The following is a 72,089-nucleotide window of genomic DNA, read 5'->3' on the forward strand; positions in this document are numbered from 1 at the left end:
ATCTGTTCAGTGTAGGACGCTGATCTCCCGAGTTGCTTTCTTTTGTTTTGTTTATGTATTTGGTCCCGGGATTCAAAAGCAAAGACGGACCCTGAGGACCGAAAGCCCCGACGAAGCCCGGACGGCTATCGGAGGACTGCGATTGCCAAGCCCCGGAGTAGGAGAAACACCCGGAGTCGCTCCCCTCGTAGACCCGTCCCTATCAGGAAGACTTGTACTGATTTCCTTTTGGCTTCAAAAAAATCCTGCGTTAACTAAAACCCGTCTTTTGCCCCTCACTCCTGTGCCCCTTGCGCCCGCTACAATCATATACCAGGCCAACTTCTCACAGGTCCTAGGATGCTTATTTCCAGTCCAGGGAGGACCTGGCTTGGCAGTTTGGGCTGGACTGTTCCCATGAGGCACAGGGTCAAGACTGATTTACATATGGCTGCGTTTAAACTGGAATGGCATGGTGAGCAAGAAAACAATGGATATAGGCCCAGATATCTGTACTGGGGTGAATGTATGACATTGTTCTGCATTCTGTCCAACAATTGTTCTTTTTGCAGAAGTGCCTAGAAGCTGGGCCAACCTGGTAGAGGAGTGAGTGTCCAGGATGTGCCAGAATCTGCAAGACCCCCATGCTGGTGAGAACAGGTGGAGGATGGAGGACAGGACAGTGATCTGCATGCCCCAGGTGTTTGTGAACCCTGGTCTATCCTAGTGGGGGATGAATTGTGTGGTGTGAATTGGAAATGTGTGGAGTTAAACTGCGTGGCGCTCTTAAACATTTATGTTCGAGCTTAACAGGGAAGGGGGAAGGGTAACAAATAACAAACCAGGGGTAGAGAAGTACTGGAGGGAAACTGCTGGGAAACATATGGGATGCTGAACATATGCAGAGCTGAATTCAAAACAATTAATTTACCTTACAGTTGTGAGATAGACCCACATTGAAAAACAGTAGCGCAAATTACTTTTTTTATTAATAACAAGCACCCTCTTATTGTCGAGTATGTCCACAAGTTAAATATTAAAATAGTAGCCTGGTTTAGGTATGTTTAATTTGTGTTTTTTGTAAAAAAAATGTAACTGTTATAATATAGGAGTGTATGTAGAGAGGTAACGAATAATAAATGTGAGAAGCCTTTAGAAAAACATGATTTACTGGAGTTAACTGGGTGTTTGGGTAAAGTAAATGGTTGAAGAGTAAAGCATATAGCTTCAAGTATTGGTGGCTGTATATAAAACAGTACCTAAATTAAACAAGCAGGTTTAAAGATGGCGAGAACTGGTGGGCAGAGGGAATGTGGGTTGAGGAGGTAATTTGTGCAACAGAAGTTGATTGGTGTGCAAACAAAACATTTAAGGCAGGCTTCTATAGAGTGAGTAAGTGATTTGCCTCCATTTACAGAGTTCATATGTAAAGTCACTGGTGCTTATGTGAAGCGCTCCAATAATTTCAGGTGTTGTTGTTGCAAAATACAAAACCTGGTAAAGAAAAATCTCTGAAAGCCATTGTTTGAAATTCAGAAAAGCGATTTGGGGTGGGGATGGGTCTGTGCAAAGGTAGCACATATGGTAGACCCAGCCATTTTGCAGCCCAGTCACCTCTGCCTACCTAGCCCCTGCAGCTCTAAGCCCGGTGCTCGGCAAACACAGCCCCTGCAGCATGGCCATTTTAAGCCTGTGGGCTCTGTAAACACAACCTCTGAAGCGCCTTTTAGCCCCTTCGCTGCGGGGGTTATTTTCCCTCTGTGCTGGGGAGAAGGGGGGCGCGCACGGCGCCCGCATGCTCATGACGAGCTCAGCTCGTCATGAGGCACGGCGCTCCTGTGCTCATGACGAGCTCAGCTCTTCATGACCAGACCCGTTCCCGTGGAACGCTCAGCACAGCAGGGGAATTATACCCGCATGCGAGCGTTCCACGGCTCATGACGAGCTGAGCTCGTCATGAGCACCGGAGCGCCGTGACTCATGACGAGCTCAGCTCGTCATGAGCATGGAAGGAGTTAAACAACACCAACATGTTCGTAATTCAGGATCGCAGGCATGCAACTCCCATAGGGCTAAGAGGGCTTCACCCCCCCCCCCTCCCCCCACTTCATCGAATATCTCAACCCAGGCTGCTGCAGCTTGAGCTGCTGTGGGCTCGACTGGGCGTTGTCTGGAGTCTTATCTACAGCACACCCAATGTTTTCACAGGTCTCTAAAGACCATTTGCATATTTACATACCTTTGTAAACTGGTTCCAAGGATTCGTTTTTTTTTTCTGGTTCCAGTAGCCCGTGGACCCCCACTCTACCTATTCCTTACATTTATATTTTACATTTACTGCCGTAGTGTGAGAATGCATTTCATGAAAAGGAATATAAAGTAGGGTTGCCAAAAGAAATATGCCAGCCATGTGTGTTTAAAGAGCCTGCAAAGACCTCGTATTGACACTAAATACGATCACAAATAAAAAAGTATGTATTCATTTGTAATATGACTTTTCTGTCTTTGTTCCCTTTAATTATCAGTTATTGATCATTCAGGCAGACTTGCAACACAATTAAAAGTGCTTTCTATTTATATTTGCTGTTCGAAGTATAAAGTGCGGAAAATATCAATATGGCTTTAGGTGACTGCTTATTTTTGTACCGTCTGGCACATACATCAAAATAATGAGACGGCAACCCTAATCATCAGACTGAAAGTTTGTTGCAGGATCAGCACATTATTTATTTCCTCCATTATCAATCCCTGTTTAATGCCATATTAGCAATAATTTAACTTATATCTTGAAACCCTACGCCGCCGATAATAACAATTTGAGTTACTTCAAGTGTCTGGGAATGCACCCTGCATTCAGACAACTCGCTTACTCTGCACTCACAGCGACCAGGATTTGTAAGGTAACTGGCGCTTATATGAACCACTCCAGTACTTTTGGGTGTTGTTGTTGCAATATGGAAGAACAGATAAAATAATATTGTGAAAGGCATATTTTGAGATGCGGTCAACATACATATGTGCAAGTTTGGGTGCGGAAGAAATTTGGGGGGGGGTGGAGATCTGTGCAAAGGTAGTACATATGGTAGGTACAGCCCTTTCTAGCCCAGACCTGTTTATACCCAGTGCCAATCCCGGTGCGTCAGCAAACATGGCCCCTGCAGTGCCGAGTTATGGCCCTTTCAAGCTAGGTGCCTCAGCAAACACAAGCCCTGCAGAGCTGCAGCTATAGGTGGATGCGATTTGGGAATGCCATTAAAAAAAGAACAGCAATCCCAAACAAGCACGGCAGGCCACGCTGTTTAAAGAAAATGTAGAAAATTGAAAAATTAAAGTTGGGCAAGTCACGCCCATGAAAAGAAAGGTTCGCGGCCGCATTTGTGGAACATGGCACTTTGCCGCTGTACATTCTTGTCATGCCATAAGAAAGTAGCAGCTCAATGACAGAAGGGAGTGCGAGGGAGGAGGAAACGGATGGGCAGAGATGTCCAACAAATAGCTGTGCAAGGAAACTCCTTTTGAAAACAAGCAGAAGCAGGAAGGCTGGCAGCAATGACGGGAGGGGGTGCGATCGAGGAGGCAACAGATAGCTTGAGATGGCCAACTAAATGAACCAATCTGTGATGTTCTGTGGGAGGAAACCAAGCACCTAAAGGCGGGATAGATAGACACTATTGACCAACTAACCAACCAGGAGCGCTGAGAGTGTTGAGAAGCCCATATACTGAATACAACATGCCTCGCAGAGTAGCGCAAGCACTGTCCAGGCTCAACCTAAAAAGGTATAGCTACGTGTTCAGGTTATTATGCAGCCATGGTACAACTTCAGAGCATCAGCAATCCTGTGGCAGCCTGGGGGATGAACTCCGCATACAGAAGATAGGATAGGAGGAGGCAGAGGTCTCTGTACCTTTATCAATAGCATTTTGTACTACATGAGTGGTGCTACTGTATTACTACTAAACATATTACAAAAAGCAGTTTGTGAATAGGACCCTAACAGTTCAAGATGGTTGCCACCAATTGCAAGTCTTTTGAGAGTTATGTGGCTCAGTGGACATGTGGTCCTTCATGCCTTTACTCAGGTGATTATTGTAGTGCATCCATCTGAGACGCAAGACCTCTGTCAAGGCAATGCCGACACTCTGATCACCACTTTAGCTTCTTCTGAACATGTGCAGGTTTAAGAGATTTGAGTTAATGTGCCTGCATGTCGGGGCAATGTATAACTTTTTATGGTAAGTTGGTTGGGGGTATGAGCCTTCAGGTGGTGAGATGTGGAGGGTGATTTTCAATGGTTAGGCTAGGTAACTAGGGTATGAGGGCAGGTGAGAGTGTGGTGCTGGCGACTTTACCAATCCTGAGAATGATCATTGTTTCCACATGTTTGTGTGCTGTTGAAGTGGCGCCATTCACCTTACGCATGTCTTGGTCGCACATTAGAGGTTTCAGGATTTCAGATTTACTGGGTAGTAAAGAAGGGATTGGTCTTTTGAGATGGTATATAGTGGATTAAGGAGACGTTCTTCAAATATGATTGAAAAAAATATAAAAACAGATCAGAGATGAAGGAGTGGACTGTTCGGCTACTGGATTTATAGTTAGGGTTGATCTGTCTGAGTGGGGGCACCATTATTTTGGGGTTAATTTAGGGTGCAATGATCTGGTAACACACTAGTGGTTCCACAGTGTTTAGTTTGCAGGTGCTCAGGCGGTTCTGTTAGTATGTGGATTAGTTATGTTTGCCTCGTGGATAATTTGGTACTCACTCCTTTAGGACTGGGGCAGCGAACCAAACAGGCAGCAGGTTGCTGTCAGAGCACACTAGAGGATTGGATTGCTGGAGGTTAGATTGCTCAATAGATACATCAGATCGGCATGGGAGTGGAAAGTTTAGTATTGTCCCACTGACGTTTCAACTGACTTGTTTTATTGCTGACAATTTTTAGGTTGTGTTCCTAGTCCTACTGAAGAGTTGATTACAGTGTGGATTTGAAGCCACTCATTAGTGAAATGGGTTGCCAGCCATTCGTAGCAACACCCTATCGGGAAGCAACTGGGTTTTGCTGAGACTGCAGTTCAGGTTAAGTGGTGGTAGGTTAAGGCTGATTGGCAGATTTATTTAGGGGGAGGTGATTTCCTGGCGTTTAGTAATCAGTAGAGTGTAGGGTATTGTTTTGTTGAAAAACATGAAGAGGAATATTAAAGAATTAAAATGATTGTGGACGGGAACCATAGGGGTGTAGAGGGCATGGCGGGAGTCATCAGGATCTAGGGAAATGGAGCTTGGTGCCTTTCATAAAGCCTGACCATAAGTGGAGAGAGAGAGATAGAGAGAGAGAGAGAGAGAGAGAGAGAGAGAGAGAGAGAGAGAAGAAGTTTTTTTAGAGGAATTAAGCAGATAAGACATGATGACCTTTAATATAAGTAGTATCAGTTGTTTAGATCAAATGGAGTGCAACTCTTAATTATGGAGGCAGAGCTTTATCTTCTGGATTTGAGGGAGGGACTGGCTTCATTGCCGATGGAGTTTGATGCTGAGAGGTGGGATCTTGGGGTCAATCAGTTGTGTATGGGTGCAGCAGAAAAAATCCTGGGATGAGGGTTTTCCGGGTGGCAAGTTTTTGGCACTCCCACCACCCAAACCAGGAAAGGGGTTCATGTAGATTTACTTCCACCAGTGATAGGAGGTACAACCCAACCTACAGAGAGTGAGTTATCTCAAAGGTTGTACACCAACCTCACTAAGGTGTGTATAGGAACACACTAACATAACTTTTATCAGAAAGATCAAAACACAGCCAAGATTATCTCTCAACACCAAAAACATGACCATAGATTATCAGGGGCTCTTAGCACGAGCTCAATTTTTTCTACATTCAGCTCACTGCTGCTTCAACACAGATTTGAGAACAACACAGCAGCTGGAATTTGTCCCTGCATCAGAGATGCAAGCATTAAAAGTTGATGAAAACTTTGAAAAAACCTTAAAGATGGAGAAGTTCTACTGTGTAAGGTTACGACATTGGGTACTAAACCCCAGAAGGAGGGAAGGATCCTTGCAACCCTTGACAAGCTTTGACAAAATGGATTAAGGATGGCTTGCATGATAAAAGAGTGATATCAATCCTCTACAAATATCTGATAGATTTACACACTGGGTAGTAAGACTCTTTGTCAGAGGGGGTTGGAAGAGGAACTCAGGAACATCCTCACTTGCAAACAGTGGGAGAAACTACATAGCAGTGCAGCAGTATTTTCCCAAAAAGCACTGGTACAGAACACCAGACAAAATAGTGAAACGGGACAAGACCACAAGTGACTTCTGTTGGCGCAGTGTGGAGCCACAAGTATGTTACTCCATCTGCTATGGCTCCACCCCAAATTGGGTAAATACTGGGAAGAAGTTATAAAGGAACTGCCTAGCGTCTTTGAGGTACACATTCCACATGACCTAGGCAACATCCCTTTTTGGTATGCCGTTTCCCCAGGTAAGTCCTACACATTGATGACAGGCAAGCAACTGTGTTATTGGAGGCCATACAGATGGTAATAGCTATGGGGCAACTAAACTAATGACCCAACACTCCTGGTTTAATAGACCTAGGAAAATAATGGCCAGAGACAAAATTACACTGTTGGTCGAACATATGCCCAAGGCATACAAGACAGTACAGGGAATTGCTATATCCAAGATATCTCAGACTCCTGTGCCTCATACTGGAAGAGCTATCCTACATAGTGCTGCGCAACAACACTTGACCAAAAACAAAGACACAATGGAAAATTAAAAACAGCATGAAGACAACGCACATACATTACATCGGTAATGCAGTTTAATTTTCTTTTAAATATTTATACTTAGGAACGACCTTGAGAGAAGATGAAGAAATGGGGGTTATTTGGTAAGTTATATGTATCCTGAATAGATAGCTTTGAACTGCTCCTAGTTGGCCACTTGCCTGAAGACGGTGGTATTATATCTTGGAAATGTAATAAAAACAATTAAATCTAAAAAGAAAGAAGAACGTGGTGGTAACTTCATCTGGTGGCTGACAAGCACTAAATACCAAGAAAAGTGTATACTCTATCTGCACCTCTTTTGAAAGCTGACAAGCATGAGTGTGGTTTTGAATAGATGTACCCTAACACTAACTTTCTGTAGCCAACTCTTTGTACTTTGATGTGGGATGGGTAATTCCTGAAAATTAAAATATACAAAAATAAGTATCTGAAATATATATGTGCACTAACATTTCTCCCCATGCTTTGGATTACTAACTCAGGCTTTCTCACCACACACTCTCTTGAGAAAGATGAGTTACAGAGAACAGCAGCAAAATAACCAATACTAGAAGTAACCTGTTGTTCCCCAATCATAGCAATTGTATATGCTTACTACAATCTAATAATACATGGCGTTTTTAAAATGTCCACATTTTAATTCACTTCACTAGATCACTTGACACTCACTTCTCCTTGATCACTACTGTAATAAAAAGTGGTTCTCCTCCTGGTGGAGGAAAGCATACGAAAAAGAAGCCAAATGATGATGCTGTCACATTTTTGCTTGGTGGCAAACCAAGATATACCGCCACACGGCTTGTGTACGTGAATGAGGGTTTTTATGTAAGACAACCAACATGTTGCAAACCCTGGTTATTAAGGTGCAATGATCCCTTCCCTCTTAATATTTAGTTTTTTATTATTTGGGGGCCACGCAGACCCCCTCCCCCCGATGACCATCCCTCCCTGGAGGCTTTAATTAAAAAAATTGTGCGGGGGACCGTGTAGACCCCACCCTGGCCCCGAGTGACATCCTCTCCCGGGGCAATAGTAAATGAAATAGACGGGCTGTGTGAACACTCCCAGACCCTGGGGACCACCACCTCCCCGGAGCTAAATAGGAAGAAATTGGGAGCCTCACAGACCCCCACCCGGGGACCTCATCTGCTCGTGGCTAAATTAAATGTAATGCATGGGTCTCACAATCCCCCCAAACCCCAGGGACCACCATATCCCGGGGACGAATAACTTTAAAAAGTGGGAGAGTGCACACATGGCTCCCTCCCGGGCCATATACGGTCCCGGGGACCACCACCTCTCCATGGTGCCGGGCCATGCAAATTAAAGGAGGGGGGTCATGTGGCCCCCCTTCTGGGGCCATTAATGGCCCTGGGCACCGCCACCCCCAGGGCCGGCTCCTGCTATGTCCCTGGGTGCCCACCCTTGGCATATTGCTGTTTGCTTTTGCTTGTTGCGAGCTGTCAGATTTTTGCCAAGCAAAAGCAATCACTCCGGTTCCAGTGGAAGGGAGCTGTCAAAGTGCTCCCGCCCACTGGAAGTGGAGGTTTTATCTCTTTCCCTGCCCACAGACATGTGGAGAGGGAAAATGATGAAACTATTGCTCATGCATACAGGGAGCTGCATTTCCAGCAGCTCCCTGTATGCAATAACTCCCCAGTGGTCCCATAGCATACTGGGTGCCTTGTGTAGACTTGCAGGGCAACATGGTCGGGCACCAGGGGATGGGGTCCCTGACGCTGTAATCTGCCTGGGGAGTGGGGGCCGATCAGCCCACCCTCCCACACTGAATTATGATGGACCCTGTAAGATGGGGTACCCCTGGCCAAAATCAGCCTGGGGAGGGGTCCAGGCGGTCCCTCCCCCATTGAAATTACATCAGTCTCCTTACCATATTTTAGAGGAATTAAAAAAAGGAAAAACAAAGCGCAGAAAAATGTGCAGCAAAGGCAAAACAGAGGGCAGAAAAACTAGCTGGAAAGGCAACACAGAGCAGAAGAGGGCAAAACAGAAAGCACTCAGACACACACCCACTCACAGGCCCATTCAGAGACTCACATACCCACTCATGGACCCATGGAGATACTCATATACCCACTCACAAACCCACTCAGGAACTCCTGCACCCACTCACAGACACACTCACTCTCTCACAGACTGACTCAGAGACTCATGCACCCACTCACAGTTCCACTCAGAGAATCACTCACCCACCCAAAGACCCACTGAGAGACTCTCGCTCATTTACAGACCCACCCAGAGTCTCATGCACTCACTCACAGACCCACTTAGACTATTGTACTCACTCACACATCCACTCAGACACTCATGCATCCACTCAGAGACCCACACATGCACTCCTAAACACACTCAGAGACTTATACACCCACTCATGGACTCACTCAAAGACTCACATACCCATTCACAGACCCAAGGAGACACTAAATACCCACTCACAAACCTACTCAGGAACTCACACCCACCCATAGAGTGACTCAAACGACTCATGCACCCACTCACTGACCCACTCAGAGACCCATTCAGAGACTCACATACCCACTCACAGACCCAAGGAGACACTCATACACCCACTCACAACCTACTCAGAACCTCATGCACCCACTCACAGACCCACTTAGACACTTACACACCCACTCACAAACACACACAGAGACTCATACACCCACTCAAAGACTCACTCAGACACTCATGCCCTTACTCACAGACCCACTCAGACACTTTTGCACCCACTCACAGATGCACTTAGACACTCATGCAGCCACTCACAGACCTACTCAGAGACTCCCCAAACCACTTACAGACCTACTCACACACCCACTCACATACCCACTCAGGGCCTCATGCACCCACTCACATACCTATTCTGGGACTCATGCACTCACAGACCCTTTCGGAGACTCATCTACTCACTCACAGACCCACTCAGAAACTCATGCACCCACTCACAGACCCACTTAGACACTCACACACCCACTCACAAACCCACTCAGCGACTCACACACCCATTCATAGACTTATGCACCCACTTATAGACCCACTCACAGACACATGCACCAACTCATAGACCCACTCAGTGACTCAAACACCCACTCAGAGACTCATGCATTCACTCACAGACCCAATAACTCATGCTTCCACTCAGAGACCCACTTAGATACTCACGCACCCACTCACAGATCCACTCATAGACTCATGCAGACACTCACAGACCTACTGAGACACTCACACACCCAATGACAGACCTACTAAGACACTCATGCACTCACTCACACACTCACTGGCAACGGTTAGTGGTTACAATTAGGAAATAACATTAAAAAAACCTAGGAAATTTACTTAAAAAATGAAAAGCTACAAGGGCATTATAGTTAGGAAACAACATTAAAAAAACTCAGAAATTCACTGAAAAAACGTCTCACTCCCCCATTAAAATTACGTCAGCCTCCCTCCCCCATAATAGAGGGAGAAAACAATTAAAAAGGAGAAGCAAAGGGTAAAAAACACAGGCAGAAAAGGCAAAACAGAGGGCAGAAAAGCAGCTAAAAGGCAAAACAGAGGGCAGAAAAATTTGTATAAAAGGCAAAACAGATCAGAAGGTGGTGAAACAGAGGGCAGAAAAATGTGCAGGAAAGGTAAAACAGAGCATAAGAGGGCAAACCAAAAAGGAATCAGATACACACCCACTCACAGACCCATTCAGAGACTCACACACCCACTCACAGACCAAAGAAGATACTCATACACCCACTCACAGACCCACTCAGAAACGTTTGTGCCCACTCACAGACCAACGTAGACACTCATGCACCCATTCACAGACTGACTCAGTGACTCAAGCACCCACTCACAGTCCCACTCAGAGAATCACTCACCCACTCACAGACCCACTGAGAGACTCACACACTTACTTACAAACCCACTCAGAGACTCATGCACTCGCTCACAGAACCACTCAGAGACTCATGTACTCACTCACATACCAACTCAGACACTCATGCACCCACTCACAGACCCACTTAGACACTCACATACCCACTCACGAACCCACTCAGAGACTCACATACCCATTCACAGACTCACTCAGAGATTCATGAACCTACTCACAGACCCACTCAGAGACTCATGCACCCACTCAGAGACCCACTGAGTGACTCATGCACTCACAGACCCCCTCAGAGACTCATGCACTCACAGACCCACTCAGACACCCATGCACCCACTCACAGACCCACTCAATCATGCACACACTCACAGACCCACTTAGACACTCACCCACCCACTCACAAACCCACTCAGAGCCTCATGGACCTACTCACATACCTACTCTGAGACCCATGCACTCATTCACAGAACCTCTCAGAGACTCATGTACTCACTCACAGTCCCACTCAGAAACTCATGCACCCACTCACAGACCCACTCAAACACCCACACCCACTTAGATACACTCACCCATTCACATACCCAGCCAGAGACTCACATAACCATCCACAGATGCAGTCAGAGTCTCAAGTCCCGACTCACAGACCCACTCAGACACTCATGCACCCACTCACAGACCCACTCAGAGACACACACACTCACACACTCATCTTAGACTCATGCACTTACTCACAGACCCATACTCACTCACAGAACCACTCAGACACTAACAGACTCGAAAACCTTCTGACAGACCTACTGAGACACTCATGCACTCACTTACACACTCACTGACAAAAGTTAGTAGTTACAGTAAGGAAATAAAAAATGTTAAACCGTAGAAAGCTTGCAGTGTAAGTGTGTGTGAATGGATGTGTGGGTGAGTGATCAGATGTGTGAGTGCTTGTATGGATGTGGGAATGGGTATATAAGTGGTTTTGTGGATGTGTGAGTGAGTGTGTAAGTACAACTATAGGTGAATGAGTGGCTGTGGTAAGAGGCTGTATGGGTGAGTAAGTGGGTGTATGAGTGGCTGTATAGGTGAATAAGTGGGTGTGTGAATAGCTGTATGTGTAAGTGTGTGGCTGTATGTGTAAGTTATTGGTTGTAAGAGTAGCTGTATGGGTGAGTAAGTGGTTGTATGAGTGGATGTATGAATTAATGCGTGAGTGGTTATGTGAGTACTTATATTGGTCTGTGACTGGGTATGTGAGTGTTTGTGTGGGCATGTGAGTGGGTGTATGAGAGGTTGTGTAGGGATATACGTGGGTGTGTGAGTGCTTCTGTGAATGATGTAATCAGTGATGTCATTTGAGATGTCATCAGTGATGTCATTGACCATGTCTTGAATGATATAATGTGTGGGGTCATGAGCAGTGCCTTTTAGGGTTGTAGGTTATAGTTCGCTCAGCTAACTATAACAGCTGAATTTTACTGGCTTTGTACCAGTGAAATGTCAGCCTAACTATAACATCCCGCAACCTTTATTTTTTTAGTGAATTTCCAAGGTTTTTGTAATTATATTTTCTAACTATAATGTCCCTGTTACCTTTGGCTTTTCCAGTGAATATGTGTGTGTGTGTGTGTATATTTATATGCTGAAAAACATGAATTATGAATTAAGGAGCATGTCTTCTTACTTTTCCCAATACATGAAAAGAACTCTAAGATCCTTTGGGATGACATCCACACTATAGAAACAACTAGTAAATAAAAAAGAAATAATAAGTAACTAATAAACAAATAAAATAAATACATGAGTTGCAAATTGTTTCCTATGCTTGAGGCTCATGATTACTTTCAAAATATACATTTAGCATGAATTGTTTGATTTAAAGAAGGCAAACAACCTTTTGAAGAAGGGCAATTTGTCTTAATCAGGGATTATTTAGCAACAATCAGTTTTACCATGCTGAATGAAAACTGTGACACATTTAGTAGTCATTGCAGAGCACAATTGGAAAAGCTCAATAAGTAATTGAGTTCCTATTGGCGAAAATTCATATTTCAATGTGTAGCACCAGATGCACGCCACTTCTGAATGGACAAAATATCGTCATACTGAATAATATTTACTGTGCCATTGGTAATAATAAAAATACAAAGTACATGGACATTTAGTGCCTCAATATTTTTGTCTTGTTATATAACATTATACAACCAGTGCTTTTTTCATTTAAACAGCTCCAGTAGCAGCACTATGCATATTTACTGTAGCAAATACTTTGTTACTGATTAACATAACATATCAGTATAGATATGTTTGAATTGGTAGGCTATCCACGTTGCCCACAGACGCTTCAGTGATCCTGGGCAAAGAGCAAAAGGCGATATTGTTTCAGCAGTGATTCCCAATGGCCATTTAGAGAGTTAGACCTTAGACTGAGCAGGCATTTCGCCTTTCTCGCTTTTGGAGGTCGCTGTTCTTTATGTGTCTCCTATGAAAGTACGCAGCTGTCTACACGCATAATAATCAGGGCTGCCATGTTGCAATCCCTGTTTGCTGAAGCTAATGGGGCTGAGGAGGTCATTTTGCTGGGTGAAAGGTAACAGGCAGGCATTATATCCAATGTCCAGTTAGATAACTTGTTCGGCATAGTATTTCTTCCCACTCTAGTGCTTGCTATTAATCTGCCTCTGCTATGATGGAACAGTCAACTATATGAAAACAAACTTGGTACCTAAATCAGTCCTTCACCTTATCTACGGTCAGCTACACCATAATGGTTGATACCACAGGGATACCATGGGGCATATTTGCGAGCCCAGTCGCCTCACTCTTGCACCATGCTAGGTGATGCAAGAGTGACGCACCTAAATATGAGATTTACGAAGCTACGCAAGGCCACCATGTGTGACGCTGAGTGGCTTCATAAATCTCTAGTAAAGCAATGCAGGGCATATTGCTGCATTGCCTTACACTGTGCCAGGGGGCATTCCATGGGTAGAGCATGTGTGTTCCCACGCAACATCCATGGTTTTTAATGCATTCCTAGATTTTTCAGAAGTGGTGGACCTGGAATTGCACCAAAAACCTTCACCTTCCCAGGTGAGGCGTTATAAATAGAAATATGTTTATTTCTCCATGTTTTTTCCTCTTTCTGTGCGTGCAGCAACCGAAAAAATGCCTCAGGGGATTGTCTTTTTGCAGCAATGCAGTGCTTCCTGCACAAAAACAGTCCACCTTACAACGCAGGCACCCTTGCACCATGGTGCCTGCGTTGGTGCTAGACTACCAATTGTGCGCCAGCGCAGAGAAAAAGGCAGGAATGCATTGTATTCTTTTAAATACATTGCATTCTGCCCTTTCCTTGTCACACAGTGCAAGGTGACTTGCTACGCTGCATGACAATGTCATAAATATACCCCTGTGTACGGCCAGTATGGGCAAGGTGGAGTGTTTGATCTTGTTAGTATCCTCCAAGATTGTTGACAGTAATAAGCCAAGACTAAATAAAAGACATTTAAACATAGTGATATGTGCACATTTCAGTACATATCAATGCTTTATTGTACATTGTATCTTCGAAATGAGAGCAGAAGTTTAACAGCAGTCGCTAACAGGCCTCAGAAGAAATTAGTAAAAACACAATATAATTAGTAATATTTTAAAACTCATTCCAGTAAAACTAAACCTTTGGAGGGTCCCTCTTTGTGCATCGTTTGGACACCCCGGAACTATATTGGATGCCGCTGGTCAAAGGTGTACAAATAGCAAAATGGCAAAGGGGTTAAATGAAACAGAAATGTGAAGGTCAGAGTGTGCCAACGCTAGTGTGCATCGTGGAAAAAGCCTGGTGCCAGGCTACGTTGTCCATAAGAGCTTGTTTCTCCATTTCAAATGTACTTCTGTGCAGAGAGCTTCAGGACTCAAACTGCTGCTGGTAAGCACAGTGCCCTTTCCTGTGTGAAGAGAAGACAAAATTGGTTATTGAGGTGAGCTTGGCAGCATTTACTCAAATTAAACTAAGTCAATCCATTTTAGCATGAAAAAGAAAGAGTTACCTTTTACCACCAGAGCATTCTGCATTTAAAAGGGGTTTCCATGCAAGTTGTCAGAAACGTTCCTCAGTGTTTTAACTAACATAGAGTAGTGATAAAATATACTTGATATGTTGTCATTTACACAAATGTTATTTCTTTACCTCAAACATGTGTACATTGTATTATGGAAAACAGGATGCCGTTTTCATTCATGCTCGGCAGCCATGTGAGTTTTCCCCCATTCAGGAATCCATTGGTGGCATCTCTCTTATCTCTCAGAGTTACCACCATCTGACTGGTCCCTCTGGAGACTGGCTGTGCTCAGGTATATTGGAATGCTTTGGAAACTTAAAGACCAGGTTAAAGTCTGAATTTGTCAGTGTACTGGTAAATTTAAATTACAGACGCAAACTACACAATCCCTCTTCTGTTTCCATATTTATATCTACCCCCTGATACATTGATGAAATATCTAAACACTGGTATAGCTTTTCATTTATAAGCACAAATAATATCCCATACCCTCTGGTACTTTCCTCATCGCTCTAACTCAATCCACTATTAATGCCTTTGTTGACCTGACTTGATCATGGGGCATTAAAAAACACTACTTTGTGTGCCAGATTGATTGGTCCGGATTGTGTTATTGATTATCAACAAGAGAGTGAAGGATGGTATAGAGGAAACACTCTTGGTCCCCCAAACAAGGTAGTGTCCTCGGGACACACGCAGGTACCAAGCTGGTGCCTGGCGAAGCGGGCAGTGTGCCATTCTCGCCACCATCCCCCTCCCGAGACCCATGATGTGAAGATTTCTCACACCAAACGTGCAATCTGGTTTCTCAAAGAGCAACCACCCAATTTTCTTCGCTTGCACATTTTTACACCTATTTTTTACTTTCACGTCCTCAGGTCAGGGTGGGCCTTAGCACGCCCATACTGCCGAGGTATAGCTCTTAGGTTGTGATGAATGCCAGGTAAATTATACCATTATGGCAGAAACATGTTGACCCCACTGAATGGGAAATAGCTGAACAATATATTTAGCTCATTTCCCACACCTTGTTTTTAGTGTGTCAGATTGGCCATTTAATAAAGTTATTTTGGACACAATCTAGACATTTTTAAACCACTCTATCCAGCCTGGAACCAGCCATGCCGAGACGCCGAAACTGACGACGGTCATTACAGCACTTCACCCACCTAGAACAAACATAACCAGGGACGGGTTCCTTTTTTGAAGTACCAGAACTACCTTTTTGGACAAGACCTACAAAGTCCATTACAACAAGAAAAGAGAAGGGAAGATAGATACTCCAAAAAGTCTTTTAAAGAAATAGGCTGGAATAACGACCGAGAAAATATCAGTGTGATCACAGAGGGATCCTACAAAGGACAAGTTACCGAAAATATTCATAGCGCCCTGAAGAAACTCCTTGGTAGGGAGTGAAACGCGTTGGCTGATCTCACTATATATTTTATTAATGTGCCTTTTTCTGCTGAACAAAGATAAATAAAGAACATTTCTCTACTTATTCTTTTTGTACTCTCATTTTGGTGCGCCCCCATGAATACCTAAAAACCACTCTATCACACCTTCACCTATCACCAAAATATCCAGCTCCGCAGTAACTCTGGCATCGCAGCACACTGGGGAGGCATTCGGCCTCTCCCGGTGGAGCCCGATGATGAAGCATGTCACCAACTAGGTTGGTGAGTGAGGGCTTTCTTTAAGAACCTAGTAAGATTCTCCATGCTCGCTCCCTTTGTTCTTACAAAGAAGTTACACTCTTTTGTTGTTTATTGTTTGTTTTATATTGTTGTTTTATGCCATCCAAACTGGAATCTTCTGTGCTCAAATATGTAGCCAGTTACTGGATGTGTATGTCAAATATCCATGTTCTTAGAAGCTACTTTTAGTTTTCTGTATAGTTCATAAAATATTTGTCACTTCTCCGAAAACTCACCAAAATAGCCTGAGTAGAAAACATGTTAGAGGAAATCAACCCAGTATCAAATAATTTACATATATTGAAGTTACACTGTGCCTCATAGCGCTTTAATGCTTATTTTACACTTTTCAAAATGGAGGGTGCAATATGGTCCTGTCACGATTATCGGTACTAACTCACTATTCATTAGTCATTGTGGACATCTTCTAAGAGTAAGGCGACTCCTTTCCTCTTTTCTGTTCCTTTTCTGCTGGATGCTTCCTTGCCTGCACCTCAATACAATAGCACACTGTGAAGCAGGTATGGGAGAGGAAAATACACATAATGCAAAGGGTAGATTTGGGGGTGACCTCCATTAAAAGAATGAAAGGAAAAGTTTATGGACACTTTCTGTAGCTAAACTTAACCCACTCTTCCCCAAAAACCCCAGAAACCTAAGAGTACTGGGTAAGGGTGGCATATAAAGTAGATGTAAGCGGGTTGAAGGAGGAATTAATATAGCTGTGCGGGATACTTTTAGTGAGAACTCCTAGATGCCTCTTTTACATCTTATTAGCATGAAAGTTGCAGCCGTACTGTTCCTAGGCACTATCTTTGTGAAAAAGTGTTTTGCACAAGTCAGTGCCATTGAAGCGATTTGGCAATCTTGTGAAAGCATGGGAGTGGGAGTGAGCGTGCATGTGAAGATGGATGAATGTATAGGTGTATTGGTGTAGCATGCTCATCCTCCCTGCTTCAATTACCGGCTGCCACTGAGGTCAATGTGTGACAGAGGACAGGAGGTGGAGTTATGAGGAGTGGAGCTTGAAAAGCAGAGTCTGACAGTCAACTTATACATTTATTTGCAAAAAAACATGCTGTTAAACAAATGGCAGCAAGAACAAATTTGACAGCAAATCTGTTCTATCTTACTTAATGGCCCACAAAGTGGTTGGATTTTAAAAACATCTTGCAGGGTTAAGACACCTGCTGCTAGGATCTTTGTCTGCTCAGCAATTTTGAGGTGACTATAATAGGGGTAAGATAATTTTGGTGGTTTATTGAGTTCTGGGATACCTCTGTGTTTTGTTCAATCACAGTTGTGACTCAGTGATTTCATGAGTGATGTCACTGACCCTGTCATGAGTGATGTAATATGTGAAGTCATAAGCAGTGAATTGTGGGGACGTGACTTATAGTTATCCCAGCTAACTATAACTGCTGAATTTCTCTGGTTTTGTATGATTGAAATATCAACCTCACTGTAACATCTCTGTAACCTTTGTTTTTTTCCATGAATTTCTACGTTTATTTTTTCTATTCCCTAACTATAACGGCCCTGTAAACTTTGGCTTTTTCAGTGAATATATGTGAATGTAAATGTTGTATTACTTGTATAGCGCCCGAATCACCCCACATGGGGTCTCTCCGGCGCTTGTACGAATACCGCTGTGGAACCCTTCCTTGCTTTTTCCCTGTGAGGCGCCCACTCCTGGGCACCCCCAAGGTGCAGCCAGGCATCCTAGCTCTGTTGGGGCCATTGTGGAGATTAAGAAAGCTATTGCCCAGAGTTGCAGAGTGGGGCCCAAGATTAGAATAGGCACTGAGGCGAGAATTATCAGGTCCGAGGAAATTGAGCCCAAGACCCGCCGAGGCGGGATATATATATATATATATGTATATATACTTATTACCTACTGGATGTCGCCAGTAAGTAGTTATAGTTAGGACCTAGTTTCCATAGGAAAAACGTTTTTTGATTTACCAATAACTTTGGTTCCGTTTAATGAATCTTTGTAAAATTTTCAAAACTAATGTGGGGGTCACGTCAGCTGCTCTCTTGAAAATCTCAGAGTCAAGCGGGGGCTGAGAAAAAGGGGTTTCCCAAAACACTTTTTCTCGATGTTAATTTCCATAGGAAACTGTTGACGCAGTGATAGCCTGCACTGCTGAACGGAATACCATCAAATTTGGCAGAAAGGTAGCTCTTGGTCCAGAGAGCACTCTTTTTGTTAAATGGTGTAAATCCGTTCAGTAGTTCCTGAGAAATGTGAAGATTTCTCAGATCTACAACTGTGGCCGCTGTGGATCCGTGAACCCTCCTGATTGCGTGCCTGAGATCTGATTGGCTGCCAACACTTCAAACCAGGAAGTGTTGGCAGCCATCTTGTGACTCGGTTGAAACGAGTCACAAGCAAAAACATTAAAAAACAGGAAAAGGGGGCCTGGTAGAAACATGCTGCTTCTCCTGTTCACAAAATTGGTTTATAAATACAAAAAAAGCAATTTTGCAGTTCACAAGGTTTGCGGCCTTAACCTAGCTTTGTTCATCTGGTCCATAAACGCTTTATTAGCAGTCTCGCCCGGTGTTGCCTTTGCATTTTTGGATTGTGCCATTTGTTATCTGATCCCTTTCACTCAAATACTTTGCTCAGTTATGGATAAGTATCTCACGGCTAAGAAAGACCTTAAATGTTCACACACTAGCCCAACTTGCATATCTGGCATACAATGTATTGTAAAACTTTTCTCAATTGGCCTCTCAATTGGCCCCTAATATCAATAGTCTAATAGCAACCATATGTTCATAGCTGGCCTAAGGGAGCTGGTTAATTACAGAAAAGCTGAAAGGGTCGTGGTTCAGCAGCAACATTGTTCCCCAAAACTTATTTTCTGCAGCCAGGCTCTGGCCTTACTAGTTGTTAGTATTATATCCGGTATTCCACCAGAACATCAACTATGCTTATTCATGGTTTGAGGGTGCCCTCTGTTATAATGCTGTCCCTTGTATAAAGGTGGTAATTCAGGGTGTATTGTGGGAACATGTGGCATTATGGTGCCATGACTTTATACAATATGACCCTTGGCATAATAGGGGCATTTCATAGCAAATTTTAGGCCCCCATCACATAGTGATGACACACTCTGGAATATTGAAGGCATATTGGTGACAATTCTTGAAACATTGTGGACGTCCATGGCATTGTGGTGTTTATCCATGGTATAATATATCCCTGGTGACACTGTGGTAAATCTTGGCATATGCCAACCAGTTGCTCCACCCTGTTTTATTGTTGATCCTTGCACAACAGTAATACATCTTTGTATATGATGGGGTGCTCTGGCATGAGATGTTGATGCATAGGCTTGCAAGGCAGAATCAATCAATTTGTGCCAGGAGTGCATGTGAGTACTTGATGCAAATGGTAAACTGTTATTTGGGCGTAATAAGCATTTACTAAAAATGAAAGTTTTTATATCAAGGCAAGTCAGCCATTCGCCGTGCAATCTGCTTAGGTTGTAGAGTGTACAAGTTGTATCCTTATCAGTCTTGATTTCTGGAACAGGCTAGTCTGAGGAATTCATCAGGATGTCAACTGTAGGGCCTTGAGCACTACAGATAACACTACCTTACTCAGAGGTATTTGCGCTGCATTTTGGTAGCCTTTTCACCACATTTCCTCCATATTCAAATGTCTTCAGAACCAATTGAAGAAGAAGAAGACGAGGAAGGAGAAGAAGTTGTGAAAAGGAACTCAACAATTTCCTGCAGGAGAAGAAGAAGTTCTGAGAAGAATCTCAACAATTTCCTGCAGGAGTAGAAGAAGTTGTGAGAAGAATCTCAACAATTTCCTACTACGTACTTTGCTGTAGATTTGATAGGGGAGAAAGAAAAGGTAATGAGTTGCCATCTACTGATAGGGATGAATGTGTTTGTACAGGTGATCCACCGTCTCACCTGCACAATTTGGTGGTGCACTCTAATCCTTGCAGGCAGTAGGCTCCCAAGGGTTTGCTACCAACCATTCTCCAGAATGGTGTCATCCGAGTAAATCTCCGAAGAGACTGAAGTCTTAAGTCACTCATCCTTGACGTTGACATAGATGCTCCCTCTCGAGCCAATGCATCCAACAACATTTGGTCTTCAAGGATGGGGTTTGAGAACACCTGTTGAAAAAGAGCACATTTATAAATAATTGAATTTGCACCACTGATATGAAAAATATGCTGAAATCAACCATGCAACAACCATTGAGTTGTTTTTCACTGCCACACACATAGGTTGTCCTGCTAAGTTAATTTTGTGTATCTCATTAGGCATTGTGACACAAATAACACTGGTGGCTCTCTTCTTCGAATCTAAAGGATACAAAAAAGTCATGGATGGAATGAATGAATTAATCACAGTCCCTGGTATGCACTCCGGGCCGCACTTAGGTTCTTGGGTTATTTGGTGGGATAGTTAACACATATGTATATAGGGAGTACAGCTTCATACCATGGTGATGTATGCACCACTGTCTCAGGCGGCTACACTGGACACTGGCTTGGGGGCTGAATTATGGAAGTGCCCAGGGGCACAACGGGCATTTGCACCTGCTTTGCACACCCTTTGGTATTACAGAAGGGACCGCAGACGCCTGTTTGTCACCATATGTGATACTGTTAGCACTGGCGCACATAAAGCGCCAGTGCTATCTTCAGAGGGTGTGTCCTCATTTGCATGGGGGGGGGTGTCCCCATGCAAATGAGGGAATCCCTTTGCCTCTGCACCCACGCCGTATTACAGATACGGGCGCAGAGACAAAGGAGCTGTCGGGAGGTGCATTGACAGTGCGCCACCTAAAAGGAGGTGCACTGTCAGTGCGCACTCTGATGGCGGCCCTCTGGAGGGAGTGAAGAGGGCCCCAAGGACCCCCCACAGACGTCTCCTTGCAGGTGGGTTCTGTCACTCACTGCACCTGTCTGCAAGGGGATCTCTAATCCCCTTTAAAAGTGCAGGCGGGTAGCCGTCTGCACTATGAAACACGGATTGACTGCTTCAAAAATGCTTTGTTTTTCAGATAAATGTGCTACCCCCAGGGCAGCGCAAGTTCGCGGCTGTCCTGGGGCTAGCGCAATCCATGTCATAGGATGCAGTTTTCCTGTTTGCGCCTGGCGCAACTGGTTTATGGTGCGGCAGAAGCACACAGGGAAAGTGCGCCCTTTAAATAATAGGACCCCTGGGTGCACAAATTAGTGGCCTCTAGTGCTCCCATTTTAGTCAACTTCAAGAAGGCCTTTGATTCTGTCAGCTGACCCTTCCTCCATCAAATATTGAAGAAATGAGCACTGGCCTCTATTTCTGTAGAATCTTCGAGGTATTATATACCAAGGGCGGCTCCTCTGCTATGGCTTTCAAGCAGTGCAGAAGCAAAAACATAAAATGATAATAACTTTCAGTTATTATCATTTTATATTTGGCTGCTCTGCAGGCGGGCGGGGATGCTCTGATCTGGGAGCAGGGCAGTCGAGGAGTGTTTTGCCCACTCCTAAAAGTGTTCAGTGACTTTGGTCGGCCCTCTGGGCCGCCCAAACCAGTCATGTGCACTTTCCCATTTCTCTGAGCGCCGTGTCACGGCACTCAGACCAATCTCAAAGCTGCAATTGCAGCGTGGTGATTGGGTTAGGGGAGAGAGCCTGGCTGCTTGCTTCCTGTTCCTGAAATTGGAAGCAGGAGAACAGGAGCGACGACGCAGGCCCGGGTGGCGGCAAGGTACGTGTTTTTCTAATTAAAACATTTTCCCTCCCTCCCGCAATCCCAATCCCGTGCGACCCCCCTGTCCCCCGGGGACCACCCCCACCCGCCCTCCCTACTCAAGAGTCATGCACGCTGCGGTTGTTATATACATTATACTGGGGTCAGGCCAGGGTCAACAGGACTATATCCCCTTCCAACTAAAAGAGCAGGGAACCTGTTATGGCTCCCTTTGTACCCTCAATTGTTTGCCCTTGTGATTGAGCAGCTTGCAGAGTGGATGAGATGTGATGCCTAGGTGACAGGTTTTGGGTGGCAGGAAGACAGAGAAGGTAGGGCGTCACGTTACCTGGATGAAATGTTATTATTTATCCAGAACCACGATGTTACTGGGCTAATAATGATGCAGACTCTGAAAGTATACAAAGAGGCCTTTGGACTTAGGGATACATTGAATAAACCCACATATGTTTCCGTAACAGGTGGGACAATGGTAGCAGAGTGGTGTGTGTTGCACAGGGTTAAAAGTGATGGCCTCAAGTACCTGGGTATGTTCGGCTCCAGAGATGGCCAACAGTACTGGGACCTTAACAAGGTCCCACTAGGAGGTCAAATATCAGGCGACATACAGAACTGAGCTAGCCTTCCACTCTTGTTTATTGGATTAGAAGCAATGTTCAATATGATCCTTGTGTTAGACTTGGCATCTTTTGGTGTGTTTCCCCTGAGTTTTTGATTTCTGCCCTCCCGGTTTTTGACTCTGTTTTTGCTGGCGTAGTGTTTCTCACTAGTAAAGTGCACTGCGTGTGCCAGGGCCTCTAAATCAAATGCTACCAGTGGGCCTGCAGCACTGGTTGTGCCACCCACGCGAGTAGCCCTAAAAAGGCAACTCAGACCTGCTATTGCAGAGTCTGCACGCAGTTGGTAACTGCCGTGTTGACTTGGCAAGTGCACCGACTTGCCAGGCCCTAAACCTTGCCTTTTCTACATGTTGGTCACCCCTAAGGCAGGCCCAAAGTACCCCTGTGGGCAGGGTGCAGTGTATGTGAAAGGTAGGACATGCCCTGGTGTGTGTGGCATGTCCTGATAGTGAATTACAGCCCATTTCGTTTTTCACTATTGCAAGGCTACCTGTTACCCATAGGACAGAATAGGAAGTTTGTTTATAACATCTTATAAACTTAACTGGCCCTGGGAACTAGGTAGGGAAATAAAACTTAGTATGCCTGTACTTAGAATCTAAAGATGCATCTTTTAGTGAAGGTGATTTTTACATTCTGTGTGTGAAAATACCACTTTTAGAAATTAAGTATTTTCTTGCTCAGTCATCCTGCGTGCCTCTGCTGGAATGTGGATTGCCTGTCTGGGTTTTGGATGACAGAAGGCTGGGGAGCAGGAGTGGCTCCAGATAGTCTAGGTAGGGTCAGGAAAGGGCTGAATAGACCTGGGCTGTAATGGGGGACGGGGGGGGGATTTCCTTACACCTCAAAGAGCCTGGTCTGCCTCTGACAATGCCGCCTCCCCCTCCTGCCAGGAAATCACATCAGAGAAGGCAGAACTGGTCCTGGCTGGGCACAGACACTCTCTGCCTAAGAGATCAAAGGACTTTGGGATATAAATATTGGGTCCCAGACCTCTGAACTTTAGAACTCTTTTGGATCAAGAAGCCTGCCAAGAAGAAGAGCTGGGCCGCCATGAGCATAGAGCCGCCCCTGACTGGTCTGAACTCTCTGCAATCCACTTTTGTGAGTTTCTCCAAGGGCTTGAGGTAGAGCTTGCCCCCTGTTCAAGAAGTCTCAGGAACAGCAAAGACTTCAAGCTCTTCTGCCCTCAGCACTGGGAGTGTGTTTTGTGCAGCAACAGAAGAAAAGCAACTCGACGACGTCTATGACGCCGCTGCCAGCTTCTAGTCCTGAAGGCACCGCAGAGGGCACAGTGACCCTGGTCTCACTGATGACGTCTGCTGACGGCGCCACTGAGCGCTGCTCGCACTGCGACCTGTGGGCACCGCACACTGCACCGCTTTGCTTCACAATGAAACCTTGGCACCGCAGAGGGCACAGCCGCAACACCGCACCATGACCCTGGTCTCACAGACGACGGCTGTTGGCGCCGCCACCGAGCAATTGCTTGCACCGCGACCTGTGGGCACCACACTCCGCACTGCCTTGCTTCACGACGACGCCCTGATATCGCTGACGACGCCGCTCCATGCCGAAATTGGTGCTGCTGCTTGCACCGCTCGTAAAGTTATACAACGCATCACCCTCATCCTGCACCGCAGCCTTGGCCTACCGAGGCTGGCACCATCGACTCCAGTTCGTCAGCCATCGACAATGCTTCAGCAATGACAACGCCGCTGCCTGCACCGTGACCTGCCAGCACAGTGACGAGCATGGCCTTCATCTCGCACCGCGACCCTGGTCTCACCGACGACACCATCTGACGCCGCCACCGAGCCGCTACTCACACCGCGACCTGAGGGCACTGCACCGCTGCACTTTGCACCGAAACACATTGACGCCTGCGAATGCCAGCGCTCCTGACTCCATCAGAGAGGAGATCGACTCGCAACGTGTGAAACTTCGAGGGCCCCCAAAGACTCCTGCACCTACCTCCAGAACCGACGCCTGTGAATGCCGTGTTTTCGGAAGCTCAAAGAGAGGTCATCCATGCCCTGCATTTCTAAAAGGTACTGTTTGAGGCTCTTCCTGACACCGTAGCAGGCCCACGACACCACAGTCAACCAGAACTGTTTAGATTTGTTTGCTCACAACGCCGTGATAGCCCCGGATGGAGCTATCAACATCAAGGAACTATTTTTAAAGCATATTTTGATAACTGTAGATTTTTAAGTACTGTACTGTGGATTTTTATCGTTTTTGGTGTTGTCTCAAAGTATATAAAAATATTGGCTATTTTTCTAAACTGGTGTGGTGTCCTTTTGTAGTGCTTACACTGTATTACTGTTGGTTACGTGCAAATGCTTTACACACTGCCTCTAAAATAAGCCTAACTGCTCGTGCCAAGCTACCGAGGGGGTGAGCAGGGATTATTTTAGGAGTGTAACTCCCTTATCCTGACTAGGAAGAAGGGTCCCTATTCGGACAAAGGTACAAGCCCGAAAGAGACCCCCTTTTCTAACAGTCCTTCTTCCCAAATTATAAATGTACCTTTTTGAGACCCCCTACGGCTTCTACACTCAAATATCCACATCTTCCAGTTGGCTGGAAAGACACCAAGAGTATCATTTAAGGAATGTGTATGGTTGGTGGAAGATGGAGTGGCTGGGGGTAGGGAACTTTGGCCTTTACTCCTTGGCAGACTAGCTGCTTCTTTTCTATGACTACTTTTTTCGCTGATAGAGATGATCTGGGGGATAAACTGGATATACTGGATTGCCTTACTAAATGGTTTCAGTAATGCTGGACTGGCGTTGTTGTTTGGCCATTCCCCATGCACTTCCTCTGGCCATAAAAGTGACCCTGAGCTGTTTGGCGTAAATCTCTTGAATGGATAAAGTGGGAAGATACGTTTACACGGGAGACCTCTCTTTGGCTGAGTAGGCGGGCCAAACTTTACCAAACTAGAGGGTTTCCGATCCCCGGATTTAAATCTGAATCTCATAACTCAGAGAGACGTGGACAGGAAACAGCATTGAATCTTTCGAAGAGTTAAAGGAGGAGTTTGCACTCCTGCTTCTACTACTATCTCCAGGAACTACATGCTTTGGAAGCGTTGATTCATTAACAGACTTTACTCCAATAAAGGTTGGGTTGACCATCAACTCAGTTTGCAAGAAAAGAGATGATCTAGATACATAGGGGCAGATTTACAATTACTGGCGCATCCCTGCAAATTAGCAGGGATGCGCCAGTAATTGTGCGCCGCAGCTCCGCCCCCCATGATGTGCCGCATTTACAATGCAGCGCACCATGGGGCAGAAACGGCACAGATGCGTCCCGCATCTGTGCCGTAAAGGCGGCGCATTGCTGGAGTTGCGTCGCAATCGTGACGCAGCTCCAGCAATGCTCTTGGGGGGCCTATTCTTCTAATGCTGTGTCAAGCCTTACGCCTGCTTCAAGCAGGCGCAGGGTTTTGACACAGCATTGGCCTAAAAGTGACTAGGTGAAATCTTGTAGATTTCACTCAGCCACTTTTAGGAGGCGTTCCTGCGCCGGAACGCCTATACGTGGCGCAGGTCTTTACAACGTGACACATCTCCCAGATGCGTCACGTTGTAAGTAAGCGGCACCATGGTGCAGGATTTGCGTCGCCGCTGCATCACAAAAGTAACGCAACAGCAGCGTAAAATCGGCGCAAGGGGCTTGTAAATCTGCCCCTCAGATCTTTGGTAACTAACACCACTGACTCTCTCTAGACTCACAGATGAACTGGAAATAAGACTTAGATACATTTGACGAATCGGAGTGCACCAAAGTGGCTCCTCAAGCTTTCAAAAGGGTATCCCGCCTGTGTCTGACACCATTTAAGTGTTTCTCAGTGCACCAAACTTCAGTAAGGGTATCGCGAAATGATGGAAGTCAAGTCCCAAACTGCCCTTGGGGTGAGGAGTCATCGGATACCTCATTACACACGACATGGGACTGTCCGATACCTAATACTGGGTGCCAGTCGATGATATCTTATATCGAGACAGTTGATGTAGATTCCATATTATTATTATTGGGACTCAAGAATGGTAGAGGTGGAGTATGAGGACACTTTTTGTCCTTCTCCTGGAAAAAAGAGACATCGCTTATTATTGGAGACTCACTATTGCTGATTGGATCTGTGGTATGGACTATTGGGCCCAGGAGAATGAAATGGTTTATGAATGTAGACGGTGCCCTCAAAAACTAAGAAAAATCTGGTGTTCCTGGTTGGAACACTTTCTTAGGGGCACACCACGATAAGAATGATAGATGGCAGTTTTTGAAGAAATGTGTGACAAATATGTTGAGGTATTTTGGTATAGTTGAGGATGCCTACGACTCTAAATATCCTCTTTAAATGTGATAAAACAATAAAACAGATTTTTCCCTTGGTTCCCTTCCAACGAATCCCCCACAGACCTGAACGAGGTGCTCGTTCGCCATTAGAGAATGCTTTGGTGAACGCGGAGTGGCCAATGATGAAAATATGACCCGGGGGCGGAGGGGGGGGGGACGGGGGGGGGGCAGGGGGTGTGTGAGTGTGTGAGGTCATCCCCTTCATTTTTATAAATACACATAGAACTAGAAAAGTGTTATGCCAGTAAGCTAAGGTTCACCCATATTAGAGCGAATTCCTATAAAGCAGTGTGATTGGCTCCATAGTTAGGGCTTGAATAATAAGGGCTCATTTGCTTTTCGGTGTGTTAATAAAAAAAGATTTCACAAAACATATTCTTGGAGTAACTTCGGAAACAGAAAAAGGCCCCACGCTATAGCTGTTTTCTTAAAGCCCTAAACATATGTGCATTAAAAAACTGTACATTTGTGGAGCCACTCAAGATACAAAGGTAGACAGACTACATGCACTCGTTATAGTTGCATTTATTGCTTAATCTTCAAGATGAATGAATTTTACATGTTTACAATTATTGTTCAATTTCTAAAGACAGTCTTAACAAATTCAAAGTTATTCCCCTTTTACAACAGCCAATGATTGTTTGTCAAATTTAAAGGAAATCTGCTTTCTTGAGACTACTGTGATATGATTATTAAATGTGTGATCCTGGGAATTCCCATTAGGGGCAGACCTTTATGTATCAATGTTATCCATAATTTTCATTGCGATTCATTCAATTGTAAGAACCTTTGTGACACAAAACGTATTATGACAAACTGATTCCATGAGGCCAATTCTAGACACAGCCTATAAAAGGAGCCATGAACACCACCAATTTCCCAACCACATTCTGCTGCCATTCTGTGCACCAGTGACAACTCACCATTGAGAGCATTGTAATGCAAATTAATTATAAGAGGCTCTGAGAGGGCCTAAGAATTATCAGAGAAGCAATTTGATTTTTTATCAGTGGCTCCAATCCAAAAGCTGTTGGTCATATCACAAACAATTTCTCTCAGGCAATTAGGAGATTGGATGCTTTATTGAGGGAGAGAAACTTGCTATGACAGGGTGTTTTAAGGTTGCTGCTCTACATGCTGTGTCGTTCATTGTCATGGAGGTTCATCTGTATGTATTTTATTGAATTACATTTGACATGGTTTTGGTTCTATATTGTATTTTCTTTTATATGTTATGCTTCTTGGTCAGTCCTAGCGGTCGCTCCACACAGCCCCTGGCCCCTTGCTGAGATCGTTCTGCTTCTTGCCTTGCACCATTGCCTAGGATTGTTCCTCCACACTGCTGCCTGCATCTGGTATCGTGCTGCTACCTGCCGCCTGCATTTTGTGACTGCTGCTCGTTTTTAACAGTGTGCTTATAGTGGCGCCTGCATTGCCTCGTTGCTGCATAGACTGCACGCCTCGCTTGGCGCTCGCTGTGTTTGTGTACCTGTTGCATTCATTCATTGCTGAATCAATGTGATTGTGCCTATGCCCACGAAGCTTTCTCTGTTGTTGGCCCCAATCCGGTTCCGGTTTCGCACCTGTAGCCATTTTGTTGTTGTTGTGCCTCGGAGCCCGTCCCCTCCAGCTCACACCCGCCTCCCAGCTGATCCCCCCTCGCCCCTCCCCTTCCACTATCCACATATGACCGACGCTTCTACGCGCAGCGTTCACGCGCAGCGGAAGCGCGCCGAAGGTGCGCCAAAGGTAAGCCCGTCTACGCCCGTCCGCGCCTGGACCGCGCCCAGCGCCAGACCCCCTGGCCCCCGCAAACCGCACTCCTCCCGCTTAACGTATGCCGCCGCCACCCTCTTAGCCCTTAACCCCGGACGCACACCACAATGCTACGAAGCTGCCCCAGGACGTACCCACGGTCCCTTCGCCTGCCACTCATGCTAGTTCGCCTGCATCAAGACCCACACCAAATCCACCAACTCCAAACACAGCTCCGACCCTAACCACCTGAAGTGCATCCTGTTGAACACCCGCTCGGTCCACAGACACACCACGGAACTCTGGGACCTACTCGACACTGCTTCACCGGACATCGCCTTCCTTACAGAAACTTGGATGAACGCCTCGTCTGCACCCGACATCGCCGTAGCCATCCCGGACGCCTACAAGATCATCCGAAAAGACCGCACCAACCAAACAGGAGGAGGCATCGCCATCGTCCATAAGAACACCATCAGAATCACGACCAGCCTCGATGATAACCTTGCAGCCGCCGAACACCTCCACTTTCAGATCCACACCGACCCCAGGACCACACTTAGAGGCACCCTCATCTATAGACCACCAGGAACCCGTAAACAATTCAGCGAAGACATCACTGACTTCATCAGCCCACATGCTCTCGCCTCCGAGAACTACATTCTACTGGGAGACCTCAATTTCCACCTGGAAAAGAAAAACGACAACAACACCACCACCCTCCTGGACAACCTGGCTAACCTTGGTCTCAAACAACTTGTTGATATCCCCACCCATGTAGCCGGACACACGCTCGACCCAATCTTCACATCCTGCAAGCATATCTCCTTCGATCACACCACAACTCTCTATTGGACGGACCACAGCTGCGTTCACTTCAGTTACAAAACTACCTCGACCCACAACCTATTCCACGAAGAAACTGGAACAAAATCACCACCCACCAACTCTTCACATCGCTCAAACAAAACCCTCTCGCCCTCTCTTCGGACCCAAACCAAGCAGCCACCAAACTCAAACAATGGATCACTCATAGCGCTGACGAACTAGCACCCTTGAAAAACCACCAAACCAAACAAGGTAGCAAAAAGGCTCCCTGGTTCAACGAGAACCTTAAGAAATCCAAGAAACTATGCCGTACTCTCGAGAAAACATGGAGAAAAAACCTGGCCACCTTCAAGACATCCACCCGCAAACACCACCAACTGATCCGATCCACCAAGAAATCAGCATTCAAGGATCGACTCGACAACAACGCCCATAACAGCAAGGAACTATTCAACATCGTTAAAGAATTCACCAACCCCACCGCAGCCTCAAACGACATTACTCCATCCCAGGACCTCTGCAACTCGTTATCCTCTTTCTTCTACAACAAAATCGCCGACATACATAACAGCTTTGAGAACATTTCCAATGAACAGTCCTCTCCACCCACCTCCGAACCTAAACCGCCCTCTAACATCCTTAACGCCTGGAACCCAATCACCACTGAAGACACCATCCGCCTAATGAACTCCATCCATTCAGGTTCGCCAACCGACCCCTGTCCCCACCACATCTTCAACAAAGCAGACTCCATCATCGCACCCCATCTCCGTGATGTCATCAACTGCTCCTTCAATTCCGCTACCTTCCCAGAAAGCTGGAAAAACGCCGAACTCAGCGCCCTCCTGAAGAAACCCACAGCAGACCCCTCTGAACTTAAGAACTACCGCCCCATCTCCCTCCTCCCATTCCCTGCCAAAGTCACTGAGAAAGCCGTCAATAGACAGCTCGCCACCTTCCTGGAATCCAGCAATTCCCTCGACACCTCACAGTCCGGCTTCCGAGCCAAACACAGAACCGAAACCGCCCTTATTGCAGTGACAGACGACATCCGAACACTACTGGACAACGGAGAAACAGTTGCCCTCATCCTACTCGACCTCTCCGCCGCCTTCGACACAGTCTGTCATAACACCCTCATACAACGCCTCAACAACATCGGCATACAAGGAAAGGCCTTGAACTGGATCATTTCGTTCCTCGACGGGAGAACCCAGAAAGTCCGACTCCCCCCTTTCAAATCAGAGGCCACCGAAGTCATCTGCGGAGTACCACAAGGATCATCACTCAGTCCCACCCTCTTCAACGTTTGCATGAGTCCCCTCGCATCCATCGCGTGACAACACAACCTTAACATCATCTCTTACGCAGACGACACCCAGCTGATCCTTTCCCTTACCAAAGACCCTAACACCGCCAAAACCAATCTTCATGAAGGCATGAAAGAAGTAGCCGAATGGATGAAAAACAGCCGCCTAAAACTCAACTCGGACAAAACGGAAGTCCTCATCCTAGGATCATCCCCCTCTGCCTGGGACGACTCATGGTGGCCATCGGCCCTGGGCACGGCACCCATACCCACAGACCATGCACGTAACCTAGGCTTCATCCTTGACTCCTCCCTCTCGATGACCAGACAAGTCAACGCCGTCTCATCCTCTTGCTTTAACGTACTTCGTATGCTCAAAAAAATCTTTCGTTGGATCCCCACCGAAACAAGAAAAACTGTCACCCACGCACTGATCACAAGCCGACTGGACTATGGAAACACCCTCTATGCCGGAACCACTACCAAATTACAGAAAAAACTCCAACGCATCCAAAACGCATCAGCCAGACTCATCTTGGACATCCCGCGCCAAGCTCACATTACCGGCCACCTGAAAGACCTCCACTGGCTTCCCGTCAACAAGAGAATAACGTTTTGTCTCCTCACCCACGCACACAAGGCCCTCTACAAACTAGGACCCGAATGCCTCAACACACGACTGTCCTTCTACACACCCACCCGTCAACTAAGATCCTCCAATCAAGCCCTCGCCGCAGTCCCGCGCATCCATAGATCCACCATGGGAGGAAGATCCTTCTCCTACTTGGCGGCCAAAACCTGGAACTCTCTCCCCACTCACCTTCGCCTTACCCAGAACCACATCTCCTTCAGGATGGAACTTAAAACCTGGCTATTCGATAAATAATGCACCCCCTCCCCAAGCGCCTTGAGGCCCTCTGGGTGAGTAGTGCGCTATACAATTTCCTGAACTTGAACTTGAACTATATGTTATTGGATTTTATATATATGTGTTTTTTAAGAAAAACTGAGACAATAAAGTATATTACGTACTTGCTAGATTAGCAGGGCTTGAACCACAAGGCACGAGTCTGTTGGAGATAGGAAAGGTTTCATAGTTTTTTAAGGGATAGGAAGGCCAGTCTGTTTGCTGAGACCCCCCCCTATCTGGCTGTGATTGTTAATCCACTGTATCCAGGTGAGGCAGAGTGGGTACCCGCTGCCCGCTGCCCGCACTGGGGTACAGGGTTTGGGACAGGGGAGCAACAGCGTTGAGTTCTAACACTTTGCAAGTCCAGACAAATGGCAGACACCCTTGTGCCCCCTGTCTATTGTGATGATTTCTACCCCAGCAGGCAATATCTTTTCCCCATCTGTTCCACCTCTGCAATATTATAGGCTGTTTCAAAAATAATGTGCTTTAAAGAAACTGTGAATGTAATGAAAGCCTTGTTTTCTATGTTACTTCCTCAGACTCTTTCTTCTACATGAGCTTTATTTCCTAGGATCACATTTTGCCACAATCCCACGTTCCTTCAGAGACTTGTTCATTCCGAGTTTGTCAAACAACCAAGGCCTTAACCACCCTGGGAGAAGCATCATTATAAACCTAAACTACACAGAAGCTCGTAATAAGTGTCTAAAAACAATAACACTTTTTTTACAGCCTGTTAATGCCACCGCTATAGGCAAAAGGCATTTGTACCCTAGAGTAATAATCAATCAATGACACTTGTAAAGCGCGCTACATACCCGTAGGGTCTCAAGGCGCTGAATCTGTTGCAGTTTACTGGGGACACTTGAGGGGGAAGTATTCCTCTTCACAAACTTCTTACCATCCTAAACTGTAAAACCTCCTTCCCTTGGTGGGATCACAGCTCACAGCCCCCCGCGAAACTTCCCCGTAAGATAGGAGAGTTATAGTCTTTAATATGGTACTTGTGGTCTATGGGAACAGGGTGCGATGCAGATAAAGGCCCAGATGTATCACAGCATCCTGTTACTCTTGCGTCACGCAGAGTGACACAAGGACAACTCAATCCTTACGTTAGAGTTACCAAGCCACCCAAGGCCACCTTGCGTGGCCCTGCGTAGCTTGGTAAATCCGCGGCAAGATGTATCAAGATTTGACGCAGCGCATCACAGCAAGACAACTTGCTACACTGCGCAGCATCCAATCGAGAGCTCAAGAATGGTCTCTCTGCGAGGGTGCACTTGTGGCTACAAAGTGCCAATGCAGACACTCATGTGCCATGGCGCAAGTGTCCCTGTGTTACACCCATAACTGTTGTGGTAAAACAATCCTTATGGGCATTTTCCTCTTTCTATGTGTGCTGCAGAAAGCGCCATACTGGCAGCACACTTAGAAAGTGTACAATGTTTACATATTCCCAGTTAATATGGCAAAATACATGGATGGATGCCTAAGAACACTCACTCTACCACCCATGCAATGCCTTCCCATGCGCAGAGTAACGCAAGACAGAAAGTTGTGCTGCCTTATGTTCCTCCAGATTTGCAAAGCAGCGCAGTGCCAAGCAAGGCGGCTTTGCGTGGCTTGCTAAATCTGACTTAACCCCTTCGAATCTCATGACGAGCTCAGCTCGTCATGAGCCACGGTGCTCGTGTGCTCATGACGAGCTGAGCTTTAGAACGCTCGCACGCTGGGCTAATTCCCCTGCTGTGCGAACGTTCTAAAGAAACGGGTGTGGTCATGGCGAGCTCAGCTCGTCATGAGCACACGACCACCGTGGCTCATGACGAGCTGACCTCGTCATGAGCACAGGGGTGCTGTGCGCGCCCCCACCCGCCCCCAGCACAACATGGGAATTTGCCCAGCTGCGAAGGGGTTAAGAATTGTATTGCACTTGCGTCACCTTGTGTAATGTATTATTTTGATAAATCTGGGACCTGGAGAAACGCAAGGCAGCTGTTATCCGTTACTCTACGGCGGGAAGGGGTGCCATGGGTGTAGAGTGGGTGTTCCCACGCATCCACCCATATATTTTGGTGCATTCATAGATTTACCAAGCCTTCCAGAGAAAGGCACAACAAGGAGAAATATCTTTATTTATTTCTCCTCGTGTTTCCCCTTTGTAAATGTGCTGCAATTTGCAGCACACTTAGAAAAAAGAAAAGACTTTTAGGATTATTTTTGTACAAGAAGGTGTCCCTTCCTGCACAAAAACAATTCTCCCTGCAATGTAGGCACCCTCGCACCATGACGCAAGGGTGCCTTCATTGGTGCTAGGCTGCACTTAGTGCACAAGCGCAGAGAGAGAGAGCAGAGATCCACCATATGTTAGTTAATATGGTGCATTACTGCTCTCTCCATTTGATGCACCACAGCAAGTTGACTTGCTGTGCTGCGCAAGGTCAAATAGTGAGAAATGTGTCCCAAAATGTGTGGACTTGGAAAACAACATATAGAGATGCTTGTCTGATTTGTGAGTGGGGATGAGCTGCACAAGTGGAACTTTGAACTGCACTGACCCCTGCTCAGGGATGTTTGCCTACTTCTGTTAGTCCAAACAAAGTGGTGTCATTCCTGATTCTATTCCATGAGGACAGTAACTTATAACCGGCTCCCTAGTTCACATTCTACTTAAGGGGACCATTGGATTAAAGGGCATAGGACCATTTTGCAACAGAGCAAATGCTTTTTTGAATTTTTATATCCATACATTTAAACCTCATATGATGTGTTATCTGAAAAGCATAAAATTAAAACAGAAAATATGAATGATATCGTCGCTGTTCCCCTGTGTAAATAACAATTGTATTATCAACTCCTACGCCTATAGCTCCTGTGCACTTGTGTGAATATAGTACTTACAGTAGTTTGGGTACTATATGCACAGATTGTATGTGCTCAGGATGGTTTGAAGTATATCAGTTGCAGCTAAATTTTGTGAACTGATATACATGACACACTATATTACTAGGAAGGCCTATGTGCCAGATCAAACCTCTCTTGAGCTAAAACCTATTGTAAATGTACTAACTGTAATTGTATTTATATAGCGCTTACTACCCTTGACGAGGTGGCAAAGCACTTTTCAGGGAGTAGCAAGACTACTCCGAAACCCAAAAGGATTAGTGGTGGATTAGTATAGGGAAATATAGTATTAGTATGAGTATAGGGAGGTATGCGTTAATTTGACCGGAGGACATAGTGAGTTTTTTAGTCTGTATGTAGGCCTCATAGTATTTCCCAGTAACGAAGGTGCTAGGAAAAGGATTCCTCTGGACAGTGATTTTTATTTTTACAACTTTACTAATAGTGCACTCCATTAGAGGTGTGGTCCGATTCTATGCTTTGAAAAATGTCTTTAGTTATTTATCGTCCCTGTAATATGCTATTTGAACAATGTTTACTCATTTCTAGGTCTCCCTTACTGGATGCCGTGTGCACAGTCGGTTGCAAGATGTATTGTAAGTTTACAATGGGCTCAGAGCCTGACACTTGTTTACCATGGGTTGGCTTGATCTTCACTCTCATTTGCTTGCTTCCTTTTTAGGTCTCGCCTAGCGACCTAGCGACACAGCGCATGCGCTGCTCCCTTGTGAGAGCTACTGTTGTCGATTTAGCTTCCGAAGGAGGACAGGAGATGGGCACGCGCCCGGACAACAGATGTGCACATGCGTGGCGTTTCTTCTCTTGCTATCTCAGCTTTCACTTTAGCGCGCTCCCACTGTGCTTTCACTTTTGTGTGCCCAGACTCAGCTTGCATGCAATAGAGAGCTCCTGGCTGGAAGAGCAAATTTAGCTACATTCTGAATGATGTAATGGTTCAAACCTATGAAATCAGCATAATAAGAGTAATGTAGAAACCCAGAAGAACATCTATGTGCAATAGGAAACACAGCACAGAATAATTGATCAAACCTTTGATTGCGTCTATGTTGGTCCATCAGTGGCAGTCATGTAACACCGCCAATTAATTTACAACAGTGCCAATGAGGGGGGCGATGCCGTAGGCCCCAGGTTTTAAAGCTCCCACCTGTGGATCTCCTATCGACAACATCCTGCTGTTATTTTAGTACCCCCCTCAAACATACCATAGAGCACCCCTGGCAACACTGCGCAACACAACTGGCTTTGAGCAGCCTCCTACACCAGGCTGTGAAACTGCCCGTCCTCTTCCAGATCCAGCGAGGTGGCACTGACAAAGTGGCGGCTGCGAGTTGCAGGATGGCGCATTACCCTCTAAGCCCAGCTGCGTCTGCCGAGGTTAGAAGTGGCTCAGCGGGGCTGCAGGGACCTCGACTACACCGGGAGGCAGCAGCAGCGCCAGATGGAGCTTTGTGAGTGCTGAAGTGAGGTTAATCGAGCCCAGGCTCACTCTGGGAGACAGGAACTGCCTACCACTGCCTCCCTCACCAGGTGCTACACCGTGGGTGGGAATACCGCGCCGCAACATACGGGCTAATACTGGGGAACTGAGAAAAGATATGGCAGCTGGCCACTGATTTCCAGTGGGGAGGAAAATGGATAGCAGAGTACAACAGGTAACAGCTCCTGGCAGCCCCTCCATGCCCGCGCTCCGCAGGGAGTACAGCAGCACTGGTGGCCACTGCCGTGCAGCCTAGAAATGGAGCCCCGGAGCAGTGGGTGTCCTGCACCTGCCCTGAACTTGTCTCAGGAAGTAAGTCCAGGACCTGCCCATATATGCAGGCATCAAAAAAGAGTAAATTGCCTCTGATGGACCCCGGGGGAGCACTGGCTGGGTATTTGGCCTGATGACCTGTGCATGTAACTCTGACAGAGAGACGCATTACATACCCCAGGACTGGGCGCTGCGCAACGTTAACGCATGGACTGCCCTGGCACCTGTGGGATAGAAACGCAATAGGATGGATGCCCTGGGCTGCTAGGAAATTACAGTAACATCTGAGAGAACAAGCTTTAAAAATGCAATAGGTCTTGCCTTTCATTAAGTTAAAGCCATTTGCTTTGCTATACAATACCATTAGCAAAGCAAATGGCTTTAACTTAATCAAAGGTGAGACCTATTGCATTTTCAGTGTTTGTTGTTAGCTTGTGATGGCTCTAATTCCTCTTCTTGTATTTGTGCCCCTTCCCCAAACCCCACTGGAGCATGGATGCATTATGTGTGTTAATCCACTGCTCACTTTTCAGGTGATACATTTTTTTATTTTAGTTTTAGCACTCCACAAGACTGCAAGTGTTCTCCAGCTGTCTCCCTTGTGCACTTCCCCCATGTGCTGCACTTGTGTTGCTCTTATCCTGCCTGTGAGCTTTTTCCCGCCTCCTCCGTAATGTGCTCACCCGGGTCTGCTTCTCCCCTCCTGTTGTTTTCTCGCCCATGTGTTGCTCGCTCCCGTCTCCACATTGCACTCCCTCTCATCTGCCTGCTCCCCCCTCTCCACCGTCCTCTCTCTCAATTTGTTTTCCCCGGCTCCAGGTTCCTCTGTCTCTGTTTGCTTCCCTCTTTGCACTCCTGTGATGCTTGCCTCCACCTGCACCCATCATGTTGGTTCCACTTGCCTCCTGTGTAGATTCCCCCACCCTCTCGTTGCTTTCTCACCCCCATCGCCTGTAAGTCCAACACCACCTCCAAACTGTTGCCCGCACCCACTTTGCCGGCCATCACCTGCTCACACTTTCTTTTTGTTTACAGATCCTATAAGATGTTTTCCATCGTAGACAACACATTTTCCATGTTCACTCTCCTGGTGTACAGCACACTCATGTTAGAACCCATATTATTCATGTCTAGCCATATCAGTCAGAGAAAGACACTCTACTCTAAAGCACGTCTAGCACCCACTGTCAAAGTTCAAAGTTAAATATTATGGTGGCAAGAACAGAGAGAGGAAATTATTTACATATTGAAAAGTTCAAATAGAACTTTTTAAAATGCAATCTTGATGACTATGAATAAATCAGGCATGGTCACTGGAAAATAGTTCATTACTTCCTTACATTCCATGATGGTTATTACTCTCCACAGTTTTTCACCATAATCAAGCCATAAATGATTTTGTTGCAGCTGTATCTAAAGATGTTTATGGAGATGTGCACCTTTCCCACTTTGTGGTTTTGGGCTTTTTGGTTGTGACTCATGCCATCAGAAGCACCACAATCTTGGGCCTAGCCACAGGTGCACGAGAAACTGAGGGGTATATTATCAAGGAGGGTGATAAGAGATTATCGCTGCTTTAGCGGCTGTTTTCGGACGCTAAGCGTCGATAATTCTATTGCACTATTAGCAAGCTGTCGCTAACAGCAGTTAGCGACAGCTTGTAGGCGATAGCGGTTTGGGGCCCGCTTTGCATGCCAGCGATATTTATCACTAATGACATGCAAAGTGGGCGTACCCAAACTGTTAGTGACTAAAAATAGTCGCTAACATCGCTATCACCTATTATCAACGCAGGCGTAGCGATGGAAATATTCGGGCTAAGCACGAATACCTCCAAAAGCTAACGCCTGCTCAGACCAGTTCTTAAGTACATAAGAGAAAAGGTCAGTATTTGATCATTCAAAGTTATCTGTATACTATTAAAATTGAGCACGCTCAATTTTAATAGTATACAGATAACTTTGACTAACAAGAGTTATTCATGTATTTTGTTGACCTAATATTGTGAGTAATACTTTTGGAGCTACATAATTGATTTTGAGTCTCCACTATCTTTATGCTCATTAAATTCATATTTTGCAAAAGTTATATGGTGATTATGTGATGAATTTTTGCTTTTTCATTTACCATTTGAAAGTTTGTAAGCCATTTCTTACTTGAATGATCAAACACTGACCTTTTCTCTTATGTACTTAACCCATGACCCAGGTCAGGCAGTTTTAAGGGTAGACCCCGTTGAAACTCAACACAGACCAGTTCTTAGCCATTATATCCAATGGGAGGTGGATATTATGGCTAAGACCCTATTGGCGTTAATGCGTGAATATCGCTGTATTCTCAGCGATATTCAAGCTTTTTGCCGCTATCACCGGATATTTATCGCTTTAGAGATAAACGTTGCTAATAGCACGTTATGTCTGCGATAATATCCGGCGATGCTTGGCGATAAAAAAAAACTTGCTAAGCCCATTTAGCGATAAATATCGCTAGTTGTTGGTAATATGCCCCTAAAGTTATACAGCAACGTATCTCATGTGATGATCTTGGAAGGTGGGTTGGCCTTAATTCATAAAGAAAATAATAAGTGCAGGGACTCAAAGGTTTTCTAAATAGCTTGCCACTGGTGCTGCTGAATGATAAGTCTGCCCCATCGTTATTCCACCTCTTTCTTTTGGGTCTTCTACCACTTCTTGCCTCTTTACCTTTTTGCATCCTTACTTTCTCCCATTGTCACTGCCTTCCTATCTTGATCCTATACTATCTTTCTCTTCCTCCTTCTTTCTCCCTTATCTTCCTTTCTCTCTCTTGCTTTGGGTCGAACTGTGATGATGAAATTTAATCCCCTGTCTCTAAATATGAGTGCCGGTGCCCAGCACCAGCAACCACCGGCACAAATTAAGCACTGAAAAGGGGTTTAGGTGTTAGCGCCTAGATACCCTCACAGGTGATAAGCCACGTTCTACAAATCCTCTAACATAACAGCGCATAACATTAGATACACTGCGCTATGACAGTGTTTGCTTTACAAAGAAAAGCAACACCAAACGTACACAGTATGTATGTCAAGCGGGGTAACAAAGAAGCAGTTCGCGTATTGCTCCAAATGTAGGCTGAGTGGACTAATGAGTCCACTGCAAAGACCTGTGTTTGAGCTCATGGTCACAGGGTTAAATCCCAGCAGGTCTACTCAGCTTTTCATCCTTCTCAGGTCGAGAAAATGAGGACCATTAAGTTGGGTAACAATAAACATCTGTTATTCAGCGCCAAGATACTCCAGGGTGAACGTGCGCTTTACAAATACATATGTTATGTGTACATTTATATGGCTTAGAATTTCAATGCCCATTCTTTCCAAAGGGGCACATTACTATAGCCGTCTTCTTCCTTTGCTGCAAAGCCCTCCTCCCTTTTGTTTCATAACACCTAAACCAACTTGCAAATTTTGACCCGCACTCCCACCTGCCTGTAATTATTGCATTAGAACTGAATCAAAGGAAATACAGTCTGGTGGCTACATTGTGGATTGTCGATCCTGGAGGCATTGATTCTAATCCCTGCTTATTCACATGTGTACCCTGTGTAATCCTTGGGCCTCATCCGTGTAACAGCCTATTTTATACTGTTTGTAATACATGTTTTAAACTAATGACATACATATTCACAAAGCTGTCTGTCTCAAGCTGGGCCCTCACCACTAAATGCATGTCACTATTCCCCCGTGTATCAACCAGGATTCAAATCAGTGACCTTCTGGCTACACACTTAGACATCTGAAGTGATCGCATTAACCCACTGAGCCTTCCTAGCCGAACAATTCATTCCCCACAGATACGTGTAGCTTGCATTAATGTTTCATTTAAAGTATCTGCATTGCATGTTATGTGCAGTTACTTGTAGGTGAAAGGTCAACAAAAAGGTGCAGAATATTTTGTTCTATTTTGCTGTGTCTGATCCTGCCCCCACACTCACTGCCCTCCCCCCCCATTCATTCTTCTTTACTTGTGCAGTTGGATGCTGCTCACGAATCAGTAAACTGCTGGAACATGAAGGGTAAAGCAAGCATTAACAAAAGTAGACATATTTTTCTATCAGCCACTCACCGAGATATGCTGCACCGATAAGATAAAATAGGCTCTAAGGCCTTGCACTCTCCTCACTGAGAATTTAGCAGGGAACCGGGGGGGGGTGGGGGGGGGGGGGGGGGTAAGGGGGCGGGGGCAGGGGGCTGGTAATCAGGGCTCCTGACCTTGGGGTCCAGTGCGATGGCATTGGTGGCCCGCCATGAGGCTGGCACTGCCAGTCATTATTATACACACACAGGAAACCCTCGCAGGTGAGCGGTGCGCTGTACATATGCACATAACATAACAGGGCTTCATCCAAGAGCCGGGAGACATTCAGGCAGGAGGTACATAATCATTATTTTCTTTATGTTTGCCTCTTAGGTTACAATCACTGCAGGTTGGTCCTGTTTGGGCTCCAATCTCCTTCAGTTCTTCGGGGATTGGAGCCCTAACAGGTCCCATCAGGCTTTGCTGTAACCTAAGGACCTAACATGACATAACAAACTTACCTCCAACCTGAACAGCTCAAGAACCTTCCCTCCAGCTACAATAGCTTTACATCAGCCTTTAAAAATGAGCAGGCTTACTACAACAAACCCTAAAACAGCACCATACAAGTCCTCAGCAGCCTGAGCAGACGGGACCACATGAGTCTGGCCTTGAAGCTCCAGCCTGTAAAGCGGCATCAGGAAGAGATTCTTACAGAACACGATTCATTGCAGACCTGGGCCCATCTTCTTACAGAGGAAACTCCACCAGTGCAGGTGAATGAGAAACCTGTGCCCCAAAATGGATCCCCATCTCATTATGCCCCTTTTAAAGAAACCCCCAATAAGGGAGCGCCATCTCTGCTCAGATGTGCACGCCATGGAACAAGCTCCCAAAAGCCATTTATAATTTGGGAAAACCATAAAGACCTGACTTGTCCCAAAATTATAACTACTCACCTCCTTGTCAGGCTACAAGTCACTGTGGTTTGTATATGCATTGTGTAGATGTATGCCTGACACTACGTTAACATGATGCAGAATATGCTGCCACACACTGTAGTGTGATGTTTGGAGCCTATTTTGTGGCCTTCACACACTACTCCAAAACCACTGATTATGGTTACCCCCTCGTGCATCATCTTGGAACCTTACACGACAAGTGGAGCCACTTAGTCTACCAACTGACGTGTTGTGAGGCCTCGCCAAGGGGTAGGGTGGCACAATAGAGGTGTCCAATCATGCTTGCACCCCCCACACATGCATGTGACTATTGCACTGCATACAAGTCTACCTGTGATTATTTCACTGCATTCGCACCCGTTTGTGAATATTACACTGCAGAATGACATGCATGTGAATATTGCAGCGCACACACACACCTGTAAATATTGTCCAGCACCCAATCCAACTGTTAATATTACACTGCACCCACAGCTGTCTGTGAAAATTGCATTGCTGCCTGACATGCATGTGAATATTGCACTGCACATGGACACCCACACCTGCACATATTAAACAGCGGCTACATTGCCTGTTGTTATTACACTGCACCCATAACTGCCTGCAAATGTAACACTGCAGAATGACATGCATGTGAATATTGCACTGCACCTACACACACCAATACCTACACATATTGACCAGTTCTAAATGACCTGTTATTAATATACTGCACCCACAACGGTCTGTGAATGTACACTGCAGAATGGCATGCATGTGAATGTTACATTGCACATACACACCTTTAAATATTCTCCAACACCTGACATACTTGTTATTACACTGCACCCACACCTGCCTGTGAATATTTCACTGCAGCATGATATGTATGTAAACATTGCACTGCACATAAACAGACCCACACATGTTGCCCAGCACCTAATCCAACTGGTATTATTACACTGCACCCACACCAGCCTGTGAATATTGCTGCACACAAAACCCTTGCTCCCAATGCTACCACGCAGCCACACTTCCCCATGCTTACTGCACTCAAGCAGGCGAATTGTAAGTGCACTTTTCACAAAGAGGGTCTCAAGGCGCTGGGGGTGGGGGGGTGTTGGGTAAGCAGCTCCGTTCAGTCGAAACTGCAGCACATACGCCTATGGGGTAAGACAGCACACACCGCTGCACTGGATTGCTGCAGTGCATCCACACATCCCTGTGATTACTGTACAACACCTACACCTACTCGTGGCTATTGGACTGGCAACGCATGTGATTATGTGTAATTCACCATAACCAGAGATCTTCAGGCTTCCCAGGTCCCTGTAAGGTAGATCACCCTATACAGGTACTTCCTTTGAATGATGGAACTTGTGATCTGGGTTTATAATAAGTTAAACAGGACTATGTGCTCCATCATTTGTCAAAAAACCAGGACTGAGGAAGCTACTGACCCATGGACCTTGGACACTTGAGCGCTCTGCAAAATCTACTTGGCTTTTACACCTGACCAGGCCCGCGCTTCGATGCCATTGTTGCATTGCATTCTCTCCTGACTGTAATAATTGTGTTGTAACCACAGTGACTGGTTACAACTACACTTGCATCAATGGTTATTGTCATTTATTGCATTATGATTATTTCACGACACCCTCCTTGTGTTACTCAGCTGCCAAATTACATGATGCCAAATGTAACACCCTTTGCCAGCCCTACTTTAGAAAACTCTAAATAAATAAATAAATAAATAAATAAACCCCGGCGTCTGCTGTAAACAAATAGGTCACTCCCAATGTGATATATTAACTTAGGATCCTCTGATCACCATTCCATTGGATTAGGTTTCGCTTGTAATAAAAAATAAATTAAAAATTAAAAGAAGATTGGAGCCTTTAGTCACTATTGTCTGGCTCCCACGCCGCTCACGGTTCCTGTCTTCTTATTGATCAGTGGATCCACCAGCATCTGACTTCCTGCTGGGCTACAGAGTCTTGGTAAAACCCGTGGAGCTTGGACCAAGTACTTCTTCCTGTGGCCAGTGTCCTGTCACTGGCCGCAGGCAGTTTTTTCCCCCCTCTCCATGCACCTTCAGTCATTCGACTGTTTAGCCTCTGATCCCAGCTCTAGCAGCACCCCTGGCCTTGCAACATGGCTTAAAGTAAAAAAGAAAAAAAAAGAAAAGCGCTACGATGCAGTCAGTGCTGACTGCTTTCTTTTTTTAGGTCGAAGGCCTAAAAGGCTGCGCTTGCGCAGTCTTAGGCATGAGATTTAATGATTTGTAGTAGCGCAGAAGGTTCCGCCTCCATGCCCTCTCTCTCCTTCATTGGCTGGCTTCCTAAACGGAGGCCAGCCATTGGAGGAGAGAACGGTCACTTCAAACAAGCCCCGTCTTTTTCGGATTTGGGGGCGTGATTTTTTGCGTTCTTTAGACAGTGACGTTGCCTGTCACTCAGAACCACAAAACCACGCCCCCAAATACGAAAAATACAGAAGCTGGCGGGCGCCATTTTTTCTCGTCTCCCTGCGCTCTCACTCCTCCCGTTCCGAGCTCCAGGCGTAGGAGACACAAACTCTGGCTTCCCGTTCTTGCCTTCTGCCCCCAGGTAAGGTTCCTAACTGTTTTCTGTTTAGCCATATCTCCGCCAACTCGGAACCCTCCCTCTCGTGTTGTATGTCCGTGTTTTTTATTTCAAGGTGCGGGTAGAATCGGGCTGCTGGCGGGCGCCATTTTTTCTCGTCTCCCTGCGCTCTCACTCCTCCCGTTCCGAGCTCCAGGCGTAGGAGACACAAACTCTGGCTTCCCGTTCTTGCCTTCTGCCCCCAGGTAAGGTTCCTAACTGTTTTCTGTTTAGCCATATCTCCGCCAACTCGGAACCCTCCCTCTCGTGTTGTATGTCCGTGTTTTTTATTTCAAGGCTAATAAACAGGCTTGCGCAGAGCGACTTCATTAGTCGGGGAAAGCAACGCGATATGGCGGGGTGATGGCCTGGAAGTGACAACTGTGTCTGCACACAGGAGAGCATGGCTGGAGGGAGAGGTGGGCGAGGCAACAAGTAACATGGAGAGTCGAGGCAGACTCGAGCTAAGAGTCCGGCTGGACTCTCAGAGCACGATTCGAGTCAGGATCACACAGTTTGGTCACACGTGGAGCCAGGATTTTTAGTTTATCATTATGCAATTCACCTATTAGGTGGCTACCTCCGTCTCTCGTTTTTAACATCAACTGTTTATGCTTTGTTTTTAATTCTATGTGCGTGACCCTCACAGCCTCTGTCCCTGCAGCACATCTCGCCTCAGCCTACCCTGGGCCTCGCAGTGTGGGCTCACCTTCTCTCACCTCACCCGCACAGTCCCTCCCCTCTGTCCTCTTACACCCCCATCCCTCCACCACTTCCACCCCTCTGTCTCTGCGCACCCTCACAGTTCCCCCCCCCCCCCGTCGCCGCCCACCCTCACAGTCCTACTCCTCTGTCATCTCGCACCCTCACTGTCCCGACATGGCAACGCCGATTTCCCGCCGATGATACCCGGCTGTCGCTTCTGTTTAGCCATATCTCCGCCAACTCGGAACCCTCCCTCTCGTGTTGTATGTCCGTGTTTTTTATTTCAAGGCTAATAAACAGGCTTGCGCAGAGCGACTTCATTAGTCGGGGAAAGCAACGCGATATGGCGGGGTGATGGCCTGGAAGTGACAACTGTGTCTGCACACAGGAGAGCATGGCTGGAGGGAGAGGTGGGCGAGGCAACAAGTAACATGGAGAGTCGAGCCAGACTCGAGCTAAGAGTCCGGCTGGACTCTCAGAGCACGATTCGAGTCAGGATCACACAGTTTGGTCACACGTGGAGCCAGGATTTTTAGTTTATCATTATGCAATTCACCTATTAGGTGGCTACCTCCGTCTCTCGTTTTTAACATCAACTGTTTATGCTTTGTTTTTAATTCTATGTGCGTGACCCTCACAGCCTCTGTCCCTGCAGCACATCTCGCCTCAGCCTACCCTGGGCCTCGCAGTGTGGGCTCCCCCTCTCTCACCTCACCCGCACAGTCCCTCCCCTCTGTCCTCTTGCACCCCCATCCCTCCACCACTTCCACCCCTCTGTCTCTGCGCACCCTCACAGTTCTCCCCCCCCCCCGTCGCCGCCCACCCTCACAGTCCTACTCCTCTGTCATCTCGCACCCTCACTGTCCCGACATGGCAACGCCGATTTCCCGCCGATGATACCCGGCTGTCGCTTTAGGGGTGGATGACGGGCAGTTGTAGGGGACCTAAGACCCGGGGAGTTCACAGCCCCCCTCTCTTCGGTTAGTTGCATTCGGCTCAAGGTCAGCAAACACCAGCTCAGCGGCCGAAGCCCGGCTCCAGGCGCTACCCAGCAGTCTGCTCAGAGGTCGGCATGGCCATTTGCGTCGCCAGTCAGTGACATGTATCGTGTAATTAGGGCACACTCTGCTATCTTGTAATGAAAGGCTAATAAACAGGCTTGCGCAGAGCGACTTCATTAGTCGGGGAAAGCAACGCGATATGGCGGGGTGATGGCCTGGAAGTGACAACTGTGTCTGCACACAGGAGAGCATGGCTGGAGGGAGAGGTGGGCGAGGCAACAAGTAACATGGAGAGTCGAGCCAGACTCGAGCTAAGAGTCCGGCTGGACTCTCAGAGCACGATTCGAGTCAGGATCACACAGTTTGGTCACACGTGGAGCCAGGATTTTTAGTTTATCATTATGCAATTCACCTATTAGGTGGCTACCTCCGTCTCTCGTTTTTAACATCAACTGTTTATGCTTTGTTTTTAATTCTATGTGCGTGACCCTCACAGCCTCTGTCCCTGCAGCACATCTCGCCTCAGCCTACCCTGGGCCTCGCAGTGTGGGCTCCCCCTCTCTCACCTCACCCGCACAGTCCCTCCCCTCTGTCCTCTTGCACCCCCATCCCTCCACCACTTCCACCCCTCTGTCTCTGCGCACCCTCACAGTTCTCCCCCCCCCCCGTCGCCGCCCACCCTCACAGTCCTACTCCTCTGTCATCTCGCACCCTCACTGTCCCACCCCTCGCAACCTCACTGTCTCACCCCTCGCACCCTCACTGTCCCACCCCTCTGTCACCTCTCACCCTCACAGTCCCTCCCCTGTCATCTTGCACCCTCACCCCTCTATCACTTCCACCCCTCTGTCACCTCTCACCCTCACAGTCCCACCCCTCTCTCACCTCTCACCCTCACAACCCCACCCCCTGCATTAAAATACTGCTTTCACTCTCTGCGGTGTCTCTTCCCATCGTCCTCACGCCCTCTTCCTCTCACCCCCCATCCCCCCACAGTGTTCCCCCTGCATCACCACGAACCGTCTGCCCACCGACACCCCTTCCCTGCATTTCTCCACCCTTACATCCTCACCGTGTGCAGCCCCCCACCTCACACCTCCCACTCCTCCGTCACCCATCCTGTCACACCTCCCAGCCTTGCGTCGCCCTCCCCCTCGCTTCACTCTCACAGTGGTATCCCTCACCTGTCACGCGCCTGCACGCTCTCACCATCCACTCGCTTCCTTCCCATCGTACCTCTCACTGCCTGCATCACCTTGCCCATACCTCCTCCCCCCCCGCAGACTCCCAGCGCCTGACCCTATTCATGCTGAAAGCTGGCAGTGTTTGCTGCATCTCGTGATTAACCCCTACGTGTCCTCGCCCTGCCTGTCGGTGCTGCTGGGAGCTATGCCTGCCCTCCTCCGGAGCAGACTCCGCACTCTGCCTTAAACATCTGCCCTTTGGGACTGCCCTTGAACTCGGCACCGCTGCCCTGCCCCTACCTACGGTGGGCAGGAGCCCCCAATGCCAGAGGAGCCCGCTGGGGGGCACTGAGCAGAGAGGAACTTTTCATTTGTGGAGTAAGGGGAGTTTCAAGGGCTGAGGATGACGTCACACGGGAAGCTGCGGAAGGAGCGAGGGGTGCTGGCGGAGTACGAGAGCCAAGTCAAAGGTAAGTGCCCCAAGCCGCCGCCCCCCCCCCCCCCCCCTCCGTAGGTGTGTGTCTGAGGCCTGCTGGAAGGGTGGGAGCTTTGGTGTCCGTGAGCGGGAAGTGGTATAAACATCATCATTCTGTGGGGTCTACACTCCTCTCAGTGCATCTCATCTCCCCCCATAGAGCATTGATGTCTATACCACTCTCAGTGCATCTCATCTCCCCCCGCTACAGCACTGAGGCCTTATCATCTGTCAGTGTATCTCAAGCATCCGACTGTCAGAAACTGAGGCTAACACACCTCTCTCAGTGCATCTCACCCTCTGCTGCCAGAGACTGCGGCCTTATCATGTCGGTGTATCTCACCCCCTGCTGCCACAAAACTAAGACTGAGGCCTGCACACCCCTCAGTGCATGTCAACTTTCCTTCTGCCCGAGAAATGACACATACATAGCTCTATCAGTGCATCTCACCCCCCCCCCCCCCTGCTGCCAGAGAACTGAGGCCTGCACAGCTATTGCCATTGTAAATGACAATACCATTTATTTATATATAAAAAAAAATGTCTTCTTCCTTCGCTTTTTCCTTCTGATCCCTTTACCTCCACCTTTTTTGTGCTAAAAGAATGATAATACCTGTAATCAAGTGTGTGTATCCGTGCCTTCCTTTAAGTTCGCTGTGCTTGCTCCCCTGCCCCCTGGCTGTGCTTGCTCCCCTGCACACTGGCTGTGCTTGCTCCCCTGCCCCCTCGCTCTGCTTGCTCTCCTGTGTGTGTGGCTCTGGGTGTTTGTGTGGGCTCTGAGTGTGTGTGTGGGCTCTGGGTGTGTGTGTGTGGGCTCTGGGTGTGTGTGTGTGGGCTCTGGGTGTGTGTGTGTGGGCTCTGGGTGTGTGTGTGTGGGCTCTGGGTGTGTGTGTGGTGGTCTCTGGGTGTGTGTGTGGTGGTCTCTGGGTGTGTGTGTGGTGGTCTCTGGGTGTGTGTGTGGTGGTCTCTGGGTGTGTGTGTGGGGCTCTGGGTGTGTGTGGGGCGTTGGTTGTGTGTGTGGGGCGTTGGGTGTGTGTGGGGGGGCGTTGGGTGTGTGTGGAGGCTCTGTGTGTGCGGCTCTGTATGTGTGTGTGGGTGGCCTTGTGTGTGTGGCTCTGTGTGGGTGTAAATGCAATAGGTCCTGCATTTGCGAGCGATTACGCTATTGGCATTGTAAATGACAATGCCATTTATTTAACGATTAAGCTATTGGCAATGTAAATGACAATGCCATTTATTTATGAATAAAAAAAAAAGTCAACAGCAATGCCAATAGCTCTACCTTTAATAATGCCGAGACCATTGCATTGTAAATGCTTGTTACTTTATGCCATTTTACACAAAAGCTCCACTGCTGTGCAAAATGTGCAAAAACATTGACAAAGCCAATAGCTCCAGCATAGGTGCGATATGTTGGCTTTGCCAATGCTTGTTTAAATAAGATCTCACTTTACAATACTCTTGAGACTTCTGTTTTAAGATGCAGATGTTTGCTGCAGTTATTCTGGTTCCTGCTGAAGGCTGCTCACAGAGGCTAGGCTCAACCACTCCCTGAGGCTGGTGGCTGATGTTTGGTCTAGGGTTGTGGCAATCTTCACCAACAGGATGCGTTTGGAGCAGATTTGCAAGTTTTCAGGAAAGTCAGGCGTTTGCTAGAAAACAGTGATATTCTCTGGATGAATCCAATGCATACCATGCACATATGCAGAACTTCGACCGGGTTTATATCCCGCATGGATTGATGATGCAGAAGGATGAATCAGCCCATTTAAATTTTTTCCTTTTTTAATAAGAGGACAGAATTTTCCCCTCTGGGTAAGTCCAGAGCAGAACTGGGCCATATTTACAATGATTTCATGCAATGCAGTGCAGCGCTGTGTGAAAGGGAGAGAGCAGAAGTGGGCCATATTAACAAAGATTTCATGCAATGCAGCGCAGCGCCGTGTGAAAAGGAGAGAGCAGAACTGGGCCATATTTACAAAGATTTCATGCAATGCAGCGCAGCGCTGTGTGAAAAGGAGAGAGCAGAACTGGGCCATATTTACAAAGATTTCATGCAATGCAGCGCAGCGCTGTGTGAAAAGGAGAGAGCAGAACTGGGCCATATTTACTAAGATTTCCTGCAATGCAGCGCAGCGCTGTGTGAAAAGGAGAGAGCAGAACTGGGCCATATTTACAAGGATTTCATGCAATGCAGTGCAGCGCTGTGTGAAAAGGAGAGAGCAGAACTGGGACATATTTACAAGGATTTCATGCAATGCAGCGCTGTGTGAAAAGGAGAGAGCAGAACTTGGCCATATTTTCAAAGATTTCATGCAATGCAGCGCAGCGCTGTGTGAAAAGGAGAGAGCAGAACTGGGCCATATTTTCAAAGATTTCATGCAATGCAGCGCAGCGCTGTGTGAAAAGGAGAGAGCAGAACTTGGCCATATTTTCAAAGATTTCATGCAATGCAGCGCAGCGCTGTGTGAAAAGGAGAGAGCAGAAGTGGGCCATATTTACAAGGATTTCATGCAATGCAGCGCAGCGCCGTGTAAAAAAGGAGAGAGCAGAGCTTGGCCATATTTTCAAAGATTTCATGCAATGCAGCGCAGCGCTGTGTGAAAAGGAGAGAGCAGAACTGGGCCATATTTACGAAGACATGAAGCAGTTCAGCTCTCTCCTGGCTCTGGTGCACTTTACCCCAGATAGACCAAACTGTCACACAACAGAGCGTAGCAACCAAATTAGCTGCACTGGGTTGCGTAACAGCGAGAGAACAGGAAAGCACCATATGTACAGAGATATGGCACTATCTTGTTCTCTCCCTAGTGCTGGCGCACAATCAGGCTGCCGAACACCATGTACACACTGCACCTTAGTCCTAGGGTGCCAGCATGATTCTAGCATAAGTTTTGTACTGGAAGTTTACCCTTCCAATACAAAAAACTATGCTTAGACTAACTTTAAAACTTTTCCCACTTTTGAAGTGTGCTGTCAAGTGCAACAGACATGCAAAGTGGGATAAACGCATTTCTCCTTAAATGCCTGGTTCAAAGTGGTAATATGTTTTGGTGCAAACCCCTCTCTACTATTGTTAGCTGATAGGGCTTTGCTAAAAAACCATGGGTCGTTCCGTGGGCTTTTAAATCCTATAGTAGATTTTGTATCCATGATGGAAAATGTTAGTGAATCTGGGCCATAATTTCATGTGACAGTTGTTTTGAGCACCTACAAATTTTCAAAACGAGTTTATTTCCAATATACAACTTTTACCATTGAATTTGGGCTAAGAGTCACACGTTGGCATACATTAGCATGACAAACTGGGACTCTTTGAGTTGAACAGTGAAAAAAGCCACACTTCTTCAGAAAAAGTGCAGCATTGAAAAGTATTAGATGCACAAAATATGGAAACACTGGCACTTATGTGAAGGACAGCGCTATATTAAAGGCACCGTACTCCATTTCGTTGCATTCAACTTTGAAATATTAGAATCCTTGCATTAATTTGGAACTTAGCTGAGTCAAAAATGATCGTAATGAGAAAGCTTCCTTTAACACCTAAAACCAAAAAACCTCAGTGAGCACTCATATGTCAAGTGATACCATTCAAGTCAACAAAGGAAATGTATTTGTACTAGGACCTTTAAACCCACATTTTTTCTGTACAGTATATGTATGTGAAATACAAATAACTATCACCGTTTGCAGAATCAATTTATGGATGTGTCCTTTACCTAGTCTGTACTCTGGCTGAGTGAATTTTTGAAAAATAGGTCGCATTTACATTTTATAGTAGGTGTAATGAATACTAAAAAGAGGTCACATTTACATTTCATAGTAAGTGCGATTTTAAGAATAATCTCCATTAAAAGAGTAAAGTGTAAAAAAAAACCGAAATTAACATTTATTGCATTATTTTGCAAATTGTTGGAATGAAAAGAATGGTGGATTTCAGTACCCTTCAAAATGTCATGCTTTGTAGCATTCTCAAAGCTGCAGTTGTGAGCACCACATTTGTAAGTTTTTGATGGAAGCGAAAAGCTGCTGTGATGTCTTATGCTCCATGCAGTGCAAAGATGCATGTAAAGATGAGAGTGCATGCCTTCTTACCTGCCAGGTGCAGAGTACCACCACCATGGCCAGAGCCGAGGCCAGGTTTCCCACCGTCCTCTGCATGGCCAGGGGGTCTTGGTGCGGCCAATGCTTCTTGCCTTCTGGACAGCAGCCTGGACAGTGTGTGCTGTCTGCTGCACTGCAGGGCTGTGTACTTAGCTCACGGCTTGCATCCTCCCCCAGCACACTGCTGCCCTTCTCGGACGTCACTCACAGTGGTCAAATATTTGAGAAAAATGTCAGCAGTTTAACTGTTAACTTTCCTCCAGAATGTCTGCTCACAAAGGGGAGCTGTGTGTGTGTCACAGCCTTGGAGGAAGGATCAGCTCCAACTGCAGTGTTCGAGTCATTGTTGTGACAAACAGGGTGCTGTGTAGTGCACACAAAACTATGTTTCGGTGTAACCGATAACAACTTCATAGGAACGTGGTTAAAATGTGCTTATTTGGGCTCAGTCAGTTTAATTTCTAACAATTGGCAGAAAATATGCATACTTTTTCCATCAGTCCTAATTTAGTTAAGTGTAAAATTTGCTCAGGCTTTCAAAAAATACAATTTATAGATTTACCAAATTGTATTGCCAGCATTTCACTTAAGCAAACCGTTGTGTCTTCAAAACACTGCAATGGTCAGCTCCACCCACCATCACTCTACGCTCACTCGTCTCTGAATCATGCTATATTTCCTGTCCCCTGGTGACTCCACACAACATATTCAATAAGTTGCATTGTTGCGGCGGGAAGTGAACATCATAGACGCATTCCAACGTGAAAAAACACAGGACACAGGAAAGGCGTATGTATGGTTATGACCATAATCACGTAAACGTAACCTGAAAATTAAAAAAGAATAAAGCAATGCTAAATCTAAAGCCAGTGCTCATTCTGCAACCTATGCCCAACAATAACCCAGTGCAAAATGAGGCCAAGATGCGGTCGAAGGAGGCCAAGAAGAGGCTAAATGAGGCCAAGATGCGGTCGAAGGAGGCCAAGAAGCGGTTGAAGGAGGCCAAGAAGCAGTCGAAGGAGGCCAAGAAGCGGTTAAAGGATCCCAACAAGCAGTCTAAGTAGTCCAACAAGCAGTCTAAGGAGTCCAACAAGCGGTCTAAAGAGTCCAACAAGCGGTCTAAGGAGTCCAACAAGCAGTCTAAGTAGTCCAACAAGCGGTCTAAGGAGTCCAACAAGCAGTCTAAGGAGTCCAACAAGCGGTCTAAGGAGTCCAACCAGCGGTCTAAGGAGTCCAACACACTAAGGAGGCCAACAAGCGGTCTAAGGAGGCCAACAAGGTGTCTAACGAGGCCAACAATCGGCCGAAGGAGTCCAACAAGCAGACTAAGGAGGCCAACAAGTGGTCTAAGGAGGCCAACAAGTGGTCTAAGGAGGTCAACAAGCGGTCTAATGAGTCCAACAAGCGGTCTAAGGAGTCCAAGAAGCAGACTAAGGAGGCCAACAAGCAGTCTAAGGAGCCCAACAAGTGGTCTAAATAGGCCAACAAGTGGTCTAAGGAGGCCAACAAGGTGTCTAAGGAGTCCAACAAGCGGTCTAAGGAGGCCAACAAGTGTTCTAAGGAGGCCAACAAGCAGTCTAAGGAGTCCCAACAAGTGGTCCAAGGAGTCCAACAAGCGTTCCAAGGAGGCCAACAAGCGGTCTAAGGAGTCCCAACAAGTGGTCCAAGGAGTCCAACACGCGTTCCAAGGAGGCCAAGGAGTAGTCTAAGGAGGCCAACAAGTGGTCCAAGGAGTCCAACAAGCAGTCTAAGGAGGCCAACAAGGTGTCCAAGGAGGCCAACAAGCTGTCTAAGGAGTGCAACAAGGGGTCTAAATAGGCCAACAAGTGGTCTAAGGAGGCCAACAAGTGGTCTAAGGAGTCCAGCAAGTGGTCTAAATAGGCCAACAAGCGGTCTAAGGAGGCCACCAAGCAGTTTAAGAAGTCTAACTAGTGGTCTAAGGAGGCCAAAAAGCGGTCTGAGGTGGCCAACCAGGTGTCTAAGGAGGCTAACAAGGAGTCTAAGGAGGCCAACAATCGGTCGAAGGAGTCCAACAAGCAGACTAAGGAGGCCAACAAGCGGTCTAAGGAGTCCAACAAGCAGACTAAGGAGGCCAACAAGTGGTCTAAGGAGGCCAACAAGCGGTCTGAGGTGGCCAACCAGGTGTCTAAGGAGGCTAACAAGCAGTCTAAGGAGGCCAACAATCGGTCGAAGGAGTCCAACAAGCAGACTAAGGAGGCCAACAAGCGGTCTAAGGAGTCCAACAAGCAGACTAAGGAGGCCAACAAGCGGTCTAAGGAGTCCAACAAGCAGACTAAGGAGGCCAACAAGTGGTCTAAGGAGGCCAACAAGTGGTCTAAGGAGGTCAACAAGCGGTCTAATGAGTCCAACAAGCGGTCTAAGGAGTCCAAGAAGCAGACTAAGGAGGCCAACAAGCGGTCTAAGGAGTCCAACAAGTGGTCTAAATAGGACAACAAGCGGTCTAAGGAGGCCAACAAGCAGTTTAAGAAGTCTAACTAGTGGTCTAAGGAGTCCAACAAGCGGTCTAAGGAGGCCAACAAGTGTTCTAAGGAGGCCATCAAGCGGTCTAAGGAGTCCCAACAAGTGGTCCAAGGAGTCCAACACGTGTTCCAAGGAGGCCAAGGAGCAGTCTAAGGAGGCCAACAAGTGGTCCAAGGAGTCCAACAAGCAGTCTAAGGAGTCCAACAAGTGGTCTAAATAGGCCAACAAGTGGTCTAAGGAGGCCAACAAGGTGTCTAAGGAGTCCAACAAGCGGTCTAAGGAGGCCAACAAGTGTTCTAAGGAGGCCAACAAGCGGTCTAAGGAGTCCCAACAAGTGTTCCAAGGAGTCCAACAAGCGTTCCAAGGAGGCCAACAAGCGGTCTAAGGAGTCCCAACAAGTGGTCCAAGGAGTCCAACACGCGTTCCAAGGAGGCCAAGGAGTAGTCTAAGGAGGCCAACAAGTGGTCCAAGGAGTCCAACAAGCAGTCTAAGGAGGCCAGCAAGGTGTCCAAGGAGGCCAACAAGCTGTCTAAGGAGTCCAACAAGGGGTCTAAATAGGCCAACAAGTGGTCTAAGGAGGCCAACAAGTGGTCTAAGGAGTCCAGCAAGTGGTCTAAATAGGCCAACAAGCGGTCTAAGGAGGCCAACAAGCAGTTTAAGAAGTCTAACTAGTGGTCTAAGGAGGCCAACAAGCGGTCTGAGGTGGCCAACCAGGTGTCTAAGGAGGCTAATAAGCAGTCTAAGAAGGCCAACAATCGGTCGAAGGAGTCCAACAAGCAGACTAAGGAGGCCAACAAGCGGTCTAAGGAGTCCAACAAGCAGACTAAGGAGGCCAACAAGCGGTCTAAGGAGTCCAACAAGCAGACTAAGGAGGCCAACAAGTGGTCTAAGGAGGCCAACAAGTGGTCTAAGGAGGTCAACAAGCGGTCTAATGAGTCCAACAAGCGGTCTAAGGAGTCCAAGAAGCAGACTAAGGAGGCCAACAAGCGGTCTAAGGAGTCCAACAAGTGGTCTAAATAGGCCAACTAGCGGTCTAAGGAGGCCAACAAGCAGTTTAAGAAGTCTAACTAGTGGTCTAAGGAGTCCAACAAGCGGTCTAAGGAGGCCAACAAGTGTTCTAAGGAGGCCAACAAGCGGTCTAAGGAGTCCCAACAAGTGGTCCAAGGAGTCCAACACGCGTTCCAAGGAGGCCAACAAGCGGTCTAAGGAGTCCCAACAAGTGGTCCAAGGAGTCCAACACGCGTTCCAAGGAGGCCAAGGAGCAGTCTAAGGAGGCCAACAAGTGGTCCAAGGAGTCCAACAAGCAATCTAAGGAGGCCAACAAGGTGTCCAAGGACGCCAACAAGCTTTCTAAGGAGTCCAACAAGGGGTCTAAATAGGCCAACAAGTGGTCTAAGGAGGCCAACAAGTGGTCTAAGGAGTCCATCCAACAAGTTGTCTAAATAGGCCAACAAGCGGTCTAAGGAGGCCAACAAGCAGTTTAAGAAGTCTAACTAGTGGTCTAAGGAGGCCAACAAGGGGTCTAAGGTGGCCAACCAGGTGTCTAAGGAGGCTAACAAGCAGTCTAAGGAGGCCACAAGGTGTCCAAGGAGGCCAACAAGCGGTCTAAGGAGGACAACAAGGTGTCTAAGGAGGCCAACAAGTGTTCTAAGGAGGCTAACAAGCGGTCTAAGGAGTCCCAACAAGTGGTCCAAGGAGTCCAACACGCGTTCCAAGGAGGCCAACAAGCGGTCTAAGGAGTCCTAACAAGTGGTCCAAGAGTCCAACATGCGTTTTAAGGAGGCCAAGGAGCAGTCTAAGGAGGTCAACAAGCGGTCTTAGAAGTCCAACAAGTGGTCCAAGGAGTCCAACAAGCAGTCTAAGGAGGCCAACAAGGTGTCCAAGGAGGCCAACAAGGGGTCTAAATAGGCCAACAAGTGGTCTAAGGAGGCCAACAGGGTGTCCAAGGAGGCCAACAAGGGGTCTAAATAGGCCAACAAGTGGTCTAAGGAGGCCAACAAGTGGTCTAAGGAGTCCAACAAGTGGTCTAAATAGGCCAACAAGCGGTCTAAGGAGGCCAACAAGCAGTTTAAGAAGTCTAACTAGTGGTCTAAGGAGGCCAACAAGCTGCCTAAGGAGTCCAACAACGGGTCTAAATAGGCCTACAAGTGGTCTAAGGAGCCCAACAAGCGGTCTAAGGATCCAACAAGCTGTCTAAGGAGTCCAACAAGGGGTCTAAATAGGCCAACAAGTGGTCTAAGAAGTCCAACAAGTGGTCTAAATAGGCCAACAAGTGGTCTAAGGAGGCCAACAAGTGGTCTAAATAGGCCAACAAGCGGTCTAAGGAGCCCAACAAGCGGTCTAAGGAGCCCAACAAGCGGTCTAAGGAGGCCAGCAAGTGGTCTAAGGAGTCCAACAAGTGGTCTAAATAGGCCAACAAGCGGTCTAAGGAGGCCAACAAGCAGTTTAAGAAGTCTAACTAGTGGTCTAAGGAGCCCAACAAGCGGTCTTAGGAGGCCAACAAGCTGCCTAAGGAGTCCAACAAGGGGTCTAAATAGGCCAACAAGTGGTCTAAGGAGGCCAACAGGGTGTCCAAGGAGGCCAACAAGGGGTCTAAATAGGCCAACAAGTGGTCTAAGGAGGCCAACAAGTGGTCTAAGGAGTCCAACAAGTGGTCTAAATAGGCCAACTAGCGGTCTAAGGAGGCCAACAAGCAGTTTAAGAAGTCTAACTATTGGTCTAAGGAGGCCAACAAGCTGCCTAAGGAGTCCAACAACGGGTCTAAATAGGCCTACAAGTGGTCTAAGGAGCCCAACAAGCGGTCTAAGGATCCAACAAGCTGTCTAAGGAGTCCAACAAGGGGTCTAAATAGGCCAACAAGTGGTCTAAGAAGTCCAACAAGTGGTCTAAATAGGCCAACAAGTGGTCTAAGGAGGCCAACAAGTGGTCTAAATAGGCCAACAAGCGGTCTAAGGAGCCCAACAAGCGGTCTAAGGAGCCCAACAAGCGGTCTAAGGAGGCCAGCAAGTGGTCTAAGGAGTCCAACAAGTGGTCTAAGGAGGCCAACAAGTGGTCTCATTAGGCCAACAAGCGGTCTAAGTAGTCCAACAAGTGGTCTAAATAGGCCAACAAGCTGTCTAAGGAGTCCAACAAGGGGTCTAAATAGGCCTGATAAGCGTGGCTCAAATCCAGCCGAGTGACTTACCGCACTCACCTATAGTAATTATATAGGAAGTCAGCCGGACAGTGGAGAAGAATAAACAAAAGTCTTTATTAGGCCAAACAACACTCATATGAGAGGGCCCTGTCCGACCTCACTCCTAGGAGTGCGAACGAGAGGACTGACTCTCTGCATCACAGCAATACATTATAATGCAACACAGTTCATTGGGGTACGCCCCTTGTGGAAAATTACTGAAACCCAGACCAGCGAGCAATGCCATCATGCAGCAGGCATCTGCACCTGCAAGGGATACATCGCTATCTTTACTCAAGGCCATGGAGCTAGGCTTCGGCGTCTCTGGGGCATGAGAACATTACTGATAAAGAGACTTGTTAGTTTCGGCCACAGTAAGCCGAGAAACGAAAACTGCTGTCTTAGTGAAATTCTGTATTCCTGCGGGAGGGGCAGATGAGCGAGTAAGGCCCGCGGACACAGAGGGATACACAAAATGGTGGCACACAGGCTAAGCTAAGGAACTAATATAGTCACACGTACATTTGAATATGAAAAATAGCAAGCGGGATAATTCAACATAGGTGCATATACGAACTTCATTAGTTAGCCATATGATGCTAACTCACATATAAGAAGGGGTAGTTGGGGCACCAAAAAGTGAATTCTATCAGACCCTCCTTTTAGCATCATTGGCTAACTATGGCCACATTTATTTGCCAAAAGGTAGTGCCGGCATATCCATTCTAGGGGCAGAACACATTTCTTTTCTTCTTTTAGTCTAAAACATCCTCTGAAATAAACATCAACCAACTTGCATCAGCAGGAATTTCAGTAATCATTGAAGTAGCATATTGACCCGACACCTTCTTTTGTGGACGTAAATTCGTAGCACACATTGAGCAACATGCAGGGAGGCAATATACACAAAGGCAACATGTCAGTATGACGCTTACCACACCAACCAAACCCATCAATATTTTCCAACCCCAGGAGGAGAAGGCACCCCAGAGCCACCCCTGTAAGGACCATGTCCCGTTATCTTGATGTAGTTCAGTCGCTAATCTATGTAATTTCTGTACTGCCAAGTTAACAGTCGGTCCAAGGAGTCCAACACGCGTTCCAAGGAGGCCAAGGAGCAGTCTAAGGAGGCCAACAAGTGGTCCAAGGAGTCCAACAAGCAATCTAAGGAGGCCAACAAGGTGTCCAAGGAGGCCAACAAGCTTTCTAAGGAGTCCAACAAGGGGTCTAAATAGGCCAACAAGTGGTCTAAGGAGGCCAACAAGTGGTCTACGGAGTCCATCCAACAAGTCGTCTAAATAGGCCAACAAGCGGTCTAAGGAGGCCAACAAGCAGTTTAAGAAGTCTAACTAGTGGTCTAAGGAGGCCAACAAGGGGTCTAAGGTGGCCAACCAGGTGTCTAAGGAGGCTAACAAGCAGTCTAAGGAGGCCACAAGGTGTCCAAGGAGGCCAACAAGCGGTCTAAGGAGGACAACAAGGTGTCTAAGGAGGCCAACAAGTGTTCTAAGGAGGCTAACAAGCGGTCTAAGGAGTCCCAACAAGTGGTCCAAGGAGTCCAACACGCGTTCCAAGGAGGCCAACAAGCGGTCTAAGGAGTCCTAACAAGTGGTCCAAGAGTCCAACATGCGTTTTAAGGAGGCCAAGGAGCAGTCTAAGGAGGTCAACAAGCGGTCTTAGAAGTCCAACAAGTGGTCCAAGGAGTCCAACAAGCAGTCTAAGGAGGCCAACAAGGTGTCCAAGGAGGCCAACAAGGGGTCTAAATAGGCCAACAAGTGGTCTAAGGAGGCCAACAGGGTGTCCAAGGAGGCCAACAAGGGGTCTAAATAGGCCAACAAGTGGTCTAAGGAGGCCAACAAGTGGTCTAAGGAGTCCAACAAGTGGTCTAAATAGACCAACAAGCGGTCTAAGGAGGCCAACAAGCAGTTTCAGAAGTCTAACTAGTGGTCTAAGGAGGCCAACAAGCTGCCTAAGGAGTCCAACAACGGGTCTAAATAGGCCTACAAGTGGTCTAAGGAGCCCAACAAGCGGTCTAAGGATCCAACAAGCTGTCTAAGGAGTCCAACAAGGGGTCTAAATAGGCCAACAAGTGGTCTAAGAAGTCCAACAAGTGGTCTAAATAGGCCAACAAGTGGTCTAAGGAGGCCAACAAGTGGTCTAAATAGGCCAACAAGCGGTCTAAGGAGCCCAACAAGCGGTCTAAGGAGCCCAACAAGCGGTCTAAGGAGGCCAGCAAGTGGTCTAAGGAGTCCAACAAGTGGTCTAAATAGGCCAACAAGCGGTCTAAGGAGGCCAACAAGCAGTTTAAGAAGTCTAACTAGTGGTCTAAGGAGCCCAACAAGCGGTCTTAGGAGGCCAACAAGCTGCCTAAGGAGTCCAACAAGGGGTCATAATAGGCCAACAAGTGGTCTAAGGAGTCCAACAAGTGGTCTAAATAGGCCAACAAGTGGTCTAAGGAGGCCAACAAGTGGTCTCATTAGGCCAACAAGCGGTCTAAGGAGTCCAACAAGTGGTCTAAATAGGCCAACAAGCTGTCTAAGGAGTCCAACAAGGGGTCTAAATAGGCCTGATAAGCGTGGCTCAAATCCACCCGAGTGACTTACCGCACTCACCTATAGTAATTATATAGGAAGTCAGCCGGACAGTGGAGAAGAATAAACAAAAGTCTTTATTAGGCCAAACAACACTCATATGAGAGGGCCCTGTCCGACCTCACTCCTAGGAGTGCGAACGAGAGGACTGACTCTCTGCATCACAGCAATACATTATAATGCAACACAGTTCATTGGGGTACGCCCCTTGTGGAAAATTACTGAAACCCAGACCAGCGAACAATGCCATCATGCAGCAGGCATCTGCACCTGCAAGGGATACATCGCTATCTTTACTCAAGGCCATGGAGCTAGGCTTCGGCGTCTCTGGGGCATGAGAACATTACTGATAAAGAGACTTGTTAGTTTCGGCCACAGTAAGCCGAGAAACGAAAACTGCTGTCTTAGTGAAATTCTGTATTCCTGCGGGAGGGGCAGATGAGCGAGTAAGGCCCGCGGACACAGAGGGATACACAAAATGGTGGCACACAGGCTAAGCTAAGGAACTAATATAGTCACACGTACATTTGAATATGAAAAATAGCAAGCGGGATAATTCAACATAGGTGCATATACGAACTTCATTAGTTAGCCATATGATGCTAACTCACATATAAGAAGGGGTAGTTGGGGCACCAAAAAGTGAATTCTATCAGACCCTCCTTTTAGCATCATTGGCTAACTATGGCCACATTTATTTGCCAAAAGGTAGTGCCGGCATATCCATTCTAGGGGCAGAACACATTTCTTTTCTTCTTTTAGTCTAAAACATCCTCTGAAATAAACATCAACCAACTTGCATCAGCAGGAATTTCAGTAATCATTGAAGTAGCATATTGACCCGACACCTTCTTTTGTGGACGTAAATTCGTAGCACACATTGAGCAACATGCAGGGAGGCAATATACACAAAGGCAACATGTCAGTATGACGCTTACCACACCAACCAAACCCATCAATATTTTCCAACCCCAGGAGGAGAAGGCACCCCAGAGCCACCCCTGTAAGGACCATGTCCCGTTATCTTGATGTAGTTCAGTCGCTAATCTATGTAATTTCTGTACTGCCAAGTTAACAGTCGGTGCTGAGTCAGGAATATACACGCAACAAGACGTCCCGATGACGCGACAGGCCCCGCCCCTATCTGCCAGGATGACGTCAAGCACCATCCTATTTTGAATCGTGAATAATCTCATAGCCTGAATCTCAACGGACATGTTAGTCGTAATGTCAGCTTCAGTAAGGACTACCTTTTCCATTACCCTGGACAGTCGTCGAATGGCCCTGCTGTTAAATATCGGACCCCAGAAAGGTAACAAGCCCTTAGAAAAATCAGTCCATTGCTGGTACGAGGTGTCTGTCTGGTCAACGTCATCTACCTGAAGCTCCCTCCTTTTACGCTGCTCTTGTGGACCGGGAAATCTACGATGAGTTCTGTGATAATCAGAAGGTGCCACATATACAGGAGGAATCATATAGGCTAAATAACACACCCCACCCCAACCCTCAGGCAACCATAAGTATCCATTATCTCCACACACAAAATAGATGCTAGGGGGTGTAACCAAGGAGGGGCTGAGAGGCAAACGTATCAATGCCGTCACATTACAGGAGCTATTACCAACCTTGATGGGGCCCCTTCCCTCTATACAGAAAAATGGCGAGGGACCCACCACAGCCAGGGGTATCAGAGACTTGACACTTGCATTTCCCTTTGGGGGGTGTCTGTAAGACAGGGAGGAATTCAGCTGCAGGAAGCTATTCCTAACTTTGTCAGTATCATTTGGTATCAGAAACCGGTCCAACTTTTTCTCACACGTCTCTATAAATGTCTGATCAAAGCGTCCGTCAGTATATATTCGTCCAAGGGAAGAGGGAGGCAAAGGGCGAACTCGCATTGTCATAGTCGACCCCCTATTCTGCAGTCTAGGAGTCAGGAAATCTGGCTGCTGAAAATATTTAACAAGACCTATGAGAGTATACCACCCCACACAACTATTCACAGGAGTCAAAGGAAGTGCTAGGAATCTATCTTTCTTGTAGGCAGCAGAAGGGAGGAGCCCACAGACCCAGCAGTCAGTCAAATTGGTGGTGGCATGTGCATGGTGCAAAGTCTTAATAAAAACATTTTCTTTATAACCCTTCCTCAACATTCGTTCACCATAATCCACAGTAATCATGTTATGTTCAGGAACGGCGGTAGGTGTGGGTGCAAACACATGAACAGGATAGGCTTTATCCAGGAAAAACAATATACCAAGAGTCACTATAAAGGCAATTAGGATGATAATAATAAGCACTATTTTTCCTTTTCGGGAGAGGGCCAACCAAGGGGAATCAGGCACAGGTCTCGGAGGAGCCGCAAAGGGCTGCTCCTCATCAGGGATGGGGGCGGCCAAAAGGATACATTCTTAAAAGCGTTCAAATTTATCAAAAAAAAGGGAAGAAGGAAAACAAAAGAAAAAAACACTTCTACTAAAAAAATAGTCCCAGACAGTCCGCAAAACCGGCCAGAGGGGTTCTTCAACCCTAAAAAGGGATCTTCTCCCTGTGTCCTTCAAAGCCTCACAGGCAGGCTTTTACCGTCCATACCTTATTCCAACGTCGCTTAACGCACAGCAATTGAAAACAGAGGAGCACTTAATCTGGGCCCCGCACGACTCTATAGTCTCATAGAACACAATCTTCGGCTAAACACCAGGGCTCTCACAAGTCCATCCCTACCACTAAATCTTCATATTCAGAAAGTCCACTAAGCCCTTCTTCCAGTGTTTAGTCCATCACATTTGTCACTCTTATTTATTTTCTTCGGGCCGCAGATTATAGCGAGTGCTCCCTCGCACCTCGGGATCAGTGAACAAAACAGGTGTGTCGATGGCAGGCGCTGAACTCTCTGATGTCTCTTCACTAGTAGCAACGGGAGTAGTAGAGCTCACTGAAACACTTTTTTCTGCACGTGACTGCGAATTCTCTCTTTCGCTTTGCTCTTCTCCCCTCAGTGAAGCATCCGAGAAAGGAACATATCTGGGTATTTGCTCATGTTCCTCATCAGCAATGCCTTCCTTTACCCATTGATCATAGGGTAACGGCAGGGGAACTTTCTTCACGTGCGAGGCGTGCGTCCACGCCTTCCTGCCTTCCACACGAAGCGCCGTGCGCGTCGTTAGAAGCACCTGACGCGGCTCCGACCACCTGGGCTCCAGACAAGACTTCCGTTGATATCTTCGGACGACAACCTAATCGCCTGGGTTGATGGAGTGTCCGGGCCCCTCCGGCAACGGCTTCAGGGTGTCTGCTACCTGCTGATGAATAGAACGAAGATCTTTAGTCAAAGCATACAAGTAGTCTGTCAACAAAGGATACTGAATTTCGGAGAAGCACTTAGGCCTGGGCACTCCCCAGACATTGGCCGGGCGGCCGAATATCACTTCATGGGGGGAGATGCCCGTTTTCGAATTCACTGTTACTCTCGTAGAAAGTAAGGCTAAAGGAAGGGCGTCTGGCCAACGGAGACCTGTACTCTCCTGTATTTTGGCCATTTTCAGTTTGAGCGTTCCATTAAACCGTTCCACGAGTCCCGCTGCCTGTGGGTGCAGGGCCGAGTGAAATTTCTGGGAAATCTGTAAACCTTTACATATTTGCTTGACTAATTCTGCATTAAAGGACGTACCGTTATCACTCCAGATCACCCTAGGTAATCCAAAGCAAGAAAAATACTCCTTTATCAACATTTTTGCAGTAGAAATGGCCGTACAGTCTTTAGTTGGAAAAGCCTCCACCCACCTGCTAAAAGCACATACAACCACAAGCACATATTTTAAGTTGTTGACCCTCTCCATCTCAATATAGTCCATCTGAATCACCTCAAAAGGGAAAGAGGGAGGTGCAAAATTTCCAGCTGGGACAGGGGTACCCTTTCCAGGATTGTGCCTCAAACACACCATGCACTGTCGGACCAAGTGAGTCGCCACTTTGGAGATATTCTTATTGCTCCACACTGGGTCCAACAATTTGCATATGCCTTTCGCGCTAATATGTGCAGGCCCGTGAGCCATCGTCACTACTGGGAGAACATATGCATTTGGGAGTAACCATCGTCTCTTATCGGTCACATCTGTCCAACATTCATCCGCATCCAATCACCCCTGCCCATCCTTTAATGCCCTCAGTTCATCTTCAGTCACTTTTTCTTGTATATTTTTTACACTCTGTACAGTATCTGAAAACATGTTAACATCTGGGACCCATCTAGCTGGTCCTGCCACAAACATCCGTGGTAATTTTGTCCGAGCAGTCTCTTTTGCTGTTTCGTCTGCAAAGGCATTGCCTCGCCCTACGTCATCCACTATTGTCTTGTGTGCGCTACACTTTATCACAGCCAATCTTTTGGGTAATGTCAGTGCCGCTAACAGTCGTAGTATCAGTGGGCCATGTTGTATGCGTTGGCCGTGAGAAGTCAGAAATCCCCGTTCTGCCCAGAGTCGCCCATAATTATGAGCCACGCCAAAGGCGTATTGGCTGTCAGTGTAAATATTCACGTCCAGTCCCTCACTCAATTCACATGCTCTCAGTAAGGCTATTATCTCAGCAGCTTGGGCTGAATTGTAAGGAATCCTCGATGTCTCTACTACTGTCTGTAATGTCGTTATTGCATATGCTGCTGTCGATGTACCATCTGGCAATTTGAAACAAGACCCATCCACATACAACTCCCCGTCCGGTTCGTCTAAGGGCCTGTCTGTCAGATCCACCCTCCCCTTTGTCTCTTCTTCTGTCCTAAACAGACAGTCGTGTATATCATCGTCCTTTATATCTGTGGGGATAGGTAACAATGTGGCGGGATTCAGTGTAGCGCACCTTTTTATTGTCACATGAGGTGCAAAGAGGGTCATCTCATAACCGGTAAGACGAGCACTAGTTAAATGCTGCGTCTGTGTTCTGTTTAGTAAAATGTCCACAGCATGCGGTACCATTACTGTGAGATCTGATCCCAATACGATCCCTGCCGACTGTCTTATAGAGACCGCAGCAGCCGCCGTGGCTCTCAGACAACTCGGCAGCGCTCTTGCCACATTGTCGAGCATTGCAGAGAAGTAAGCGCAGGGTCTCTGCTTCCCTCCGTAACACTGTGTTAGAACAGACAACGCGCAACCTTCCGCCTCATGTACGTAAAGAACAAAAGGCTTCTGGTAATCAGGTGTTCCAAGAACGGGCGCAGAACATAAAGCATCTTTTAGTAAATTAAAAGCTTCTTGACATGCAGGGGTCTAGGGTAGGGGTTCGCGCACTTCTTTGGTAGTCAGATACAATAGGGGTTTCGTTAGTAGCGCATAGTTAGGTATCCACTGGCGACAATACGATGTTATGCCCAGAAACGCGCGCACCTCTCGCTGCGTGTTAGGTACCTTCATGTTAGTGATAGCTTTTATGCGCTCTGGCGTCAATCTCCTCCCCACTTTCGAAAGGAGGTGACCGAGGTAGGTGACCTCCGTTCGACAGTATTGAAACTTTGGAAGGGACACTTTATGCCCCCTTTTTGCCAAATGGTGCAATAATTTGACAGTAGCATCCTGACAACCCGTCTCGTCGTCCGACGCTATTAAGATATCATCCACATACTGCAACATGACGTTGCCAGGTGGAAGTTCCAGTTCATCCAATTGTGCCTTCAGAGCCTGACTATATATGCTCGGACTTTCAGTGTACCCCTGGGGAATTCTCTTAAACCTGAAGCTTCGGCCAGCCAATGAGAATCCGAATAGATAACGGCTGTCTTCGTGGACTGGAATGCTGAAGAAAGCATTCTTCAGATCCAGAACAGAGAAAAATTTGGCAGAAGGGGGAATCATCGTCAATATCGTAGTGATATCCGAGACCACCGGGTATTGTGGCTCCACTACTCTATTCACGTGACGCAAATCAATCACGAACCTATATACATCAGGAGTGTTATCTGTAGCATCTGGCGATCGGCTTTTAAGGATAGGTAGAATAGGGCTGTTACATATGTTCGAATCCGTCTCTTCCACTACACCAGACCGAATCAAATCTTGTATTATTTGTAACAGGGCCTTTTCTCCCTCCCTAGGACTCCTGTACTGTGGAACCCGGGGCAATTTCGCTCCCACCTTTACTCTTATTGTCACCGGGGCTATATCCATTTTGCCTACATCTGTGTCATTTACAGCCCAGAGACTGTCGGGTATTCCTTGGAATTCAGGTGGTAATGGGTCATCTTTGGAAAAACACTGTAGTGGGCGAGCGACATTTGGGCCTAACGTAAGATACACACCATCCGGGGAACAATAGATAGTGGCGTGCAACCTCTTCAAGAGATCTAAGCCCAACAAATTTTCTCCACAATTCGAAGTCAATAGGAACGGTGAATCAACGGTAAAAGGACCAATCGTTAACGTGAGGAGTTTAGAAATGGGGCTAATCACCGGGGTACCTGCAAAACCCACAGAGATGTTATTCTTGCCAGACAGAGCCGCCCCTGGGACCCGAGAATGAGCACTGAACTTTTCATTGCACCCGTATCCACTAGAAATTTTTGTTGAGACCCCAATAAGTCTGCCTCGACATAGGGTCCCCTTTGATCAACTTCCACAGGCACTGGTCCCTCGCTCTGTCCTACGCTGTCCTAGTTGTGGGAGAACCCTGTCAGATCGTCTACTGAGTAATCATCATTATAGTACTGACCGCCGCCTCTCTGCAACTGTTGTCTGTCCGCACTGTTGTCAAAGTAATTACCTCCCGGTCTCCCCCCTCCGTCCGACCGTGCAACCTGTCTCCCAAAGTCACCACTACCTCTTCCTCGTCCTCGCCCTGGACCGGCATTCGACTGAAGCAGTGGGCAATCCCTCCACCAATGCCCCTCCTGTTTGCACTTCGCACACTGATTCGGTCCCAGTCTTTCCCTACTCTCACCTCTCCCAAAACCGCCACCACGACTCGGCGCCGTACCTCTTCCTCTGCCTCTAGCCACTTGCTGCAACAAAACCCTAGTCTTCAAATCCTTAGCCTTCTTTTCCTGCTTGTCCTTACTCTCATTTTCTCTGTGCTCATAATACTGTGCCATGCTGAGGATACCAGAAGGAGAGGACGTTGTCCACGTGCTCTCCGACGCTTGCAATCTCGCTGAAATTTCGGGCAATAAGTTCATGACAAACCTATTGACAAAAAGCCGCAACCCTCCATCCTGTGACACATCTTGCCCACTAAAATCCATAAACGTTTCCTCAAACCTCGTAAAGAAGTCTGAGACTGCCTCATCCTTTTTCTGCTTACAAGCGGTCAACTTGTCCCAATCTACCTTCTTCGGGGGAATGAGAGAATGCATGTATTTTATTATGCGCCCCGGCAAGGCCAAAATCTCAGCCTTCGGCTTTTCTCCTGGCTTACGTTCCTTATCCCAATCCTGTAATTCCTGCCACGTACCTCCTAACTCTTACGAATGATCTGTACCTTTTACCTGCCGCCATACATCAACTGGGACCAAAAGCCCAAAAAACAATTCAACATCTGCCAAAGTCATTACAGTGGAAGACGCAGCTTCCGTTAGCTCTTTGTAGTAGGCAGTCGGGTTCTTCCTAGAATCTGGGAGCTGAGCCTTCAATGATAATACCTCACTTCTCTTCCATGGCGTGTACACCCATTGCTCCTGGAAGTGTGCATCTATCCTGTTCCTGGTGACAGCCTTCGTTACTGGATCTAACATTTCTGGGATCTCGGGATGAAAAATAGGGTGCACTTCACGCATTGGATGTATACCTGGAAAATGGGGCGTACCTGCGGAGGGCAATTCATTTCTATACTGTAGTAGAGCCTTCAAACTACGCATCACCTCCTTCACCCCAGTATTCGTTCTGAAAGCTCCACTCTGTATGTCTCGCAAAGTCGCCGGAGCCACACCTCCATACCCCTGTTCCCATAGCGGTATCAATACATTCGACATATGCCACAAAGCGTGCTGTTGCATCAAGGGCTCAAAATCTTTCATTGTGGACCAAATATCTTCAAACGAGTAAATATTATTCCTTGCCCACTGGCATGCCTGATTAGCCACTATACTCTTCTCATCCAAACCAACTGTAGAACGCGTAAGCAACTTCCGTACCTGTGTGAGCAGTCCGCTCCCTGCGCCTCGGCTCAGCGTTAACATCTCCTGACTGGGGGTGGTACTAGCTGAAACAGTAGGGAGTGCTAAAGAGAATTGGGAGGGTGCAGGTGAAGTGGTCTGGAGTAAAGAAACAAGAGGTGTCGGGGGCGGGGAAGCAGACGCTGCACTAGGTTGAGGGGCAGTCGCTGATGGACCCGGGACCCCACTAATGGAGGCCGGAACTGGCAAGGAGGGATACAAGGACTGCGGGGCATAAGTGGGAGGGGGTCGGGTATTCAAAATGTCTTCCATCTCATCTGGGTCATCCTCTCGTACCACATAACTTTTATTTTCTTTCAACCTGCAAAGCCTATCTGCGCGCTCCAAACGCAGCGCGTTCTCATTCCCAACATGTTCTCTCGCTTTCTGTGCCATAGTCTGCGCGGACTTTTTAAAAGCCTCTTTCTCGTCTCTCAACTTTCGCTTCCTGGCTTCTTTCTGCCACACCCTTAAGGAATCAAACATGCTTTGACGGCTACGCCTAGCAAACAATTTGTCCTGTAAATAATCCAATTTAGCTTCATCGAAAGAACCCGTCAAGGGCCATTGTAAATCCACATTGTCAGCAGTGTACCGGTGCCACAAAGTACCAAACAAAAGCGGGACCAATCCATGCTTGACGTACATATCAAAGCTTGGAGTGCCCTCAGGTGGTGCATGTTGGCTCTCGGCCAGTCTAGTATCTGAGGGTCGACAACAACATCCAAAACATCGTAACTTACTAAAACACGGAATTTTCAAAACACTTCTCTGTCAACAAACTTCGTTACCTTGACTCACTAGCTCGAGCTCGTTCACACACACATATAATTATACATTGGGAAATCACGCACACACATATACAATACCTCCAAACACGTGTTACCAAATGGGACAAGGCCCGTCGACCAAGTCCTGGGGAACCTGGACCCTACCGCAGACCGAACAGTACACTAACTGTTCTGAGGGTGGGGGAACAAATCCGCTCCCCGCGCGGCACTATGGATCACTGCGCACTTTACCACGGGAGACCCAGGTCTCACCTCCACTGAACCACCACCCTAGGAGTTCAGGGTAAGCACCGGAGTCCACCCGCAATGAGCCACGCCTTCACCACAGTACCACCCGGTCGGATCACTACAAACAATATATCTAGACGTTCCCCCCAACCTCGTCAAGTCTGTCAGAATGCCTGCTCGCACTCTGAGTTCCCCGGAGCACACTAGCCCCAGGAGCACACCGGCTCCTCAAACCACTGGAGACACCCTAGTCTCCCGGAACACTCCAGTTCCTGAAACAATCACAGGTGGACCACTCACCTTCCGTAGGCGGCACCGACCTCTACCGTTCTCCACCTCCGGCTGCCAGGACCAACACGGTCAGCTTCGAGTTCCGCCTTCTGGACCCCGGCGTAAGATCCGAACCGGGACCTCTCCCGATCAGCAGGGTGGGGCAGCGCTGCGAGAACCAAGCTCGGCATCAGATGGGTACCCACCGTGCCGACCAGCGGGTCCCCGGTCTTCTGCTACCCACCTGCGGGTGAGAAAGATCTTTATCGTGGGGTCCCTATTCGGGCGCCATCTGATAAGCGTGGCTCAAATCCACCCGAGTGACTTACCGCACTCACCTATAGTAATTATATAGGAAGTCAGCCGGACAGTGGAGAAGAATAAACAAAAGTCTTTATTAGGCCAAACAACACTCATATGAGAGGGCCCTGTCCGACCTCACTCCTAGGAGTGCGAACGAGAGGACTGACTCTCTGCATCACAGCAATACATTATAATGCAACACAGTTCATTGAGGTACGCCCCTTGTGGAAAATTACTGAAACCCAGACCAGCGAACAATGCCATCATGCAGCAGGCATCTGCACCTGCAAGGGATACATCGCTATCTTTACTCAAGGCCATGGAGCTAGGCTTCGGCGTCTCTGGGGCATGAGAACATTACTGATAAAGAGACTTGTTAGTTTCGGCCACAGTAAGCCGAGAAACGAAAACTGCTGTCTTAGTGAAATTCTGTATTCCTGCGGGAGGGGCAGATGAGCGAGTAAGGCCCGCGGACACAGAGGGATACACAAAATGGTGGCACACAGGCTAAGCTAAGGAACTAATATAGTCACACGTACATTTGAATATGAAAAATAGCAAGCGGGATAATTCAACATAGGTGCATATACGAACTTCATTAGTTAGCCATATGATGCTAACTCACATATAAGAAGGGGTAGTTGGGGCACCAAAAAGTGAATTCTATCAGGCCAACAAGTGGTCTAAGAAGTCCAACAAGTGGTCTAAATAGGCCAACAAGTGGTCTAAGGAGGCCAACAAGTGGTCTAAATAGGCCAACAAGCGGTCTAAGGAGCCCAACAAGCGGTCTAAGGAGCCCAACAAGCGGTCTAAGGAGGCCAGCAAGTGGTCTAAGGAGTCCAACAAGTGGTCTAAATAGGCCAACACGCGGTCTAAGGAGGCCAACAAGCAGTTTAAGAAGTCTAACTAGTGGTCTAAGGAGCCCAACAAGCGGTCTTAGGAGGCCAACAAGCTGCCTAAGGAGTCCAACAAGGGGTCTTAATAGGCCAACAAGTGGTCTAAGGAGTCCAACAAGTGGTCTAAATAGGCCAACAAGGGGTCTAAATAGGCCAACAAGGGGTCTAAATAGGCCAACAAGTGGTCTAAGGAGCCCAACAAGCGGTCTAAGGAGGCCAACAAGCTGTCTAAGGAGTCCAACAAGGGGTCTAAATAGGCCAACAAGTGGTCTAAGGAGGCCAACAAGTGGTCTAAGGAGTCCAACAAGTGGTCTAAGGAGTCCAACAAGTGGTCTAAGGAGTCCAACAAGTGGTCTAAATAGGCCAACAAGCAGTCTAAGGAGGCCATCAAGCAGTTTAATAAGTCTAACTAGTGGTCCAAGGAGGCCAACAAGCTGTCTAAGGAGTCCAACAAGTGGTCTAAATAGGCCAACAAGCGGTCTAAGGAGGCCAACAAGCAGTTTAAGAAGTCTAACTAGTGGTCTAAGGAGGCCAACAAGCTGTCTAAGGAGTCCAACAAGGGGTCTAAATAGGCCAACAAGTGGTCTAAGGAGCCTAACAAGCGGTCTAAATAGGCCTACAAGTGGTCTAAGAAGGCCAACAAGTGGTCTAAATAGGCCAAAAAGCGGTCTAAGGAGCCCAACAAGCGGTCTAAGGAGCCCAACAAGCGGTCTAAGGAGGCCAACAAGTGGTCTAAGGAGTCCAACAAGTGGTCTAAATAGGCCAACAAGCGGTCTAAGGAGGCCAACAAGCAGTTTAAGAAATCTAACTAGTGGTCTAAGGAGCCCAACAAGCGGTCTTAGGAGGCCAACAAGCTGTCTAAGGAGGCCAACAAGTGGTCTAAATAGGCCAACAAGCGGTCTAAGGAGTCCAACAAGGGGTTTAAATAGGCCAACAAGTGGTCTAAATAGGTCAACAAGCGGTCTAAGGAGCCCAACAAGCGGTCTAAGGAGCCCAACAAGTGGTCTAAGGAGGCCAACAAGTGGTCTAAGGAGTCCAACAAGTGGTCTAAATAGGCCAACAAGCGGTCTAAGGAGGCCAACAAGCAGTTTAAGAAGTCTAACTAGTGGTCTAAGGAGCCCAACAAGCGGTCTTAGGAGGACAACAAGGTGTCTAAGGAGTCCAACGAGCAGTCTAAGGTGGCCAACAAGGTGTCTAAGGAGGCCAACAAGTGTTCTAAGGAGGCCAACAAGCAGTCTAAGGAGGCCACAAGGTGTCCAAGGAGGCCAACAAGCGGTCTAAGGAGGCCAACAAGGTGTCTAAGGATGCCAACAAGTGTTCTAAGGAGGCCAACAAGCGGTCTAAGGAGGCCAACAAGGTGTCTAAGGAGGCCAACAAGCGTTCTAAGGAGGCCAACAAGCGGTCTAAGGAGTCCCAACAAGTGTTCCAAGGAGTCCAACAAGCGTTCCAAGGAGGCCAAGGAGCAGTCTAAGGGGGTCAACAAGC

At 47.1% G+C, this 72,089-nt stretch overlaps 1 protein-coding gene across 1 annotated transcript; it reads right to left on the minus strand.

Annotated features, from left to right (window-relative positions):
- Positions 1-14,181: 14,181 nt before the first annotated feature.
- LEAP2 (liver enriched antimicrobial peptide 2) lies at positions 14,182-52,083 on the minus strand. Its single transcript, XM_086942012.1, has 3 exons — positions 51,724-52,083; positions 20,376-20,584; positions 14,182-14,625 (listed from the first exon to the last, which is right to left on the minus strand). The coding sequence occupies exons 1-3, from the start codon at positions 51,787-51,789 to the stop codon at positions 14,586-14,588; spliced, it is 315 nt and encodes a 104-aa protein (XP_086798138.1). The 5' UTR covers positions 51,790-52,083; the 3' UTR covers positions 14,182-14,585.
- Between the last annotated feature and the right edge of the window lie 20,006 nt (positions 52,084-72,089).

The sequence above is a fragment of the Lissotriton vulgaris genome, chromosome 10, assembly GCF_964263255.1.
Source record: "Lissotriton vulgaris chromosome 10, aLisVul1.2, whole genome shotgun sequence".
In the NCBI taxonomy this organism is placed as follows: domain Eukaryota; kingdom Metazoa; phylum Chordata; class Amphibia; order Caudata; family Salamandridae; genus Lissotriton; species Lissotriton vulgaris.

Bases quoted from the DNA above. Each gene is read 5' to 3' on its own strand.
- LEAP2 (XM_086942012.1), bottom strand. From the start codon at position 51,789: ATGCAGAGGACGGTGGGAAACCTGGCCTCGGCTCTGGCCATGGTGGTG. The intron at 20,585-51,723 runs GTAAGAAGGCAT...CTTTTTCAACAG, and splicing joins TGGTACTCTGCACCTGGCAG to GTGTTCTCAAACCCCATCCT. The intron at 14,626-20,375 runs GTGAGACGGTGG...CTCTTCACACAG, and splicing joins TGCACCACCAAATTGTGCAG to GAAAGGGCACTGTGCTTACC.